We start from the raw sequence: 71,617 nt of genomic DNA on the forward strand, positions 1-71,617 counted from the left end.
TAATATCTAAAACAGAGATATTATAAACAGAAAGCATTAACCATAATATCTAAAACAAACAGAGATATTATAAACAGAAAGCATTAACCATAATATCTAAAACAGAGATATGATAAACAGAAAGCATTAACCATAATATCTAAAACAGAGATATATAAACAGAAAGCATTAACCATAATATCTAAAACAGAGATATTATAAACAGAAAGCATTAACCATAATATCTAAAACAGACAAAGATATTATAAACAGAAAGCATTAACCATAATATCTAAAACAACAGAGATATTATAAACAGAAAGCATTAACCATAATATCTAAAACAGAGATATTATAAACAGAAAGCATTAACCATAATATCTAAAACAGAGATATTATAAACAGAAAGCATTAACCATAATATCTAAAACAAACAGAGATATTATAAACAGAAAGCATTAACCATAATATCTAAAACAAACAGAGATATTATAAACAGAAAGCATTAACCATAATATCTAAAACAGAGATATTATAAACAGAAAGCATTAACCATAATATCTAAAACAGAGATATTATAAACAGAAAGCATTAACCATAATATCTAAAACAGAGATATTATAAACAGAAAGCATTAACCATAATATCTAAAACAGAGATATTATAAACAGAAAGCATTAACCATAATATCTAAAACAGAGATATTATAAACAGAAAGCATTAACCATAATATCTAAAACAGAGATATTATAAACAGAAAGCATTAACCATAATATCTAAAACAGAGATATGATAAACAGAAAGCATTAACCATAATATCTAAAACAGAGATATTATAAACAGAAAGCATTAACCATAATATCTAAAACAGAGATATTATAAACAGAAAGCATTAACCGTAATATCTAAAACAGAGATATTATAAACAGAAAGCATTAACCATAATATCTAAAACGAACAGAGATATTATAAACAGAAAGCATTAACCATAATATCTAAAACGAACAGAGATATTATAAACAGAAAGCATTAACCATAATATCTAAAACGAACAGAGATATTATAAACAGAAAGCATTAACCATAATATCTAAAACAGAGATATTATAAACAGAAAGCATTAACCATAATATCTAAAACAGAGATATTATAAACAGAAAGCATTAACCATAATATCTAAAACAGACAGAGATATTATAAACAGAAAGCATTAACCATAATATCTAAAACAGACAGAGATATTATAAACAGAAAGCATTAACCATAATATCTAAAACGAACAGAGATATTATAAACAGAAAGCATTAACCATAATATCTAAAACAGAGATATTATAAACAGAAAGCATTAACCATAATATCTAAAACAGAGATATTATAAACAGAAAGCATTAACCATAATATCTAAAACAGACAGAGATATTATAAACAGAAAGCATTAACCATAATATCTAAAACAGAGATATTATAAACAGAAAGCATTAACCATAATATCTAAAACAGACAGAGATATTATAAACAGAAAGCATTAACCATAATATCTAAAACAGACAGAGATATTATAAACAGAAAGACATAAAGCAACACCGAGATATTTTAACAGAAAGACATAAAGCAACACCGAGATATTTTAACAGAAGGACATAAATCAACACAGAGATATTATAAACAGAAAGACATAAATCAACACAGAGATATTATAAACAGAAAGACATAAAGCAACACAGAGATATTATAAACAGAAAGACATAAATCAACACAGAGATATTATAACAGAAAGACATAAAGCAACACAGAGATATTATAAACAGAAAGACATAAATCAACACAGAGATATTCAAAACAGAAAGACATAAATCAACACAGAGATATTCAAAACAGAAAGACATAAAGCAACACAGAGATATTCAAAACAGAAAGACATAAAGCAACACAGAGATATTATAAACAGAAAGACATAAATCAACACAGAGATATTCAAAACAGAAAGACATAAAGCAACACAGAGATATTATAAACAGAAAGACATCACTGTTCTGACATGACTTATTTTATTAAACCTATGCAATGGACTCCTTGCTTTCACCTGTCCAATCATGTTAGATAAATTATTCCAACAGGAGTCAGGAGAAACCGGGTGTGAAGATGGATGACGAGGAGGAGACCTGGCTGACGACTGTGGCACCTTTTGGGAGCATGGAGAGGCCAGAGATAGCTAGACTGGTAAATTTGGCTAAGGAACTAGGAACTAGACTAAGGTGGGTATTAGAGAAAGGCCGTCAGTGCGTGTTCCACCAGGGGTACAGTGGATGAAGGTGCGGCATGAGCCTGGTGAACAGATAGACGTGGTTATGGACCGAGAGGAAGAAGGAGGAGCCGAGGGGAGATGTGTGTTGAGGAAGAATGCCACCAACAAGTACAAAGCGTATTCTTCTGTTTCTGATGGCTCAGAAATGTTACCTGACGAGAGTGAGGATGAATTACCGGTGGTGGCAGGTTTGGTGAAGACCTCCGAGTCCAAGCTTCGCCCCCGATGGTCATGCAAAAGATGATTCGGGCCCAGTGGGAGTGACATTTTTGGAAAAAGTGGATCCCTACATTTTGGCAAACCCATACGTAGTCTCAGACCGGGTAGAAAATAAGTTGGGTACTGTTAAATCTGTGAAGGTAGCTCCAAGTGGACTTGGGATGACCGGTGTTTCTTCCATCCAGAGGGAGCGGACACTTCGCGTCACATGACTAGGTACAAGGCCTGTGACTTGCTGTGCTCTCTGGAGCAGGGCGCCGTTGAAAGGAGCGATTACTTGGGTGAAAGGTTGAGGTTGCCAGGGTCAGAGTAGAACAGAAGGTGTCGTATGCTGAGGCAGTGAAGAGAGTAGAGGATGATGGGTAGAGGGTTAGGGTATAGAGGGTTAGAGTATGTAGGGTTAGGGTATGCAGGGTTAGGGTCAGGGTATGGAAGGTTAGGGTATGTAGGGTTAGAGTTTGTAGGGTTAGGGTATGCAGGGTTAGGGTATGGAAGGTTAGGGTATGTAGGGTTAGAGTATGTAGGGTTAGGGTATGCAGGGTTAGGGTAATGAGGGTTAGGGTATGCAGGGTTAGGGTAATGAGGGTTAGGGTATGGAGGGTTAGGGTAATGAGGGTTAGGGTAATGAGGGTTAGAGTATGTAGGGTTAGGGTAATGAGGGTTAGGGTATGGAGTGTTAGGGTATGCAGGGTTAGGGTAATGAGGGTTAGGGTATGTAGGGTTAGAGTATGCAGGGTTAGGGTATGGAGGGTTAGGGTAATGAGGGTTAGGGTATGCAGGGTTAGGGTATGTAGGGTTGGGGTAATGAGGGTTAGGGTATGTAGGGTTAGGGTATGCATAGTTAGGGTATGTAGCTAGACTAACTATACTGAACAAAAATATAAACGCATCATGCAACAATTTCAAAGATTGTGCAGAGTTAGAGTTCACATAACCAAATCAGTCAATTTAAATAAATACATTTGGCCCTAATCTATGGATTTCACATGGCAGGGGTGCAGGGCATAGGCCCACCCACTTGGGAGCCAGGCCCAGCCAATCAGTATGAGTTTCTCTAAAAAAAAGAAGGGCTTTATTACAGACAGGTGAAGAAGCCAGATGGGCTGCGGTTGTGAGGCCGGTTGGACGTATTACCAAATTCTCTAAAACGGCGTTGGCTTATGGTAGAGAAATTAACATTGAATTCTCTGGCAACAGCTCTGGTGGTCATTCCTGTGGTCAGCATGCCAATTGCACGCTCCCTCAAAACATGAGACACCTGTGGCATTATGTTGTGTGACAAAACTGCACATTTTAGACTGGCATTTTTATTGTCCCCAGCACAAGGTGCACCTGTGTAATGATCATGCTGTTTAATAAGCTTATTGATATGCCACACCTGTCAGTCAGGTGGATGGATTATTTTGTCAAACGAGAAATGCTCACTAACATGGATGTAAACAAATGCAAGCACAACATTTGAGAGAAATAAGCTGTTTTTGTGCTTATGGAACATTTCTGGGATCTTTTATTTCAGCTCATGAAACATACGACCAACACTTCACATTCTGCGTTTATATTTTTGTTAGCCAGCCTTGGCGTTGCTATCTTGCCCTACTTTAGATAAGGGTCAATAGATATATACTTATACATTTTAAACCGCATATTACACTCGTTATTACAAATTCTAGCTATCTACCTTCTGCGGCGATAATTTATTTTTGTAGTCCGTTTCAGATGTTTTCTTCCGGTTCAAGCGCCGTGATAACCAATCATTGTTAACAGCGGAGCGGCTAACCAATTGATCGCCCTGCGAACAGGAAGTACTTCCGGATTCGTACTTGTGTAGAAAGCGGCTCGTCGAGAGAAACGTTCATTCACCTAGGACGACTTAAGTTATATTCTACTAAATCGTTTTTCTATTAATTTGCTTCGCCATGATTGAGCCCAAGAAGAGACCGGGGGACATGGCTGTGGTTCCTGCCGGTGGAGTGAAGAGGCCCAGGGCCGAGCTGATCGCTGCCGCACAGTCGCAACAACTCGTGGCAATGGTTAGAAAAGAGGGGGGTCACATCAAAATACAAGGGGAACGTTTCTTTCGCTATTTTAGCTTCAGAAAGTTGTTAGCTATGTTATGTTTTCAGTCTTTCGACTAATGGCAAATTCTCACAATTGCAGCTCCGATAAGTTGTGACCGATATGTTGACTGTTTGCTAGCTAAAGGAAGGATATCCAATGTAAATACTGCTAGCAGGAAGCTAATTTACTTATTGCTGACAAGGATACCGGATAGCATGGACCAGATTGCTAGTGGTTCATGCACATACAGTAACGTGTGAGCGAGCCAGTGACTGTAATATGACAACATGATGTCCTCCTCCCCTCTCCAGGGCCCCCCCCGCAGCTCCAGCCTGCAGGCTCCCATCATGTTGATGTGTGGCCATGAGGGAGAGGTCTATTGCTGCAAGTTCCATCCTAACGGGGCCACACTGGCCTCGTCTGGCTACGACCGGCTCATCTGTAAGTTATACACTTACTTTATATATACAGTACCAGTCAAAAGATCGGACACACCTACTTCTACATTGTAGAATAATAGTTAAGACATCAAAACGATGAAATAACATATGGAATCATGTAGTGACCAAAAAAAGTGTTAACCTCTTACTCAAATCAAAATATATGAGATTCTTCAAAGTAGCCACCCTTTGCCTTGATGACAGTTTTGCACACTCTTGGCATTCTCTCAACCTGCTTCATGAGGTAGTCACCAGGAATGCATTTCAATTAACAGGTGTGCCTTGTTAATTTGTGGAATTTCTTTCCTTCTTAATGCGTTTGAGCCAATCAGTTGTGTTGTGACAAGGTAGGGGGGGGGAATACAGAAGATGGCCCTATCTGGTAAAATACCAAGTCCATACTATGGCAAGAACAGCTCAAATAAGCAAAGAAAAACAATAGTCCATCGTTACTTTAAGACATGAAGATCAGTCAAACCGGAACATGTCATGAACTTTTAAAGTTTCTTCAAGTGCAGTCGCAAAAAACATCAAGCGCTATGATGAAACTGGCTCTGAGGGCTCCCGAGTGGCGCACTGCATCTAAGGCACTGCATCTCAGTGCTGGAGACGTCACTACAGACCCTGGTTCGACTCCAGGCTGTATAACAACCGGCCGTGATTGGGAGTCCCATAGGGCGGCTCCCAATTGGTCCAGCGTCGTCCGGGTTAGGGTTTTGCCGGGGTAGGCCTTCATTGTAAATAAGAATTTGTTCTTAAATGACTTGCCTAGATAAATAAATGAACGAGGACCACCACAGGAAAGGAAGACCCAGAGTTACCTCTGCTGCAGAGGATAAGTTCATTAGAGTTACCAGCCTCAGAAATCGGCAATTAAACATCAGACCGGTGGAAATCTGTCCTTTGGTCTGACTACAAATGAGTAGAAATGCAAAACACCTGTTTCAACGTCAACAGGGAAGAGACGACTCCGGGATGCTGACCTTCTAGGCAGAGTTCCTCTGTCCAGTGTCTGTGTTCTTTTGCCCATCTAAATCTTTTCTTTTTATTGGCCAGTCTGAGATACGCCTCTTCACTGTTAACGTTGAGACTGGTGTTTTGCGGGTACTATTTAATGAAGCTGCCAGTTGAGGACTTGTGAGGCATCTGTTTCTCAAACTAGACACTAATGTACTTGTCCTCTTGCTCAGTTGTGCACCGGGGCCTCCCACTCTTTCTATTCTGGTTAGAGCCAGTTTGCACTGTTCTGTGAAGGGAGTAGTACACAGCGTTGTATGAGATCTTCTGTTTCTTGGCAATTTCTAGCATGGAATAGCCTTCATTTCTCAGAACAAGAATAGACGGTGTTTCAGAAGAATGTTCTTTGTTTCTGGCCATTTTGAGCCTGTAATCAAACCTACAAATGCCGATGCTCCAGATACTCAACTAGTCTAAAGAAGGCCAGTTTTATTGCTTCTTTAATCAGAACAACAGTTTTCAGCTGTGCTAACATAATTGCAAAAGGGTTTTCTAATGATCAACTAGCCTTTTAAAATGATAAACTTGGATTAGCTAACACAACGTGCCATTGGAACACGAGTGATGGTTGCTGATAATGGGCTTCTGTACACCTACGTAGATATTCCATTCAAAATCAGCCGTTTCCAGCTCCAATAGTCATTTACAACATTAACAATGTCTACACTGTATTTCTGATCAATTTGATGTTATTTTAATGGGGGGGGGGAGAAACATACGTTTCTTTCAAAAACAAGGACATTTCAAAGTGACCCCAAAATGTTGAACGTTTGTGTACCCACACACACACCATGCTCCCGCTCACTTTACTAGTTGGCAACAACACTCATCCATGTCTCTTGTCTCTCTACAGTGATGTGGAATGTGTACGGGGACTGTGGTAACTTATCCCTCTCTCTACAGTGATGTGGAATGTGTACTGGGACTGTGATAACTTATCCCTCTCTCTCTACAGTGATGTGGAATGTGTACTGGGACTGTGATAACTTATCTCTCTCTCTCTACAGTGATGTGGAATGTGTACTGAGACTGTGATAACTTATCCCTCTCTCTCTACAGTGATGTGGAATGTGTACTGGGACTGTGATAACTTATCTCTCTCTCTCTACAGTGATGTGGAATGTGTACTGAGACTGTGATAACTTATCCCTCTCTCTCTCTACAGTGATGTGGAATGTGTACGGGGACTGTGATAACTTATCCCTCTCTCTCTCTACAGTGATGTGGAATGTGTACGGGGACTGTGGTAACTTATCCCTCTCTCTCTCTACAGTGATGTGGAATGTGTACGGGGACTGTGATAACTTATCCCTCTCTCTCTCTACAGTGATGTGGAATGTGTACGGGGACTGTGATAACTTATCCCTCTCTCTCTCTACAGTGATGTGGAATGTGTACTGGGACTGTGATAACTTATCCCTCTCTCTACAGTGATGTGGAATGTGTACTGGGACTGTGATAACTTATCCCTCTCTCTACAGTGATGTGGAATGTGTACGGGGACTGTGATAACTTCTCTCTCTCTCTACAGTGATGTGGAATGTGTACGGGGACTGTGATAACTTCTCTCTCTCTCTACAGTGATGTGGAATGTGTACGGGGACTGTGATAACTTTGCCACCCTGAAGGGACACAGTGGAGCTGTGATGGAGCTTCACTACAACACAGACGGCAGGTAGGATACACAGACAACACACTCGCTCAGGTCAGGAGAAACGTGAAGTTGTGTCCCAGTTGTTATAGTTGTTGAGGATATGACGTGTGTTTTCTGTCCCTGTGTGCAGCCTGCTGTTCAGTGCCAGCACAGACAAGACTGTGGGAGTGTGGGACAGTGAGACGGGCGAGAGGATCAAGCGTCTGAAAGGTCACACGTCTTTTGTTAACTCCTGCTACCCTGCTCGCCGCGGGCCTCAGCTCGTCTGTACCGGCAGCGACGACGGAACCGTCAAGGTAACCATGGCGACCGATGTTCTTCAACCCCGGTCCCAGACAGCTACCTGGGTGTGCAGGCTTTAGTTCCAGCTTGGTATGAACACACCTGTTTACCTGAGCTTTTAATTGAAAACTTCTTTATGGAGGAACAGTGAAGAATTGAGCTACTGTGATATTATCTCAACTAGCTATCTGAAGATGCTCTCTAGATAAGAGCGTCTGCTAAATAACTAACATGTCAATGTGTTAACGTTGGGCTGGAACTAAAGCCTGCCATGCAGAACCTGGGGAGTGTTGGCTGACTGCTGTTGTAGCTGTGGGGCGTCAGTCAGGTGTGTGTGTGTGTGTGTGTGGTAGCTGTGGGGCGTCAGTCAGGTGTGTGTGTGTGTGTGGTAGCTGTGGGACGTCAGTCAGGTGTGTGTGTGTGTGTGGTAGCTGTGGGACGTCAGTCAGGTGTGTGTGTGTGTGGTAGCTGTGGGGCGTCAGTCAGGTGTGTGTGTGTGTGTGGTAGCTGTGGGACGTCAGTCAGGTGTGTGTGTTGTAGCTGTGGGACGTTAGTCGTGTGTGTGTGTGTGTGTTCTAGCTGTGGGACATCAGTCAGGTGTGTGTGTGTTCTAGAGGTCGGCCGATTATGATTTTTCAACGCCGATGCCGATTATTGGAGGACGAAACAGATTAATCGGCCGATTATTTTCTCTTTTTTTTTATAATGACAATTACAACAATACTGAATGAACACTTATTTTAACTTAATATAATACATCAATAAAATCAATTTAGCCTCAAATAAATAATGAAATGTGTTCAATTTGGTTTAAATAATGCAAAAACACAGTGTTGGAGAAGAAAGTAAAAGTGCAATATGTGCCATGTAAAAAAGCTAACGTTTAAGTTCCTTGCTCAGAACATGAGAACATATGAAAGCTGGTGGTTCCTTTTAACATGAGTCTTCAATATTCCCAGGTAAGAAGTTTTAGGTTGTAGTTATTATAGGAATTATAGGACTATTTCTCTCTATACGATTTGTATTTCATATACCTTTGACTATTGGATGTTCTTATAGGCACTTTAGTATTGCTAGTGTAACAGTATAGCTTCCGTCCCTCTCCTCGCTCCTACCTGGGCTCAAACCAGGAACACATCGACAACAGCCACCCTCGAAGCAGCGTTACCCATGCAGAGCAAGGGGAACAACTACTCCAAGTCACAGAGCGAGTGACGTTTGAAACGCTATTAGCGTGCACCCGGCTAACTAGCTAGCCATTTCACATCGGTTACACCAGCATAATCTTGGGAGTTGACAGGCTTGAAGGGGTGGGTATAATTTGTGGAACGTTCCAACAGCAATCTGTTCCAAAAAAACGTAAAGTAAAAGTTTGCCAACCAACAACGCATACAAACCTAGCTAACTAGCTGACGAATAGGCATCAACTCACCACGTAGCTTATTCTTAATGTTTGTCCATAAGCAAACAGACATGTGAGGACAGACATTTTTCGGAATAAACGTGATGAGTGAAAAACCACTCCCTACCCGGTATCTTATTCTGCCGCTATACAACTTTGTATGCGTTGTTTTTTGGAAACCTTGTTATTTCCGAAGTTTTTGGAATAGATTCCTGTTGGAACGTTCCACAAATTATACCCACCCAGGTTGAAGTCATAAACAGCGCAATGCTTGAAGCACAGCGAAGGGCTGTTTGAATGAATGCTTACGAGCCTGCTGCTGCCTACCACCGCTCAGTCAGACTGCTCTATCAAATCAGACTTAATTATAATATAATAAACACACAGAAATACGAGCCTTGGGTCATTAATATGGTCGAAATCTGGAAACGATCATCTCGAAAACAAAAGTTTTTTTCTTTCAGTGACATACGGAACCGTTCCGTATTTTATCTAACGGGTGACTAAGTCTAAATATTCCTGTTAGGCATTGATGTTTATGGTTAGGTACATTGGTGCAACGACAGTACTTTTTTCGCGAATGCGCTTGTTAAATCAACACCCGTTTGTCGAAGTAGGCTGTGATTCAATGATAAATTAACAGGCACCGCATCGATTATATGCAACGCAGGACACGTTAGATAAACTAGTAATATCATCAACCATTGTGTAGTTAACTAGTGATTATGTTAAGATTGATAGTTTTTTTATAAGTCTAATGCTAGCTAGCAACTTACCTTTGCTTCTTGCTGCCCTCACGTTACAGGTAGTCAGCCTGTTAATCCTTGTGGAGTGCAATGTAAGGCAGGTGGTTAGAGCGTTGGACAAAAGCGAATCCCCCCTGAACAAGGCAGTTAACCACCGGTTCTAGGCCGTTATTATAAATCAGAATGTAAAACAACAACAACAACAAACAGCAAATCGGCCGAAAATACCGATTGGTATGAAAACTTGAAATCGGCCCTAATTAATCGGCCATTCCGATTAATCGGTCGACCTCTAGTGTGTTGTAGCTGTGGGACATCAGTCAGGTGTGTGTGTGTTGTAGCTGTGGGACGTCAGTAAGGTGTGTGTGTGTTGTAGCTGTGGGACGTCAGTAAGGTGTGTGTGTGTGTGTTGTAGCTGTGGGACGTCAGTAAGGTGTGTGTGTGTTGTAGCTGTGGGACGTCAGTAAGGTGTGTGTGTGTGTGTGTGTGTAGCTGTGGGACGTCAGTAAGGTGTGTGTGTGTGTGTTGTAGCTGTGGGACGTCAGTAAGGTGTGTGTGTGTGTGTGTGTTGTAGCTGTGGGACGTCAGTAAGGTGTGTGTGTGTGTGTGTGTGTGTGTGTTGTAGCTGTGGGACGTCAGTAAGGTGTGTGTGTGTGTGTTGTAGCTGTGGGACGTCAGTAAGGTGTGTGTGTGTGTGTGTGTGTTGTAGCTGTGGGACGTCAGTAAGGTGTGTGTGTGTGTGTGTGTTGTAGCTGTGGGACGTCAGTAAGGTGTGTGTGTGTTGTAGCTGTGGGACGTCAGTAAGGTGTGTGTGTGTTGTAGCTGTGGGACGTCAGTAAGGTGTGTGTGTGTTGTAGCTGTGGGACGTCAGTAAGGTGTGTGTGTGTGTGTGTGTTGTAGCTGTGGGACGTCAGTAAGGTGTGTGTGTGTGTGTGTTGTAGCTGTGGGACGTCAGTAAGGTGTGTGTGTGTGTGTTGTAGCTGTGGGACGTCAGTAAGGTGTGTGTGTGTGTTGTAGCTGTGGGACGTCAGTAAGGTGTGTGTGTGTGTGTGTGTGTTGTAGCTGTGGGACGTCAGTAAGGTGTGTGTGTGTGTGTGTGTTGTAGCTGTGGGACGTCAGTAAGGTGTGTGTGTGTTGTAGCTGTGGGACGTCAGTAAGGTGTGGTGTGTGTGTGTGTTGTAGCTGTGGGACGTCAGTAAGGTGTGTGTTGTAGCTGTGGGACATCAGTAAGGTGTGTGTGTGTGTGTGTGTGTTGTAGCTGTGGGACGTCAGTAAGGTGTGTGTGTGTGTGTGTGTGTAGCTGTGGGACGTCAGTAAGGTGTGTGTGTGTGTGTTGTAGCTGTGGGACGTCAGTAAGGTGTGTGTGTGTGTGTAGCTGTGGGACGTCAGTAAGGTGTGTGTTTTGTGTGTAGCTGTGGGACGTCCGTAAGAAGGGGGCGGTCCATACGTTCCAGAACACCTATCAGGTGTTGGCCGTCACATTCAACGACACCAGCGACCAGATTCTGTCTGGAGGCATCGACAACGACATCAAGGTGCGTGTGTGTGTGTGTGTGTGTGTGTGTGTGTGTGTGTGTGTGTGTGTGTGTGTGTGTGTGTGTGTGTGTGTGTGTGTGTGTGTGTGTGTGTGTGTGTGTGTGTTTGTGGCATGGCTACTGTGTCATAACGCCGTAACATCATGGCACCTCATTCAACCTCTATAACTATCAATGTCTGTTTTTGTTTGTGACTGTGTCACCCAGAGCGACTGTTTTGCATTTTGGATTCGTCACATTGAAAGATCCAATCTAGCTAGTCCAGATGAGTGAGGAATGAATCACGGAATGGCATGCTCCATCAGAACTCAATCCAAACTAATAAAAAGGCCATTAATAATTCTACTGGGATTATTGATCAGGTGGTGGCTGTGTAGTGGAGACATAGTGAGCAACACAGTACAGGGCTCCCGAGTGGCGCAGCGGTCTAAGGCACTGCATCTCAATGCTAGAGGTGTCACTACAGACCCTGGTTTGATTCCGGGCTGTATCACAACCTGCCGTGATTGGGAGTCCCATAGGGACCGACCGTCAGAGGATCTGGAGGGAGAGGGAGACTGGATGATCAAAATGACCTGAAATAGGTTAATGAAGTGAAATGAACAGGGAGATGGATGATCAAAATGACCTGAAATAGTTTGATGAAGTGAAATGAACAGGGAGATGGATGATCAAAATGACCTGAAATAGGTTAATGAAGTGAAATGAACAGGGAGATGGATGATCAAAATGACCTGAAATAGTTTGATGAAGTGAAATGAACAGGGAGATGGATGATCAAAATGACCTGAAATAGTTTGATGAAGTGAAATGAACAGGGAGATGGATGATCAAAATGACCTGAAATAGGTTAATGAAGTGAAATGAACAGGGAGATGGATGATCAAAATGACCTGAAATAGGTTGATGAAGTGAAATGAACAGGGAGATGGATGATCAAAATGACCTGAAGTAGGTTGATGAAGTGAAATGAACAGGGAGATGGATGATCAAAATGACCTGAAGTAGGTTGATGAAGTGAAATGAACAGGGAGATGGATGATCAAAATGACCTGAAGTAGGTTGATGAAGTGAAATGAACAGGGAGATGGATGATCAAAATGACCTGAAGTAGGTTGATGAAGTGAAATGAACAGGGAGATGGATGATCAAAATGACCTGAAGTAGGTTGATGAAGTGAAATGAACAGGGAGATGGATGATCAAAATGACCTGAAGTAGGTTGATGAAGTGAAATGAACAGGGAGATGGATGATCAAAATGACCTGAAGTAGGTTGATGAAGTGAAATGAACAGGGAGATGGATGATCAAAATGACCTGAAGTAGGTTGATGAAGTGAAATGAACAGGGAGATGGATGATCAAAATGACCTGAAGTAGGTTGATGAAGTGAAATGAACAGGGAGATGGATGATCAAAATGACCTGAAGTAGGTTAATGAAGTGAAATGAACAGGGAGATGGATGATCAAAATGACCTGAAGTAGGTTGATGAAGTGAAATGAACAGGGAGATGGATGATCAAAATGACCTGAAATAGGTTGATGAAGTGAAATGAACAGGGAGATGGATGATCAAAATGACCTGAAGTAGGTTGATGAAGTGAAATGAACAGGGAGATGGATGATCAAAATGACCTGAAGTAGGTTGATGAAGTGAAATGAACAGGGAGATGGATGATCAAAATGACCTGAAGTAGGTTGATGAAGTGAAATGAACAGGGAGATGGATGATCAAAATGACCTGAAGTAGGTTGATGAAGTGAAATGAACAGGGAGATGGATGCCAGACTCACAGAACATCTCTTTCTGGTGCTTGAGGGAGGGATCGGTCTGACGGCATGCAAGCAGGCAGGGGCTCCTGGTTGGCTGGTGCATGTGGGCCTGAAGCTCCTGCCGTCTCCTGCTGACAGGTTTTCTGAGGCAGGCTTACTGTGGCCCGCCTGGGTAGCTGAGCAGAAGATATTCACAATCAAAGATGTGATGATGACAGTAGCCTGTCGTAATGCGGTCTTCCAACCACAGACGTTCAAAGTAAATAGTAATGGGAAAGGTGGTTCAAAATTACTCGTCATTTACACATATGCTGAATCATCAGATATAATCACATTTTATTTGTCACGTTCGCCGAATACAACCTTACCGTGAAATGTTTACTTTCAAGCCCTTAACCAACAATGTAGTTTTAATAAAAATAAGAGTTAAGAAGAAAAAGATTTACTACATTAACCAAAGTAAAAAAATAACAATAATGATGCTATATACAGGGGGTATCGAGTCAATGTATGGGGGTACAGGTTAGTTGAGGTAATATGTACATGTCGGTAGGGGTGAAGTGACTATGCATAGATAATAAACAGCGAGTAGCAGCAGTGTGGGGGGGAAAACAAGGGGGGTCAATGCAAATAGTCGGGGTAGCCATTCGATTAGCTGTTCAGCAGTCTTATGGCTTGGGGTTAGAAGCTGTTCAGAACCCTTTTGGACCTAGACTTGGCGCGCCGGTACTGCTTACTGTGTGGTAGCAGAGAGAACAGTCTATGACTAGGGTGACTGGAGTCTTTGGCAATTTTTAGGGCGTTTCTCTGACTAGCACTACCCTCTGTAGCACCTTGCGGTCGGAGGCCAAGCAGTTGCCATAACAGGCGGTGATGCAACCAGTCAGGATGCTCTCGATGGTGCAGATGTATAACTTTTTGAGGATCTGAGGACCCATGCCAAATCTTTTCAGTCTCCTGAGGGGGAATAGGTGTTGTCGTGCCCTCCTCACGACTGTCTTGGTGTGCTTGGACCATGTTAGTTTGTTGGTGATGTGGACACCAAGGAACTTGAAGCTCTCAACCTGCTCCACTACAGCCCTGTCAATGAGAATGGAGGGCGTGTTCGGCACTCCTTTTCCTGTAGTCCACAATCATCTCCTTTGTCTTGATCACATTGCGGGAGAGGTGGTCGTCCTGGCACCACATTTTCAGGTCTCCGACCTCCCTATAGGCTGTCTTGTCGGTGATCAGGCTGTGTCGTCTGCAAACTTAATGATGGTGTTGGAGTCGTGCCTAGCCATGCAGTCATGGGTGAACAGGGAGTACAGGAGGGGACTAAGCACGCATCTCTGAGGGGCCCCCGTGTTGAGGATCAGCGTGACGGATGTGTTGTTACCTACCCTCACCACCTGGGGGCGGCCTGTCAGGATGTCCAGGATTCAGTTGCAGAGGGAGGTGTTTAGTCCCAGGGTCCTTAGCTTAGTGATGAGCTTTGAGGGCACTATGGTGTTGAACGCCTAGCTGTAGTCAATGAACAGCATTCTCACGTAGGTGTTCCTTTTGTCCAGGTGGGAAAGGGCAGTGTTGAGTGCAATAGATTGCGTCATCTGTGGATCTATTGGTGCGGTATTCAATTTGGAGTGGGTCCAGGGTTTCCCGGGATGATGGTGTTGATGTGAGCCATGACCAGCCTTTCAAAGCACTTCATGGCTACTGATGTGAGTGCTACGGGTCTGTACTCAGTTAGGCAGGTTACCTTGGTGTTCTTGGGCACAGGGACTATGGTGGACTGCTTGAAACATGTAGGTATTACTGACTCGGCCAGGGACAGGTTGAACATGTCAGTGAAGACACTTGCCAGTTGGTCAGTGCGTGCTCGGAGTAACCGTCCTGGTAATCCTTCTGGCCCTGTGGCCTTGTGAATGTTGACCTGTTTAAAGGGCTTACTCACATATTCTACTGCGAGCGTGATCACACAGTCGTCCGGAACAGCTGGTGCTCTCATGCATGCTTCGGTGTTGCTTACCTCGACGTGCACATAGTCATTTAGCTCGTCTGGTAGACTTGTCACTGGGCAGCTTGTGGCTGTGCTTCCCTTTGTAGTCTGTAATAGTTTGCAAGCCCTGCTACATCCTGAGTGGCGCAGCGGTTTAAGGCACTGCATCTCAGTGATGGAGTAGTCACTACAGATCCTGGTTCGATCACGGGCTGTATCACATCCGGCCGTGATCAGGAGTCCTATAGGGCATCGCTGAATTTGCACAGCGTCGTCCTGTTTAGGGGAGGGTTTGGCTGGGATAGTCCGTCATTGTAAATAAGAATTTACTCTTAATTGACTTGCCTAGTTAAATATATCGTCATCGATGCACTTATTGATGAAGCCGGTGACTGATGTGGTGTACTCCTCAATGCCATCGGATGAGTCCCGGAACATTTTCCAGTCTGTGCTAGCAAAACAGTCCTATAGCTTAGCATCTGCGTCATCTGACCACTTCCGTCTGGAATGAGTCACTGGTACTTCCTGCTTTAGTTTTTGCGTGTAAGCAGGAATCAGGAGGATAGAATTAAGGTCGGATTTGCCAAGTGGAGGGTGAGGGAGAGCTTTGTATGCGTCTCTGTGTGTGGAGTAAAGGTCTTTTTTCCCCTTTTTTTCTTCTTCTTCTTGTTGCACATGTAACGTGCCAGTAGAAATGAGGTAAAACGGATTTAAGTTTCCCTTCATTGAAGTCCCCGGCCACTAGGAGTGCCGCCACCTGGATGAGCATTTTCTTGTTTGCTTATGGCCTTATACAGCTTGTTGAGTGCGGACTTAGCCTCAGTATCGGTTTCTGATGGTAAATGGACAACTACGGAAAATATAGATGAACTGTAGACCACACTAGTTATCATGAAATCCACTACCTCAAGCGAGCAAAACCTCGAGACGTCTTTTTAATATTAGATTTTTTTTATTGACAAATAGACACAGACAGCCACCCCTTATCTTACAGATGCATAGAAAAACCAGCCAACTGTATATTATCCATGTCGTCTTTCAGCCACGACTCGGTGAAACATAAGATATTACAGTTTTTAATGTCCCGTTGGTGGGCTAATTTTGAACGGAATTCATCCATCTTTTTCTCGAATGATTGCACATTGGCCAATAGGACGAACAGTAGAGGCGCATTACCCTACTCGCTGACAAATTCTCACAAGACACCCAGACCTGCGTCCACTGTATCTGCTTCTTCTCTTCACGCGAATGATGGGGATTTGGGCCTTGTCGGGTGTCTGAAGTAAATCCTTTGCGTCCGACTCATTAAAGAAAAAATCTTTGTCCAGTTCGAGGTGACTAATCGCTGTCCAGATATCCAAAAGCTATTTTCGGTCATAAGAGACGGTAGCAGCAACATTATGTACAAAATAAGTTACAAATAACGTGAAAAACACACAAAATAGCACAATTGGTTAGGAGCCTGTAAAACGGCAGCCATCTCCTCCGGCGCCATTTATATTGGGTCATGGTTGATCACAGGGTCATATTGAGTCGGGGTCATATTGAGTCGGGGTCATATTGAGTCGAGGTCATGGTTGATCACAGGGGCATATTGAGTCGGGGTCATATTGAGTCGGGGTCATATTGAGTCGAGGTCATATTGAGTCGGGGTCATATTGAGTCGAGGTCATGGTTGATCACAGGGTCATATTGAGTCGAGGTCATGGTTGATCACAGGGTCATATTGAGTCAGGGTCATATTGAGTCAGGGTCATGGTTGATCACAGCGGGACGGACTGAGTTTACGGCTTCCTCTGAGGGGTCATCCTGTGAGACACCTGTGAGGACGAGGCGCTCATGGTGCATGGATGCATGACTGGTATATTCTGGACCAGTCAGCTGGTGGGTGTTGAGCACTGGAGGGTTCAAGGCTTGTTGAATGGTAGGTGCATGCTGGATGAGGTTAAACTGGGTTGGGCGAAATCATGACGCTAGCAATCTGCTGCAGGTGGCTGTTTATCAGATATTCCTGCTGTTGGAGCCACGAATAGCGGCTTATTGTTCACAATGTGGACGTTCATATCCCTCAAGGCCCTGGTGGCGTCCACAGCGGAGGAGGAAGCCACAAATCCAAAAACCTTTGTTTCGGCAGCACTCCGTCATCACCTTGGCGCTGATGATGGTTCCGACGCGGCAAATCTTTCTGGAGACGACGATCGTCCCGGCTATCATCCAGTTTCTTCACGTACAGGATGACTCTGGTAATGTGGACCTGCGTTTCAACACCGTCTGGCGCTCGCGTTTCTTCTGGGCTTTGCCCACATAGATCCACATCCTGTTCACCTCCTTCCCATTCATCTGATCCACAGCCCGAGGAGGTCAGATGCACTCTAATGAGAGCTCTGTAACACATCAATAATGGATGGGATCTCTCACCTTCTGTGCATCTTCATGCCAGTTGAAACTGAATCTTCTGGCCGTCCCGCTGTGATCGACCGTGACTCTCTGGACCTGAAGTGGACAGAATCCTCAACTCAATAATAAGGCCAACTAAACAGTCAGGACATCTCGCAAAAATATTTTGAAAAAATGCATTCCAGGTTGATGCAAATGTTCTTGATGTACACATTGAACTCTTTATTTATTTATTTATATCTATATCTCTATATATATATATATATATATATATATATATATATATATATATATATATATATATATATATATACATACATACATACATACATACATACATACATACATACACACAATGTGTATCTACAATATACATATACATTTTTTCTTTTTTTTGTCCTGGATCCTAATTCAGCCGCTTGCTGTTGACGAGATTTGAAGGGTTCGGTGTGGGGGGGCGAGGGGTTGAACTCTTGAAAGTTGTAATAGTAGAATACACAAGGTGACATTACTAAACTGAGTTGTAATAGTAGACTGTACAAGGTGACATTACTAAACTGAATTGTAATAGTAGAATACACAAGGTGACATTACTAAACTGAGTTGTAATAGTAGAATACACAAGGTGACATTACTAAACTGAGTTGTAATAGTAGAATACACAAGGTGACATTACTAAACTGAGTTGTAATAGTAGACTGTACAAGGTGACATTACTAAACTGAGTTGTAATAGTAGAATACACAAGGTGACATTACTAAACTGAGTTGTAATAGTAGAATACACAAGGTGACATTACTAAACTGAGTTGTAATAGTAGAATACACAAGGTGACATTGCTAAACTGAGTTGTAATAGTAGAATACACAAGGTGACATTACTCAACTGAGTTGTAATAGTAGACTGTACAAGGTGACATAACTAAACTGAGTTGTAATAGTAGACTGTACAAGGTGACATTACTAAACTGAGTTGTAATAGTAGAATACACAAGGTGACATTACTAAACTGAGTTGTAATAGTAGAATACACAAGGTGACATTACTAAACTGAGTTGTAATAGTAGAATACACAAGGTGACATTACTAAACTGAGTTGTAATAGTAGAATACACAAGGTGACATTACTAAACTGAGTTGTAATAGTAGACTGTACAAGGTGACATTACTAAACTGAGTTGTAATAGTAGAATACACAAGGTGACATTACTAAACTAAGTTGTAATAGTAGAATGCACAAGGTGACATTACTAAACTGAGTTGTAATAGTAGAATACACAAGGTGACATAACTGAACTGAGTTGTAATAGTAGACTGTACAAGGTGACATAACTAAACTGGGTTGTAATAGTAGAATGCAGAAGCTTTAAAACTGCATCACTTTCTCTGTACCCCAGGAAATAAGCTTTAAACCTGTAAAATGTTCTCTACACCAACAAGAGGGGTGTGAACAGTTTGTGTCATGAACAGTGCTTGTCCCCATGGAAATAGATGCGATAAGTTCCCCAATGCTGGAAGGAGGACCTGAGTGAAGAAGTTTGGGAACTGCTGACTTAGATCATATATTGTCAAGTAGAGATGCCTCATGAAGCAACTGCTCTCTATCTTGTGTTGTTCTGTTTATTTTCTGTCTCCGTTTCTGCCCCCACACTGACCGGACAAGTAGGCCACGCAATGGATTGTGGTCATTGTAGTTAATTACCATGTTTTCAGTGCTAAACTAGGCAGAATATTAGCCTACTCTCAACACCCTAGTACATCGCACAGTTCAGGATTTAGTTCACAAAAAAAACAAACGAAATGGAATTCAAAATAATTGAACCGACGTCGTGAATTTGTTGTTTTTAAAACAAATAACAAAAATGTTGGTTATTCACTCTGCACTTCATTCTATACTCAGATGGTGACCCTTAGTTTATTTACAGGAAGGAGAGGTGGAGGGAGGGAGGGAGGGAGGGAGGGAGGAAGAGAGTGATGAGTGGTAGAGATGTCAATGTCTCATCTCTCCACTCCCACTAGTCTGAGAACACATTTAGTCTCAACAGCTATGTAACTTTAACCATGTGCAGAAGGAGAAATGGAGGAAGGGCAGAGGCCTGTATACATGCAGAACCAAGCAGTTTTTCCCTTGTTACAGGCATATCTCCTCTCTCCCTCCATCTGTCACTGATCCCTCTCTTCCTCTCGCCATCTGTCACCTATCTATCGATCCCTCTCGCCTATTTCTTTTCTCTCTCTCGCTCGATTCAATTTAAGGGCTTTATTGGCATGGGAAACCTATGTTTACATTGACAAAGCAAGTGAAATAGATAAAGAAAAGTGAAATAAACAATAAAAAGTGTACAGTAAACATTACACTCACAAAAGCTCTAAAAGAATAGGCATTACAAATGTCATATGTGTATATATACAGTGTTCTAATGATGTGCAAATAGTTATTTACAAAAGCATTCTAGTTTGCTCTGTTATTTTGTTAATTACTTGACACATTAGAAAGAATTATCTTTTTGTTTTCTCTTGATTTGGTTGGGTCTAATTGTCTGTCTGGTCCTGGGGCTCTGTGGGGTCTGTTTGTGAACAGAGCCACAGGACCAGGTTAATATCTCTGTATGTGATGGCTTTATGGAAGGTTTGGGAGTTGCTTCCTGTCTCTCTATCCCCCTCCAATAGTAAGTGTTTCCTTCCGAGGTTCCACGGAGCTTGTTAAATGACACACTAGTGTTTGATTTGGTTTTAATTACCTGTGATGGGCAGGACTTGCAGGAGGTATGTTGTTTTAATGAATTTGATCACGTTATGTAGCCTGTTGATTTAATTCTTGATGAATAAATGCAACTAACACGTTTCTCTGTAATACAACCACCTAGCCATTTTATGAAGTTGGCTTTAGCTAGCCTGCTAGATAGATTCTCAACCTCATAACTAGCTACCAAGCCATTTCAGGCTAACAATCAAGTTACAGTAGCTATTCTAAGGATCTAAGCTGTCATGCCTGCTGGAAAAGTTGCTAGACTTTAGAAAAATACCTGAACGTCTTTAATTCTTGGGTTATGACGTTATATACGAGTTGTAGTAAACTCAGGTATTGAAGTTCGTAAAGAATAAAATGTGCATTATTTTATTAAAATGACAATTGAACAGGTAAAGACGTTAGAGAACCTATGGAGAAAAATATACATTTTTGACATAATGAGGCATAATAATTATGGCAGGGAAAAGCTGTTTTTCAGGAGTTTAAAGAACGCTCACCACCCCTCCATCCTCAAATAATGGGTGCATGACGCCCCTATTCACTCAAACACACACACTTTGGGGTGAAATATGCATAAAAAACATTCTCATCTTTGTGGTATTGCACTGATTCCCTGATTTCTCTCTCGCTCTCTTTCTCCTTTCTCTCTCTCTCTCTCTCTCTCCTTTCCTTCTCTCCTTTCCCCCCACACCGGTCAAAAACACCTACTCATTCAAGGTTTTTTCTTTTAACTATTTTCTACATTGTAGAACAATAGTGAAGACAAACTATGGAATCATGTAGTAACCAAAAAAGTGTTAAACAAATTAAAATATTTTATATTTGAGATTCTTCAAATAGCCACCCTTTGCCTTGATGACAGCTTTGCACTCTCTCAACCAGCTTCATGAGGTAGTCACCTGGAATGCATTTCAATTAACAGTTGTGTCTTGTTAAAAGTTAATTTGTGGAATTTCTTTCCTTCATGCATTTGAACCAATCAGTTGTGTTGTGACAAGGTAGGGGTGGTATACAGAAGATAGCCCTATTTGGTAAAATACCTAATCCATATTATGGCAAGAACAGCTCAAATAAGCAAAGAGAAACGACAGTCCATTACTTTAAGAAATGAAGGTCAGTCAATACGGAACATTTCAAGAACTTTGATCATTTCTTCAAGTGCAGTCGCAAAAACCATCAACCGCTATGATGAAACTGTCTCTCATGAGGACCGCCACAGGAATGGAAGACCCAGAGTTACCTCTGCTGCAGAAGATAAGTTCATTAGAGTTACCAGCCTCAAATTGTAGCCCAAATAAATGCTTCACATAGTTCAAGTAACAGACACATCTCAACATCAACTGTTCAGAGGAGACTGTGAATCAGGCCTTCATGGTCGATTTTGCTGCAAAGAAACCACTACTAAAGGACACTAAGAAGAAGAGACTTGGATGGGCCAAGAAACACGAGCAATGGACATTAGACCGGTGGAAATCTGTCCTTTGGTCTGATGAATCCAAATTGGAGATTTTTGGTTCAAACCGCCGTGTCTTTGTGAGATGTGGTGTGGGTGAACGGATGATCTCCGCATGTGTATTTCCCACCGTGAAGCATGGAGGAGGTGTGGGGGTGCTTTGCTGGTAACACTATCTGTGATTTATTTAGAATTCAAGGCACACTTAACCAGCATGGCTACTACAGCATTCATTCATTCTGCAGCGATACACCATCCCATCTGGTTTGGACTATGATTTGTTTTTCAACAGGACAATGACCCAACACACCTCCAGGCTGTGTAAGGGCTATTTAACCAAGAAGGAGAGTGATGGAGTGCTGCATCAGATCTGGCTTCCACAGTCCCCTGCCCTCAACCAAAATTGAGATGGTTTGGGGTGAGTCGGACTTGTGAAGGAAAAGCAGCCAACAAGTGCTCAGCATACTTGAACTCCAGCATTCCAGGTGACGCTGGTTGAGAGAATGCCAAGAGTGTGCAAAGCTGTCAAAGCAAAGGGTGGCTATTTTGAAGAATCTAAAATATATTTTGATTTGTTTAACACTTGTTTGGTTACTACATGATTCCATATGTGTTATTTCATAGTTTTGACATCTTCACTATTATTCTACAATGTAGAAAATAGTAAAAATCAAGAAAAACCCTTGAATGAGTAGGTGTTGTAAAACTTTTGACTTGTTGTGTATATCTGTATGCCTGGGAGCTCCCTTTCACATTAGGTTACATCCCCGTACGTACCTTCAGAAAGATGCGTGAGAGAGAGACCAGATCTTACCAGGAGGCTACCTGTGTCGTGTCGTCAGACAGTGAATAACTTACTTCCTGTCTCTCTGTGAGTGCAGGTGTGGGACCTGAGGCAGAATAAGATGATCTACGGTATGCATGGTCATGGTGATTCCCTGACTGGCCTCTGTCTGAGCTCAGAGGGATCCTACCTCCTCTCCAACTCCATGGACAACACAGGTCAGTGTGTGTGTGTGGTTACAATACTTCAGTGTTGTCCTGTGTGACTCAGTTGCTAGAGCATGGCGTTCGTAACGCCATGGGTCGTGGGTTCGATTCCTGCTGAGGCCACCTATTTACTAAGTCGCTTTGGATAAAAATCACCACTATCAGCCACCGGCCCAAGTTCCCACCTCCAGGCCACCAAGAGCTGCCCCTCAACCATGTGAGCCCCCCCACCCCTAGTATACACGTAGAATATATTATATTGTTATATTATGTGTGTGTGTGTGTGTGTGTGTGTGTGTGTGTGTGTGTGTGTGTGTGTGTGTGTGTGTGTGTGATCCCGTAGTGCGTATTTGGGACGTCCGTCCGTTCGCTCCCAAGGAGAGATGTGTGAAGATATTCCAGGGGAACATTCACAACTTTGAGAAGGTAAATTAAGACTTTTGATCAGAGTGAGATTCAAGTGTTTTTTTATTTTATTTTGGAGCTGAAAAGACTTTAATTGCGAGTGTGTTTTAATATTTGTGCTCCTGTTATGTAAGTCTAGTGGTCTGCTATAGCCTGGTTATAGCATGTTAATAAACTTGTTTATAATACATTGCTCTGTCCACAGAACCTTCTGAGGTGTTCCTGGTCTGCTGATGGCAGCAAGATTGCAGCAGGCTCAGCTGACAGGTGAGCGCGCCACACACACACACGCACACACAGCAATACAACCACCCCTCCCCCAAATGCACCAAACACCTCTTGTATGATCCTTTTATACACTGTTTGTGTGTGTCCAGGTTTGTGTATGTGTGGGACACCACCTCTCGTAGGATCCTGTACAAGCTGCCAGGCCACGCTGGGTCAGTCAACGAGGTCGCCTTCCATCCCGAGGAGCCTATTGGTGAGAGGAGTCTGTTTTATATCCGTGTATCTGGCGAATCACACGCTCTCCGAGTCTCTGTAGCTTTTTTCTATTGCGGGTTTAATCTTTGACTAGGTTGTTTTTGGTCTGTACTCTCTCTCGTTTTCTAATAGTGTCTATTTTATTTTTTCCCCCCACAGTCCTCTCTGGCGCCAGTGACAAGAGACTCTACATGGGAGAGATTCAGTAGGACTGTTTGTGTGTGTTGTGAGTGTGAATGTCCTGCCCCGGAGCCTTGTGTGTATGGATCCAGCCCCAAACTGTGTGAATGAAAGGTACTTTTATATGCTTCTGTTTTATTTAGTAACATCCTCAGACTGTCATTTACTTTAGAATGTCCAGTCACAACAACCAACACCTGTTTTTTTTTTAAATGTCTCTTAATAAACTACGTCTGGGGAAAAATATTGTTTTGTCATATCCTCTTTTTTTATATTTTTTTAATCTTTTTTTTTTTTAATAAATGGTCATTCTAGAAGTGTAACTTGGTCAAAAAAAACATTTAATTTGCACGTGTTCTACTTCGCAAAAAAACAAAATTTCCCATCTTGAGGTTAGATAAATAGAATGACTATAGTAAGTGCCTATTAAACATGCTGTAATTTCAGAAGATGTCCATAATATATCTGCCGTAATAGTGGAATGATGGTGTGTCACACTATTACTTACCCGCCAATGTTCTGATTGGCTGTGAAATTGGCCTATTGATTTCTCCCGCCGGAGCAGAATTGCAACGAGCTGCTGGCAAACGCACAAAGGTGCTGTTTGAATGAATGCTTACGAGCCTGCTGCTGCCTACCATCGCTCAGTCAGACTGCTCTATCAAATATCAAATCATAGACTTAATTATAGCATAACACACACAAATACGAGCCTTTGGTCATTAATATGGTCGAATCCGGAAACTATCATTTCAAAAACGAAACCTTTATTTCAGTGAAATACGGAACCGTTCCATATTTTATCTATCGGGTGGCATCCCTAAGTCTAAATATTCCTGTTACATTGCTCAATGTTATTACATTTACATTTTACATTTTAGTCATTTAGCAGACGCTCTTATCCAGAGCGACTTACAGTAGTGAATGCATACATTTCATACATTTTTTCTCCGTACTGGTCCCCCGTGGGTTATGTCATAATTATGTGCAATTCTGGCAAATTAATTACGGCCTTTGTTAGGAATAAATGGACTAGACACAGTTCGCAATGAGCCAGGCGGCCCAAACTGCTGTATATACCCTGACTGCTTGCACGGAACGCTAGAGAAGTGACAACATTTACATTTACGTCATTTAGCAGACGCTCTTATCCAGAGTGACTTACAAATTGGTGCACAACGTCACATCCCTAGTTATAAGAAATTCATGTTAGCAGGCAATATTAAATAAATATGCAGGTTTAAAAAATATATACTTGTGTATTGATTTTAAAGGCATTGATGTTTATGGTTGGGTACGTTGGTGCAACGACAGTGCTTTTTTCACAAATGCGCTTGTTAAATCATCACCCGTTTGTCGAAGTAGGCTGCGATTCGATGAGAAATTAATAGGCACCGCATCGATTATATGCAACGCAGGACAAGCTAGATAACTACACATGGTTGATGATATTACTAGTTTAACTAGTGATTATGTTAAAATTGATAGTTTTTTTTTGTAAGATAAGTTTAATGATAGCGAGCAACTTACCTTGGCTTCTTGCTGCCCTCGCGTAACAGGTAGTCAGCCTGCTACGCAGGCTCCTTGTGGAGTGCAATGTAAGGCAGGTGGTTAGAGCGTTGGACTAGTAACTGGAAGGTTGCAAAAACGAATCCCCGAGCTGACAAGGTAAAAATCTGTTCTGCCCCTGAACAAGGCAGTTAACCCACCGTTCCTAGGCCGTCATTGAAAATAAGAATGTGTTTTTAATCTGACTTGCCTAGTTAAAGGTGTAAAAAAAAAAATTGCCAAATCGGTGTCCAAAAATACCGATTTGTTTATGAAAACTTGAAATCGCCGCTAATTAATTGGCCATTCCGATTAATCGGTCGACCTCTACTCTCGATGGGGCAGCTTTAGAACTTTTTGAGTATCTGGGGACCCATGCCAAATCTTTTCAGTCTCCTGAGGGGGAGAAGGTGTTGTCGTGCCCTCTTCACGACTGTCTTGGTGTGTTTAGACCATGATAGTTCGTTGATGTAGACACCAAGGAACTTAACTCTCGACCTGCTCCACTACAGCCCCGTCGATGTGAATGGGGGCCTGTTCGGCCTGCCTTTTCCTGTAGTCCACAATCAGCTCCTTTGTCTTACTCACATTGAGAGAGAGGTTGTTGTCCTGGCACCACACTGCCAGTTCTCTGACCACCTTGCTATAAGCTGTCTCATCGTTGTCGGTGATCAGGCCTACCACTGTTGTGTCGTCAGCAGACTTAATTATGGTGTTGGAGTAATGTTTGGCCACACAATCGTGGGTGAACAGTGAGTAAAAGAGGGACTAAGTACACACCCCTGAGGGGCCCCAGTGTTGAGGATCAGCGTGGCAGACATGTTGCCTACCCTTACGACCTGGGGGCGGCCTGTCAGGATGTCCAGAATCCAGTTTCAGAGGGAGGTGTTTAGTCCCAGAGTCCTTAGCTTAGTGATGAACTTTGTGGGCACTATGGTGTTGAACGCTGAGCTGTAGTCAATGAACAGCATTCTCATATAGGTGTTCCTTTTGTCCAGGTGAGAAAGGGCAGTGTGGAGTGTGATTGAGATTGCGTCATCTGTTGAGGCGGTATGTGAATTGGAGTGGGTCTAGGGTATCTGGGAGGATGCTGTTGGTGTGAGCCATGACCAGCCTTTCAAAGCACTTCATGGCTACCGACATGAGTACTACGGGGTGGTAATCATTCAGGCAGGTTACCTTTGCTTCCTTGGGCACAGGGACTATGGTGGTCTGCTTGAAACACGTAGGTATTACAGACTCGGTCAGGGAGAGGTTGAAAATGTCAGCGAAGACACTTGCCAGTTGGCCCGCGCATGCTTTGAGTACATGTCCTGGTAATCTGTCTTGCCCCGCGGCTTTGTGAATGTTGACCTGTTTAAAGGTCTTGCTCACATTGGCTACCAAGAGCATTATCACACAGTCATCCAGAACAGCTAGTGCTCTTGTGCATGCTTCAGTGTTGCTGGCCTCGAAGCGAGCATAAAAGGTTTTTAGCTCATCTGGTAGGCTCGCGTCTGGGTTTCCTTTTGTAGTCCGTAATAGTTTTCAAGCCCTGCCACATCCAACCAGAGTCACAGCCGGTGTAGTAGGATTCAATCTTAGTCCTGTATTGACCCTTTGCCTCTTTGATGGTTCATCGGAGGTTGTAGCGGGATTTCTTATAAGCGTCCGGATTAGTGTCCCGCTCCTTGAAAGTGGCAGCTCTAGCCTTTAGCTCGATGTGGATGTTGCCTGTAATCCAAGGCTTCTGGTTGGGATATGTAAGTACGGTCACTGTGAGGATGATGTCGTCGATGCACTTATTGATGAAGCCGATGACTGAGGTGGTGTACTCCTCAATGCCATTGAATGAATCCTGGAACATATTCCAGTCTGTGCTAGCAAAACAGTCCTGTAGTGTAGTATCTGCGTCATTTGACCACTTCCGTATTGAACGAGTCACTGGTACTTCCTGCTTTTGTTTTTGCTTGTAATCTGAAATCGTAGGATAGAATTATGGTCAGATTTGCCAAAATCGAGGGCGAGGGCGAGGGAGAGCTTTTGTATGCATCGCTGTGTGTGGAGTAAAGGTGGTCTAGAGTTTTTTTCCCCCTCTGGTTGCACATGTGACATGCTGGTAAATTTGGTAAAACTGATTTAAGTTTGCCTGCATTAAAGTTCCCGGCCACTAAGAGCGCCGCTTCTGGATGAGCATTTTCTTCTTTGCTTATGGCCTTATAGAGTTGGTTAAGTGAGGTCTTAGTGCCAGCATCGGTCTGTGGTAGTAAATAGACGGCTATGAATAATATAGATGAGAACTCTCTTGGTAGATAGTGTGGTCTACAGCTTATCATAAGGTACTCTACCTCAGGCGAGCAATACCTCAAGACTTCTTTAATATTAGACATCGCACACCAGCTGTTATTGACAAATAGAGACACACTCCCGCCCCTGGTCTTAGTAGACGTAGCTACTCTGTTCTGCCGGTTCATGAAAAATCCCGCCAGCTCTATATTATCCCTGTCGTCTTTCAGCTGTGACTCGGTGAAACATAAGATATTACAGTTTTTAATGTCCCGTTGGTAGGATAATCTTAATTGTAGGTCATCCATTTTATTTTCAAATGATTGCACGTTAGCCAGTAGAACGGATGGCAGTGGGAGTTTACTCGCTCGCCTACGGATTCTCAGAAGGCTACCCCATCTGCGCTCCCTTTTCCTCCGTCTTTTCTTCATTCAAATGACGGGGATTTGGGCCTGTTCCCAGGAAAGCAGTATATCCTTCTCGTCGGCCTCGTTAAAGGAAAAAGCTTCTTCCAGTTCGTTGTGAGTAATCGCTTTTCTGATGTCCAGAAGTGACGGTAGCAGCAACATTATGCACAAAATAAGTAACAAGCAATGCAAAAAAACTAACAAAATAGCACAGTTGGTTAGGAGCATGTAAACGTCAGCCATTCTCTTCGGCGCCGTCTTATCTCAATTTCAGTTTGTGAGAAAGCAAGCACTGAAAGTGTAGGGAGTCATTGTAACATCTAAATCACTGTGAAATATCTTTTCAATAACAAAAAATATTGCTTTTACAGCTGTTTGAAGCTGGTGGTCCAGTTACTTTCAGTTTTGGTTCACCCCAGGGGGTCAAAATCAAAAGTAACAGTCAGTATCTGGTGTGGCCACCAGCTGCATTAAGTACTGCAGTGCATCTCCTCTTCATGGATTGCACCAGATTTGCCAGTTCTTACTGTGAGATGTTACCCCACTCTTCCACCAAGGCACCTACAAGTTCCTGGACATTTTTGGGGGGAATGGCCCTAGCCCTCACCCTCTGATCCAACAGGTCCCAGACATTCTCAATGGGATTGAGATCCGGGCTCTTAGCTGGCCATGGCAGAACACTGACATTCCTGTCTTGCAGGAAATCACACACAGAACGAGCAGTATGGCTGGTGGCATTGTCATGCTGGAGGGTCATGTCAGGATGAGCCTGCAGGAAGGGTACCACATGAGGGAGGAGGATGTCTTCCCTGTAACGCACAGTGTTGAGATTGCCTGCAATGGCAACAAGCTCAGTCCGATGATGCTGTGACACACCGCCCCAGACTATGATGGACCCTCCACCTCCAAATCGATCCCGCTCCAGAGTACAGGCCTCAGTCTAACGCTCATTCCTTTGACGATAAACGTGAATCCGACCATCACCCCTGGTGAGACGAAACCATGACTCGTCAGTGAAGAGCACTTTTTGCCAGTCCTGTCTGGTCCAGCGACGGTGGGTTTGTGCCCATAGGCAACGTTGTTGCCTGTGATGTCTGGTGAGGACCTGCCTTACAACAAGCCCTCAGTCCAGCCTCTCTCAGCCTATTGCGGACAGACTGAGCACTGATGGAGGGATTGTGCGTTCCTGGTGTAACTCGAGCAGTTGATGTTGCCATCCTGTACCTGTCCCACAGGTGTGATGTTCAGATGTACCGATCCTGTGCAGGTGTTGTTACACGTGATCTGCCACTGCGAGGACGATCAGCTGTCCGTCCTGTCTCCCTGTAGCGCTGTCTTAGGTGTCTCACAGTTCGGACATTGCAATTTATTGCCCTGGCCACATCTGCAGTCCTCATGCCTCCTTGCAGCATGCCTAAGGCACGTTCACGCAGATGAGCAGGGACCCTGGGCATCTTTCTTTTGGTGTTTTTCAGAGTCCGAGCAAAAGTAGTCTTTTTGCGCATGTGAACGTGCTCTTCGTTCTTTTCCTTTGCTATTGAACATAGTAATCTCAGTCTGAAATGTTATTGTTTATTTAGATATTAGACAACCTGAGGATTAATAAAAAACATTGTTTGACTCATTTGGATGAACTCTGCTAGTAACTTTTTGGAATCCTTTGTATGCATGTTGAAGGACGGGATTATTGAATTCAATAGCGCCAACTAAACTGAGTTTTTGGGATATAAAGAAGGACTTTATCGAACAAAACGACCATTCATTGTGTAGCTGGGACCCTTGGGATTGTAAACAGAGTAAGATTTTCAAAAGTAAGTGATTTATTTTATCGCTATTTTGTGATTTTGTGTCGCCTGTGCTGGTTTGAAAATGATGTTGTTGTGGGGCGCTGTCCTCAGGCAATCGAATGCTATGCTTTCGCCGTAAAGCCTTTTTGAAATCTGAAAAAGCAGTTCGATTACCAAGATTCTAAGCTAAAGAATCATGTATGACACTTGTATTTTCATTCATGTTTAATATTACGATTTTGAATTTGGCGCGCTCCGATTTCACCGGATGTTGTCGAATTTTATCCCGCTAGCGGGATCTCCTCTCTAATTAACGACCGTTCCACAGGTGCATGTTCATGTAATTGTTTATGGTTCATTGAACAAGCACGGGAAACAGTGTTTAAACCATTTACAATGAATATCTGTTAATTTGTAAAAATCCAAACAATTTATCTTTGAAAGACAGGGTCCTGAAAAAGGGACGTTTCTTTTTCTTTTGAGTTTATATTGACACTTTCTGAAATTATAATGCAAAAATAAAATCCTATTTGTAGAACCTTTTTAAGTGCCAAATAAAGTAACAGGGTTGACAATTTCTTCTGAAATCAGCCGTAAATCCCCTGTGTGACAGCGGGAATGGAAGATTGCAGGGTGCAATGGTGAGTGGCAAATAAATTCAAGCTTCACACAAAAAAATGGTATTGTTAAATAATTTCGAGCTTGTCTATTTATGGGTAACAGGGTTGATTGCCTTATGCTAAACTCACTCAGTTTTCCACAACATAAGACCAGAAAATTTGCCTGGCTAACCAAACTCATTGCGCCGCCACGCCCACAAACGTTTCTTCCCTGCAATCAAATCAAAGTTTATTTGTCACGTGCGCCGAATACAACAGGTATTAAATCTTACACTGAAATGCTTACTTACAAGCCCTTAACCAACAGTGCAATTTTTAAGTAAAAAAAAAATGGTATTCGGTGAACAATTTAGATAAGTAAGGAAATAAAAAAAACAACAGTGGTCATTGATGTGGTGTACTCCAATGAGTCTTCCCCAACGATTTCAACAACAAACACATTGTAAGCGTTCTGATTGGTCCAGAGCCAGAAGCCCATGGGTAAAGCAAGCCAAATGGCTGATGACCTTTGTTTTGTACAACAGCCCTCATCTAGATGTCACCACAAACGACTTGAAGGATTGCAGAGACTGAAGTATGTAGCAAACATGGAGCAGTGGAAGAATTCAGTTTGAGTCGTCGGGCATCCAGAAAACCAGCTCGCCTGCTTTTACACTATAATTTCACTGTTAGATGCTCAATGTTTATTTAAAAAAAACAAAATATATATTTCAAAAAGGAATAACTGGATTAAAACGAGAGTTCAGTTCACGTAACAGAGTTGACCTTAAAATGAGGGACATACTATAATGAATCACTAATCACATTAAAATAAATCTTCAGAAATTACTTTGTCAAAGCAACAAAATAACTAGGGCTTTACAATGATGGTGATAACTTGGAGAAATGTTGAAGTTAAGTGGGCTAGAATCTTCTTAGAAGTCACACAGGGACATGTCAAAATGCTGGATTTTTTAAATTCTCCATGTGGTCTATATCAAAGGACACTTAATTTAATATAACAGGCTTTTAAAAAAAACAATATTGCTGTCTATAATTTCTACTTAATATATCAAAGGAACGCACGCAAAAAGTACTCTTTGTGGAAAGACCCTGAAGCTGAATGTGTGTGTTTTGTAATACCCGTCTTTACTCTGAATGTGTTAGTACTTTGTATCCTTTAAAAAACAAACTGTGACACTCTTAAACACAGCCATACAACTAGGTATTTAAATAGCTATAAGGTTTTTGAGTTTTAAAATGTGCAATTTGGATTTAACTATCTAAGTAATACATTATTTAGATTGGTTTCATGCAACAACAACAAAAATATATATATATTTTTAAACACTAGCTGCCTACCATTATAGAGCATAGACCTAGATATTGTATTTGCTGTGACCTTTTTCAGTCTGGTATTATTCACAAACTTTTATTAGATTCGCAACGAGCCCCGTTTCTTTTGTCTGTCTGCTGAACCCCTCGCGCTCCTCTGTTCCGTTCGCCATGCGGTCGCGCGCACGCGGTCGGTATTATGCGGGACCGTGTTCGACTCCTTTTGAAATTACATTCTTCCTTCCTTCCTTCCTCCTCCGCTCTTCACCTTGAGGTTCTAATAGATTTGACAACGTTTTGAAAAGTAAAAACCAATCTAGTAGGATGACTTACTCTCACATATAATCCTGTAAGATCAGTGGTCGCCACAAGGAAGGACAGAAGGATGTTGATCGTTGTATCGGGATCACGGCCCAGTTCCGCTGAAACGGATAGAGGATTTGCGCTGCCGCGTGCCCGCGCCCGCCCCAGCAGGCACCACGGATTGTTGACAAAGACTCCGCGAGACGGAAAAGAGAGCCCGAGCTTTGGTTTTTAAGCCACCGGAGGACTACGGTTGAAGACACCGTCCGTTTTTCTTTTTTTTACGGAGAACGAGGAAAGGAGCGCGAGCGTCTTGAAAATCAACCGTGAGTCACAATGAATCGTTTTGTGTGTTTCAATTCCGTTTAATCAGCCCAGGCAGCTAGCTAGCTACCTCCATCGGGTCATTTCATTCCTCCCCTCCCCGTGTGATCCGTTATCATATGCTGCTCATTTCTACCAGTTAACCCGCGAGACTTGCCCGGTTATAATAGCTTTCCGTCTTTCTTTGTGTCTATGTCTCCCCCCTCCTTCAACCTGAAGGTGTGGCCGGCTCGAGGCGATTCGGTAATACTGTCTTTGCTTTAAACAGTTGTCGGACTGGCGCGTGAAGAACCCCCCCCCCCCCCCCGGCGAACTACATGCACCTTTACATACCGACACCGACAGAATGATCACAGTGGGCCGGGATGGGTCGGTGTGATTAACGGCAGTCTCAAGGAGTCTTCCATACCTAGAAGAACCAGGAGGACCAGGTCCAGGCGTGGTTTGGCCGGGCATGGTGTGATCTGAGTCGGGCAGCCAGTCTGGGTCTGACCGGTGACCACCCGTCCTTTCCCCGGAGCCTGCGTGGCCCCAAGCCGCGTCCAGAGCCCTCCAAGATGGGGAAGTGTGACGGGAGAGTTACGCTGGTGGCGATATGTTCACTGCAGCTGGTGAGTGTTTGTTGCAGTGATGTGTGAATGGGAAAAGATGTGTGTGTGATGCTTATCCACAATAACCACTCTGTCCCGCTTCCCATCCCTCTCCCACTCACTGAATCTAAGAGGGAGAGAGAAAGATGGTCTGACTGAAAAACGTTTGAACTATTAACAGTGTGTCACATTATTGGCAACCACAGGACAAGTGTGTGGTGATCACTGTATTCTGGGAACCAATGCTTTGAAAGTAACAGCAGGAAAACAAGAGAGCGCTCTTCCTCTCATCTATATCCTGCTCTTCCTCTCATCTATATCCTGCTCTTCCTCTCATCTATATCCTGCTCTTCCTCTCATCTATATCCTGCTCTTCCTCTCATCTACATCCTGCTCTTCCTCTCATCTACATCCTGCTCTTCCTCTCATCTACATCCTGCTCTTCCTCTCATCTACATCCTGCTCTTCCTCTCATCTACATCCTGCTCTTCCTCTCATCTACGTCCTGCTCTTCCTCTCATCTACGTCCTGCTCTTCCTCTCATCTACGTCCTGCTCTTCCTCTCATCGACATCCTGCTCTTCCTCTCATCTACATCCTGCTCTTCCTCTCATCGACATCCTGCTCTTCCTCTCATCTATATCCTGCTCTTCCTCTCATCGACATCCTGCTCTTCCTCTCATCTATATCCTGCTCTTCCTCTCATCTATATCCTGCTCTTCCTCTCATCTATATCCTGCTCTTCCTCTCATCAACATCCTGCTCTTCCTCTCATCGACATCCTGCTCTTCCTCTCATCTACATCCTGCTCTTCCTCTCATCTACGTCCTGCTCTTCCTCTCATCTACGTCCTGCTCTTCCTCTCATCTACATCCTGCTCTTCCTCTCATCGACATCCTGCTCTTCCTCTCATCTATATCCTGCTCTTCCTCTCATCTATATCCTGCTCTTCCTCTCATCTACATCCTGCTCTTCCTCTCATCGACGTCCTGCTCTTCCTCTCATCGACATCCTGCTCTTCCTCTCATCGACATCCTGCTCTTCCTCTCATCTATATCCTGCTCTTCCTCTCATCTATATCCTGCTCTTCCTCTCATCTACATCCTGCTCTTCCTCTCATCTACATCCTGCTCTTCCTCTCATCTACATCCTGCTCTTCCTCTCATCGACATCCTGCTCTTCCTCTCATCTATATCCTGCTCTTCCTCTCATCTATATCCTGCTCTTCCTCTCATCTACATCCTGCTCTTCCTCTCATCTATATCCTGCTCTTCCTCTCATCGACATCCTGCTCTTCCTCTCATCTATATCCTGCTCTTCCTCTCATCTACGTCCTGCTCTTCCTCTCATCTACGTCCTGCTCTTCCTGCTCTTCCTCTCATCTACGTCCTGCTCTTCCTCTCATCTACATCCTGCTCTTCCTCTGATCTACATCCTGCTCTTCCTCTCATCTATATCCTGCTCTTCCTCTCATCTATATCCTGCTCTTCCTCTCATCTATATCCTGCTCTTCCTCTCATCTACATCCTGCTCTTCCTGTCTTCCTGCTCTTCCTGCTCTTCCTCTCATCTATATCCTGCTCTTCCTCTCATCTATATCCTGCTCTTCCTCTCATCTATATCCTGCTCTTCCTCTCATCTACGTCCTGCTCTTCCTCTCATCTACATCCTGCTCTTCCTCTCATCTATATCCTGCTCTTCCTCTCATCTATATCCTGCTCTTCCTCTCATCTACATCCTGCTCTTCCTGTCTTCCTGCTCTTCCTCTCATCTATATCCTGCTCTTCCTCTCATCTATATCCTGCTCTTCCTCTCATCTATATCCTGCTCTTCCTCTCATCTATATCCTGCTCTTCCTCTCATCTATATCCTGCTCTTCCTCTCATCTACATCCTGCTCTTCCTCTCATCGACATCCTGCTCTTCCTCTCATCGACATCCTGCTCTTCCTCTCATCGACATCCTGCTCTTCCTCTCATCGACATCCTGCTCTTCCTCTCATCGACATCCTGCTCTTCCTCTCATCGACATCCTGCTCTTCCTCTCATCGACATCCTGCTCTTCCTCTCATCGACATCCTGCTCTTCCTCTCATCTACATCCTGCTCTTCCTGTCTTCCTGTCTTCCTGCTCTTCCTCTCATCTATATCCTGCTCTTCCTCTCATCTATATCCTGCTCTTCCTGTCTTCCTGCTCTTCCTGCTTTTCCTCTCATCTACGTCCTGCTCTTCCTCTCATCTATATCCTGCTCTTCCTCTCATCTACGTCCTGCTCTTCCTCTCATCTATATCCTGCTCTTCCTCTCATCTACGTCCTGCTCTTCCTCTCATCTACATACTGCTCTTCCTCTCATCTATATCCTGCTCTTCCTCTCATCTACATCCTGCTCTTCCTCTCATCTACGTCCTGCTCTTCCTCTCATCTACATCCTGCTCTTCCTCTCATCTATATCCTGCTCTTCCTCTCATCTATATCCTGCTCTTCCTCTCATCTATATCCTGCTCTTCCTCTCATCTACATCCTGCTCTTCCTGTCTTCCTGCTCTTCCTGCTCTTCCTCTCATCTATATCCTGCTCTTCCTCTCATCTATATCCTGCTCTTCCTCTCATCTACATCCTGCTCTTCCTCTCATCTACATCCTGCTCTTCCTCTCATCTACATCCTGCTCTTCCTCTCATCTACATCCTGCTCTTCCTCTCATCTACATCCTGCTCTTCCTCTCATCTATATCCTGCTCTTCCTCTCATCTATATCCTGCTCTTCCTCTCATCTATATCCTGCTCTTCCTCTCATCTATATCCTGCTCTTCCTCTCATCTACATCCTGCTCTTCCTGTCTTCCTGCTCTTCCTGCTCTTCCTCTCATCTATATCCTGCTCTTCCTCTCATCTATATCCTGCTCTTCCTCTCATCTACATCCTGCTCTTCCTCTCATCTACATCCTGCTCTTCCTCTCATCTACATCCTGCTCTTCCTCTCATCTACATCCTGCTCTTCCTCTCATCGACATCCTGCTCTTCCTCTCATCTACATCCTGCTCTTCCTCTCATCTACATCCTGCTCTTCCTGTCTTCCTGCTCTTCCTGCTCTTCCTCTCATCTATATCCTGCTCTTCCTCTCATCTATATCCTGCTCTTCCTCTCATCTACGTCCTGCTCTTCCTCTCATCTATATCCTGCTCTTCCTCTCATCTACGTCCTGTCTTCCTGTCTTCCTGTCTTCCTGTCTTCCTGCTACTCTTTGTCTATTTGGTCAAAACTTTTATTTCTGTTTCTTATTTTCTACTTTTTATTTTCTGTGTTTTTATTAGTGTGTGTGTGTGTGTGGTGTGTGTGTGTGTGATATATTGTGTGGCAGTGGGTACAGCTTATTTTCTGTGTTTTTATTAGTGTGTGTGTGTGTGTGTGACAGTGGGTACAGCTGTGTGTGTGTGTGAGATATACTGTGTGACAGTGGGTACAGCTTATTTTCTGTGTTTTTATTAGTGTGTGTGTGTGACAGTGGGTACAGCTGTGTGTGTGTGTGTGTGATATACTGTGTGACAGTGGGTACAGCTTATTTTCTGTGTTTTTATTAGTGTGTGTAATTGTGATATACTGTGTGACAGTGGGTACAGCTGTGTGTGTGTGTGTGTGTGTGTGTGATATACTGTGTGACAGTGGGTACAGCTTATTTTCAGTAGTTTGGGGAGTTTGTGTTTTGGGGGGTAGTCCCTCGGCGGGTGCTCCTTGCAGTTTCCATGGAAACAACTGCAGCATACTGTGTGTGTGTGTGTGTGTGTGTGTGTGTGTGTGTGTGTGTGTGTGTGTGTGTGTGTGTGTGTGTGTGTGTGTGTGTGTGTGTGTGTGTGTGTGTGTGTGTGTGTGAGAGAGAGACAGTTGTTTCTTTGTGTGTCCCTGTGCATATCCCAGAGAGGGAGTGTTTGAATTTGCAACAATGTAATACCATAACGATCCCCTAGATGTATCTTGTGATATACGCGTGTGTGTATAGATGGCAGCGCTCCAGAGACAGGTGTTTGACTTCCTGGGTTACCAGTGGGCTCCTATCCTGGCCAACTTCCTCCACATCATGGCCGTCATACTGGGGATCTTTGGGACAGTGCAGTTCAGATCCCGCTACCTCATATTGGTGAGACACACACACACACACACACACACACACACACACACATACATATATATGTACATACATACATACATACATACATACATACATACATACATACATACATCAATCACACACACTAGAGGTTGACCGATTATGATTTTAACGGCGATACCGATTATTGGAGGACCAAAAACAGCCGATACTGATTAATCGGATGATTTTTCTATATAGATATATATTTAAATGACAATTACAACAGTACTGAAGGAACAATGAACACTTATTTTATTTTAACTTAATACATAAATAAAATCAATTTATTCTCAAATAAATAATGAAACATATTCAATTTGGTTTAAATAATGCAAAAACACAGTGTTGGAGAAGAAAGTAAAAGTGCAATATGTGCCATGTAAAAAAGCTAACGTTTAAGTTCCTTGCTCAGAACATGAGAACATATGAAAGCTGGTGGTTCCTTTTAACATGAGTCTTCAATATTCCCAGGTAAGAAGTTTTAGGTTGTAGTTATTATAGGAATTATAGGACTATTTCTCTCTATACCATTTGTATTTCATATACCTTTGACTATTGGATGTTCTTATAGACACTTTAGTATTGCCAGCCTAATCTTGGGAGTTGATGGGCTTGAAGACATTAACAGCGCTGTGCATCCCAGCATTGCTAAGAGCTGCTGTTTGAATGAATGCTTACGAGCCTGCTGCTGCCTACCACCGCTCAGACTGCTTTATCAAATATCAATTCATATACTTAATATAATAAACACACAGAAATACGAGCGTTTTGTCATTAATATGGTCAAATCCGGAAACAAAACGTTTATTCTTTCAGTGAAATACGGAACCGTTCCATATTTTATCGAGCGGGTGGCATCCATAAGTCTAAATACTGCTGTTACATTGCACAACCTTCAATGTTATGTCATAATTATGGCAAATTCATTACGGTCTTTGTTAGGAAGAAATGGTCTTCACACAGTTCTCAACGAGCCAGACTGCTGCATATACCCTGACGCAATTTCCCTAGTTAATATTGCCTGCTAACCTGAATTTCTTTGAACATTTTTATTTATTTAATTTATTTCACCTTTATTTAACTAGGCAAGTCGGTTAAGAACAAATTCTTATTTTCAATGACAGATTTTTACCATGTCAGGTTGGGGATTCGATCTTGCAACCTTCCGGTTACTGGCCCTACACTCTAACCACTAGGCTACCTGCCGCCCCTACATATGCAGGTTTTAAAAAATATACCTGAGTATTGATTTTAAGAAAGGCATTGATGTTTATGGTTAGGTACATTATTGCAACGATTGTGCTTTTTTTCGCGAATGCGCTTTTGTTAAATCATCAAGTTGAAGTAGGCTGTGATTCGATGATAAATTAACAGGCACCGCATCGATTATATGCTACGTAGGACACGCTAGATAACTACACATGGTTGATGACATTACTAGTTTAACTAGTAATGTGAAGATTGGTTGTTTTTTTTATAAGATAAGTTTAATGCTAGCTAGCAACTTACCTTAGCTCCTTACTGCACTCGCCTAACAGGTGGTCAGCCTGCTACGCAGTCTCCTTGTGGATTGCAATGTAATCGGCCATAATCGGCATCCAAAAAGGCATACTACCGATTTGTTATGAAAATTTAAAATCGGCCCCAGTTAATCGGCCATGCCGATTAATCGGTCGACCTCTAATACACACACCCTAACCCCTCTTTGTCTCTGTGTATATCAGTATGCGGTGTGGTTAGTGCTGTGGGTGGGATGGAACTCCTTCATCATCTGTTTCTACCTTGAGGTGGGACACTTGTCTCAGGTAAGAGAGGTGTGTGTGTGTTTAACGTGTTTATCATATATTTGTGTTTATAACGTGTTTAAAATTGTAATTGTCACATGTGCCGATTACTGTAGACCTTACAGTGAAATGTTTACTTACAAGCACTTAACCAACAATGCAGTTTTAAGAGGAAGAAAAAGTATTTACTAAAATAAACTGGACCTAGACTTGGGCCCCTGTACCGTTTGCTGTAAGTAGCAGAGAGAACAGTCTATGACTAGGGTGGCTGGAGTCTTCGGCGATTTAAAACATTTTTTTTTAGGGCGTTCTTCTGACTTGCACTAACATCTGTAGTGCCTTGAGGCTGAGCAGTTGCCATACCAGGCGGTGATGCAACCAGTCAGGATGCTCTCGATGGTGCAGCTGTAGAACTTTTTTAGGATCTGAGGAGCCACGCCAAATGTTTTCAGTCTCCTGAGGGGGAATAGGTTTTGTCGTGCCCTCTTCACAACTGTCTTAGTGTGTTTGGACCATGATAGTTTGCTGGTGATGTGGATACCAAGGACCTTGAAGCTCTCAACCTGCTCCACTACAGCCCCGTTGATGTGAATGGGGGCGTGTTCGGCCCTCCTTTTCCTGTAGTCCACGATCAGCTCCTTTTGTCTTGCTCACATTGAGGAAGAGAGGTTGTTATCCTGTCACCACACTGCCAGGTCTCTGATCTCCCTATAGGCTGTCTCATCGTTGTCGGTGATCAGGCCTACCACTGTTGTCGTCGGCAAACTTAATGATGGTTTTGGAGTCATGCTTGACCATGCAGTCATGGGTGAACAGGGAGTACAGGAGGGGACTGAGCACACACCCCTGAGGGGCCCCCGTGTTGAGGATCAGCATGGCAGATGTTGTTACCTACCCTTACCACTTGGGGGGCTGCCAGTCAGGAAGTCCAGGATCCAGTTGCAGAGGGAGGTGTTTAGTCCCAGGGACCCTTAGTTTATTGACGAGCACTTCATGGCTACAAACGTGAGTGCTACGGGTCGGTAGTCATTTAGGCAGGTTACCTTAGTGTTCTTGGGCACAGGGACTATAGTGGTCTGCTTGAATGTTGAATGACATGTTGGTATTATAGACTCGGTCAGGGAGAGGTTGAAAATGTCTGAAGTCTCTTGCCAGTTGGTCCGCGTATACTCAGAGTACACGTCCTGGTAATCTGTCTGAATGTTGACCTGTTTTTAAAGGTCTTACTCACTTGCCTTCGAAGCGAGCAAAGAATTGATTTAGCTCGTCTGGTAGGCTCGTGTCACTGGGCAGCTCGCGGCTGTGCTTCCCTTTTTGTAGTCTGATTTACAACATGTTTATAATGTGTGTTTATGTATTGATGTGTTTATAACGTTTGTGTGTTCATAACATGTTTTTTTTCTAATTTGTGTGTTTGTGTGTGTAGGACAGGGACTTCCTGATGACGTTCAACACGTCGCTGCATCGGTCCTGGTGGATGGAGCACGGCCCTGGTTGCCTAGTAACGCCGGTGTTGGACTCCCGCATCGCCCCTGACGACCACCATGTCATCACCGTCTCCGGCTGTCTCCTTGACTACCAGTACATTGAGGTGCTGAGTGCCGCGCTCCAGGTCCTACTGGCTGTAAGTAACACACACACACACCAGGGTTTCCCTTAGGAAAATGTGGCACCAGCGACGTTTTAATTTGCAGGACACTTTGAGAAATTTTACCGTACCCATATGGCGTCCACCCACAATGCTTAGAATGACAGAAATTATATTTTGATTTATTGTAATTTATCTTAACAAAACAATGACGTGCTTCCTTCTTAACGAATTCCGATGCGCACTTTGAAGTTGTTTAGAATAACTGTCCATGTTTACTCTTCGTCAGCCAACAACACGAGTAATGTAGTGCGCGAGAAAGAAATATTCCAAACAGAGTCTGGGACAGTTGTGGGACGATACATCCCAAATTCATACCTCCAGTACATCAAAATACCTTTAATAAAGCATTGAGGCTGATGCAACTTATTTCTTCACATTATAGCTCCGTAGCAATGCACACGAGGCAGTAGGCTACGTCCCGAATGTCAAAAGCACACTGCACATGCGAGCGGGTTTCATGTGACGGAGATTAAAATATCTGTTGTAAATTTAAACAACTAGCATGGGTTGCTAATATGACTAGGATTGTGCCTTTGGCTACCGGACAGCGAAAGAAAGTTGATTTGATAACCAATAGAACGTAAGAGAAATAGGCTACTTGTTTCAACAGCGCATGGAAGTCTTTATAAAATAATTGCCTCTACGTTTAAAGGAAAGGATTTTGGCTCGGCTACTTTGAAACAAGGTAAGACATGGCTCATGTGAAGTAAAACACTCAGGTTTCACACAATTAAATATTTGATTTCAATCTGCATAGTGCCTCCAGCTCACATTGCAAAGTGTTGTGTGATGCACTAAAGCCTGCCGACCATTGCCTAAGCACTTGAATGGCGCATGGGAACCACGCTTAAATCACTAGTTGAGAAATATAAAATAGTATCTCTTTTTAATCGTAGCCATCAGAAACTTTTTTTTTCATGCGATTTGCATTTAGAATTGTTGTGCAATTATTAACCTAAAGACTTTATTTTTTAAGGATGACCGGTCAAATGTATTTCCATCAATGAACATGTTAAAAAGCATTACTTTGCAACGGGATTTAAAAAGAAAATTCTCCCGGCTGTCCGGTGCCAATGTTATTTATCAGCTTTTCATATATATATATATTTTTTTTTTATTGGCCTGAAGCTGGCTATTATCGACTAACAGAAACCCTGACACACACACACATACACACACACACACACACACACACACATACATGATACTAACCTTATTCTCTCTGTCTCTCCCTTAGCTCTTTGGCTTTGTGTATGCCTGCTATTTGAGCAAAGTCTTCCAGGATGACGAGGATAGCTGTGAGTGTTTTGCATTTGTCTGAGGGATCCATTTATCTCTTTATTCTTTAGTCTGTCTGGGTGGTCCGTCTGTCTGTCTGGGTGGTCCGTCTGTCTGTCTGGGTGGTCCGTCCTTCTGTCTGTCTGGGTGGTCCGTCCTTCTGTCTGTCTGGGTGTTCCGTCCGTCTGTCTGTCTGTCTGGGTGGTCCGTCCGTCTGTCTGTCTGGGTGGTCCGTCTGTCTGTCTGGGTGGTCCGTCTGTCTGTCTGGGTGGTCCGTCCGTCTGTCTGTCTGGGTGGTCCGTCCGTCTGTCTGGGTGGTCCGCCTGTCTGTCTGTCTGGGTGGTCCGTCCGTCTGTCTGTCTGGGTGGTCCGTCCGTCTGTCTGGGTGGTCCGTCTGTCTGTCTGGGTGGTCCGCCTGTCTGGGTGGTCCGCCTGTCTGTCTGTCTGGGTGGTCCGTCCGTTTGTCTGTCTGGGTGGTCCGTCCGTCTGTCTGTCTGGGTGGTCCGTCCGTCTGTCTGTCTGGGTGGTCCGTCTGTCTGTCTGTCTGGGTGGTCCGCCTGTCTGGGTGGTCCGCCTGTCTGTCTGTCTGGGTGGTCCGCCTGTCTGGGTGTTCCGTCCGTCTGTCTGGGTGTTCCGTCCGTCTGTCTGTCTGGGTGTTCCGTCCGTCTGTCTGTCTGGGTGTTGCGTCTGTCTGGGTGTTCTGCCTGCCTCTGATCTCTTTCTCTCTCTCAGTTGATTTCATTGGTGGCTTTGAATCCTATGGTTACCAGCCTCCTCAGAAGACCTCCCACCTCCAACTGCAGCCCCTCTACACGTAGGTAACCTCTAACGTTTCAACCTTAACCTCACAGTGACCTCTTACCCTTCCATTCCGCAGCGGTTCAGAACAGTTAGTGAACATATTATGACATTTTGTGACGTTTTTGTTCTAATTGGTCTTCAGCAAAGTTTTTTTTCGGCTGTTCGCGCACACAAGCCGAAGTCTCCGCCCCTTTGTCGTGATTGGTCAACAGTAGGGATTCTTAAATAAAGTGTTTGTTGTCATTCAACAAATGACATTGTTTTCATGCACATTTTTACCTTGAGAAATACTGCACCAAACATCTTAGTTAGATGTAAAATTGCACAACTAAGATCTCCTTGACAAAAACGTAAAAATGTATGACAGATTTATTGAGTTAGATTAATTCAGACTATTTTCAGGAAGTGTGTACTGGCTACGGCGTCTCACGATGGACAAACGTTTTTCACGCGAAGGTCTTTTAAGGGATTATGCGAGCACTCGTTTAGCCAAGTTCGGCGGAAGGCTTTAACAAAATATATATTATTTATTGTGTGACCTACTTTCTATTTGAACTGTATGATGTCTCTCTCTCAGGGCCGGGTAGGGGAAGGGGGCGCCCCCATCAGACCACACCACAGCCGTGAAGCTGAGACGTCTTGGGAACAGAGCACTCACTCTGCGTGTCACAGTACAACTGAAAGATGGACTCACCTGTGTGTGTATGTGTGTGGTAATCGAGGGTAAACTGACTGATACCCCTGAGGTGAATGTACAGAGGACAGGGTGGAACCAGCCATTCTATGGGGGGGGGGGGGGGGGCACTGGGCGTGGTCACTTGTTAATGGACACGGAGGATATTGAGAGGACACTCTGCACCCGCTGGCTCTTTGCACTCCTAGGACCCTGTGTGTGTGTAGTTCTAAAGGACTAGCTGAATGACCTCTGAACTATTGTGGGAGGGGCCTCCAAAGTCACATGTTGTCATTTTAGAATGTGAGGTCATAATAGAACAATCGTACCCCCAATCCCAAGCTTGTCCCTAATTCTGTTGTGACAGGGTGACCCTGTGTACTCACAATCACAGCAAAAAAAGCAGAAGCGGTTTTGTCGCGATTGTGTGTACACTGGGTTAAGTGATCTGCTATGGACCAGTTTTAAGGATTGGGCTTTAGTGTCTCTGGGGAAAGTTGTGGGGATTCTGTGCATGTAAATATCCGGCTGATTGCTTTGTTTTTGGGGGTGGTGAGGGGGGTTTGCGTAGCCACGCCCCATTTACGTTTCTTCTCTCACCTTTTTCACGACCAAGAATGGTCCTTCATGACTTTAGAAATGCTTCCTCCCTCCTCCCTCACACCTTACTACCATTTCTTTCTTCTGTTATTCTCCCCCCCCCCCTCTACGCTTCATTCACTCCTTCCTTTCTTCTGTAAAGAATTCACTGGTCTGACCTGATGATATTAATGTAAGGAATACAAGGACACTGATTTATTTCACCACCATACAATAGGTCATTGTGCATTTCCAGGTCAGAAATGCCTGGCGGAGGACAGAGAAGGAGGGAGACTGTATTTCTGAAGTGGTTTCCTGGGTAAGACCTGTGTGTTTAGGAGACATTGGGAAGGGGGTTGGGGAAATAAATAAACTGTTTTTAAATTAAATCAGCCCTATGTTTTCTGCACACACACACCTTTGGACAAATTGATGTAAGTATGAATTTAGCCTTGCATTGCATGGTAGACCGTGCTGCATATAGTCATTTCTAATGACAGACTGATAAATTATTTTTGTGACTACTATTCATTGAAGTTCAGTAATTTAGCAGAGGTTCATATCCAGAGCAACTTTCAGGACCAATTGGGGTTAAGTGCCTTGCTCAAGGACACATTTTTCACCTAGTCGGTTCGGGGATTCACACTAGCGACCTTTTCAGTTGGTGGCCCACTGCTCTTTACTGTGACCCAACCCCTCTTAACCGAAAGGTTGTAAGTTCAAATTCCAGAGCTGACAAGGTACAAATCTGTCGTTCTGCCCCTGAACAGGCAGTTAACCCACTGTTCCTAGGCCGTCGTTGAAAATAAGAATTTGTTCTTAACTGACTTGCCTAGTTAAATAAAGGTAAAATAAAAAAAGTATTCCCTGTACACATTTTTAGGTATGGACAGAATGTTCAGAGAATTATGGTAATAGGGTCCAGCTGCAGCCATGGCAACATGCTGACTGCTGAGCACAGAGGGTGTTCATGAGGCTGGATCTGGATGATAAACCGCACACGAGGGGGTACTCCGGGCAGAGCAAAATTCATTTGATGGTACCAACAATGGTACCATCAAACATTTTTTTAGGAAACACTGCTGTGGACCGGTGCATTGTGAACCAACTAACAGCCAGTGTGAAAAGGGCAGGGCGGTAGCAGCAGGTAACCTAACGGTTACTAGTCCAACGCTCTAACCACTAGGCTACGCTGCCGCCCCATAACCAGTGTTAAAGAGACCACTATAGTCTTTATTATGAATGTATTTCAGATTATTAGTGTATTTTTGCCCAATGTGAGAGAACAGCGCATGTCAACAGAAGAGCCACACATATGTATATAACAAAGGGACTGGTGTAAGACCCAATGAACCGCACTCTCTCTTCTCATCCGTTCCCATGATGCAGCGCGTCTGCCCGTCGCTGCTCCTCTCCGAGCCGCCATGTTGTCGGAATGAAAGCCTGGAAATCTGGATAGAGAACCGGGGCTGAAATCTTCGACCATCCGCCCTCTCCGCCTGTAAGTAGCCCTCACCCGGGGGCACAGTGTGCCTCTAGCCGCCTCAAACTACACATCGCCCGATGTATTGCCTTTACCGGACCGTAACGATAGTTTTGTGGGTTTATTTTAACAGCTGTGTTGTTTCCTCCCTCCCCTGCCGCCTCCGGTTGTTGCCGTCTTCCGCTCTAGCCAGACAGCTAGGGCCTTTGTTAGCTAGCTAGCTAACACCCGCGTCATGGAGACCACGGAAGACGTGTTAGTAACGGGTCACCGGTGTGTGTTACCGGTAGAGGATACCGGGGGCTAGTTGCTCTGGTCGCTGGCTTGGAGGTCGGGTATTGTTTGTTGGTAGACTTGGGTAGTTAGTTACTGGAACCAGTTCCGTGGTTCGGCATCAATACATGCCAATTAAGCTAACTAGCGAACACTCCAGTACATGGATAATGTAATTACCTAGTTGTATGTCAACTAGACAAACACACATTTACTTACGTCCATTTTCATGTCTAATTGGCCTCTATTTGTTTAGTTAGCTTGGATGAGTTGTGCCTCGGCGACTGACTTATCTAGCTGACACACAAAACTACCTTCCGTTTTTATTGTTCTGGTCCAGGTGGACAGGACAGTAGTTCGCGGTGATAATCGACCCACGGTATTAAAATAATGATTATTAACCTAGTTATGGGCAACAATGCTATTTCCGGCTGGCGAGCGAGACTGCTCGCTAACGTTACTGATTTCCGGGTGTTATCAAATAGGTTACGTTACCTAGTTATGATGGTATACACCGCTGAGAAATGAATGGCTGTTTGTTTTCTGCTTGTATTGAATAACATATTTTCAGACCCAAATACACCGGAAGTATTTGTTTTTGCTTGTAAGTGGTTGTCTGGATGGCAGGAGCTAGCTGGCTGGCTAACTAACATTGCCTGTAGAGGGGGGGTGCTTGTTATGGCATAACTCTATGCATGGAGGCCAGGGTGGGTATTTTATATTTGGCCTATTTCACACATGCAGAAGTGTGTATTATATGCATGTGAAAATGGAAAACTCTTTTTTTTTTTATATATATATATATATATATATATATATATATATATATATATATATATATATATATATATATTAGCATGTCCCATCTCCCCCAGAGGCACCCCCGGCCAGGGTCAACCATTTATTAATAGCGACCCTGGAACAATTAGGATTGTGTATGTACACATTTCTGGGCCACGATGGATGTGTGTGTGCAGATCACTGCACCTGTGCATAGCCCATCTATAATTTAGCCCAAATAACTACCTCTTCCCCTCCTTTATTTATTTATTTTGCTCCTTTGCACCCCGGTATTTCTATCTCTACTTTGCACTTTCCTCTACTACAAATCTACCATTCCAGTGTTTTACTTGCTATATTGTATTTACTTCGCCACCATGGCCTTTTTGCCTTAACCTCCCTTATCTCACCTCATTTGCTCACATTGTATTTAGACTTATTTTTCTACTGTTTTATTGACTGTATGTTTGTTTTACTCCATGTGTAACTCTGTTGTTGTATGTGTCGAACTGCTTTGCTTTATCTTGGCCAGGTTGCAATTGTAAATGAGAACTTGTTCTCAACTTGCCTACCTGGTTAAATAAAGGTGAAATAATATTAAATAAAGTGTGTGAGGTAGAGAGATTCAGGCTATATTTTCCAAATACTTTTGTGGCTTCCTGCCCATCGGAGGTTGGTGGGGTTGAACACTAAATAAAACATAGAACAGACCACCTGGTTGTCTTGAACATTGCTTTATTGACTGAACACACCCCTCGTCTGTTGAGTGGGTGGAATTCACATCACCTGGCTGGGCCACATTCAGCAGGGCACAATGTTGTGTTTATGTTCCAGATAGAAATGTCATGAGTTAAACTGATATGATTTATTTTCAGCAAGTCAGAGAAGCATGTTTACGGTCAGATGCCAAGCAGATGTCATATCAGTTGCCATACCCAGGCGGTTTGCAACCAGTCAGGATGCTCTCGATGGTGCAGCTTTAGGACCTTTTGAGGATCTGGGGGCCCATACCAAATCTTTTTAGTCTCCTGGGGTGGGAAAGGTTTTGTCGTGCCCTCTTCACTTCTGTCTTGGTATGTTTTGGACCATGATAGTTCGTTGGTGATGTGGACACCAAGGAACTTGAAACTCTCGACCCGCTCCACTACAGCCCTGTCAATGTTAATACACCTTTATATCAACAAGGAACACACTGAGACCAATGTCTCTTTTACAGCTGGCCCCTGTGTATACATGTTTACACATACAGTTTAGGTACAATGATTTAAAACTAAACAAGACAAACAAAACGATCACAGATAACACAAAAAAATACAGCAACAGATTACATTTACACACAGGTTATTCTACTAACAGCACAAGAACTTGCATTACCCGAAACAGTTACAAGCAATACAAAAAAAAAAATCCTCCAATAAATATTTAAAATGAGCAAGGGGGACAAGAGTCTGAAGTTGAAGTTTAGTCTGCAGGCTATTCCATAGGCAAGGAGCGTAACAGGAAAAGGCATCCACACCCAACTGTGGAAATCGCATGGGCCTCAAGTGTAATCCATGCTTGAGACCTGGTTTTAGGAATTATAATATTGATGAGTGATGATAAATAAGAAGGTAGCCTATTTAGAAGTGCTTTATAGACAAACACGAGAGCATGTTGTTCTCGTCTCACGGACAGCGAAGTCCAACCCACATTTTGATATAAAACACAGTGGTGAGTTCTGTAGCTAGCACCCGTAATAAACCTAAGTACGAAATGATAAGTAGCATCCAGCGATTTAAGTGTTGATGCCGTAGCATGCATGTAGATAATATCCCCATAATGTGTAACAGACATAAAAGTAGCTTGCACAATTTGTCTTCTATTTGTAGAGGACAAACACGTCCTGTTTCTATAGAGGAAGCCTAGCTTGGTTTTTAGCCATTTACAAAGATTTTATAATGGGGCCCTGTTCGGCCCTTTTCCTGTAGTCCACGATCTGCTCCTTTGTCTTGCTCACATTGAGGGAGAGGTTGTTGTCCTGGCACCACACTGCCAGTTCTCTGACCTCCTCCGTACAGGCTGTCTCATCGTTGTCGGTAATCAGACCTACGACATTGTGTCGTCAGCAAACTTAATGATGGTGTTTGGAGTTGTGTATGGCCACGCAGTCGTGGGTGAACAGGGAGTACAGGACGGGACTAAGTACACACCCCTGAGGGGCCCCAGTGTTAAGGATCAGTGTGGCGGACATGTTGTTGCCTACTCTTTACCACCTGGGGGCGGCCCGTCAGGATGTCCAGGATTCAGTTGCAGAGGGAGGTGTTTAGTCCCAGAGTCCTTAGCTTAGTGTTGAGCTTTGTGGGTACTATGGTGTTGAACGCTGAGCTGTAGTCGATGAACAGCATTCTCACATAGGTGTTCCTTTTGTCCAGGTGAGAGAGGGCGGTGTGGATTGAGTTGAGATTGCGTCATCTGTGGATCTGTTGGGGCGGTATGCGAATTAGTGGGTCTAGGGTGTCCGGGAGGATGCTGTTGATGTGAGCCATGACCAGACTTTCAAAGCACTTCATGGCTACCGACGTGAGTGCCACGGGGAGGTATTCATTTAGGCAGGTTACCTTCGCTTCCTTGGGCACAGGGACTATGGTGGTCGGCTTGAAACATGTAGGTATTACAGACTCGGTCAGGAAGAGGTTGAAAATGTCAGTGAAAACACTTGACAGTTGGTCTGCGCGTTCTTTGAGTGCACGTCCTGGTAATCCGTCTGGCCCAGCTGCTTTGTGAATGTTGACCTGTTTAAAGGTTTTGTTCACGTCGGCTACCGAGAGCATTCAGACGCAGTCATCCAGACCAGCTGGTGCTCTTGTGCATGTTTCAGTGTTGCTTGCATCGAAGCGAGCATAAAAGGCATTTAGCTCATCTGGTAGGCTCGCGTCACTGGGCAGCTCGCGTCTGGGTTTCCCTTTGTAGTCCTTAATAGTTTTCAAGCCCTGCCACATCCGACGAGCGTCAGAGCCGGTGTAGTAGGATTCAATCATAATCCTGTATTGACGCTTTGCTTGTTTGATGGTTCGTCTGAGGGCATAGTGGGATTTCTTATAAGCGTGGAAGTGGATCTCAACTTGTTCTCAACTGGCCTACCTGGTTAAATAAAGGTGAAATATATATATATTTTTTAATGCGTCCATATGGCAGTGGGCGACTCATTCATAACTAGAGTGCAGAGGCCTGCCTGCCGCCCCGCCATAGATGGAACCCCATCTGTGCAAAGCCCCATCACTCAATCCCATATGGAATCTGTTTTTTTGTCAATATAGCCAAGCAGCACACTGAACATCCCCTGTGCTGTTTCCTGCTTGGGAATCTTGAGACAGAACAATATGTCCTCGTGAATAGCATCCCCCGAAATGTATAGAGAACAAAAGTCAATGCATGGGAGTTTTTGAGTTGTTCAATCAGTTTCCTCTTGATTGCTAGCAATACAATAAATGATTTGTTTAACAGTGTTATCTATAATTTATAATTTATCTATAATTCATCTATAATTTAGCCCAAACAACTACCTCTTCCCCTACGGTATTTATTTATTTATTTATTTTGCTCCTTTGCACCCCATTATTTCTATTTCTACTTTGCACTTTCTTCCACTACATATCTACCATTCCAGTGTTTTACTTGCTATATTGTATTTACTTCGCCACCATGGCCTTTTTTGCCTTTACCTCCCTTATCTCACCTCATTTGCTCACTTTGTATATAGACTTATTTTTCTTCTGTATTATTGACTGTATGTTTGTTTTACTCCATGTGTAACTCTGTGTTGTTGTATGTGTCAAACTGCTTTGCTTTATCTTGGCCAGGTCGCAGTTGTAAATGAGAACTTGTTCTCAACTTGCCGACTTGGTTAAATAAAGGTGAAATAAATAAATATAAATACAAATCTGATAAAGGTATTGATGTGAGTTTCTGTGCCTCTGCCTCCCCACATGTTGTTTTCACCATATCAATAGGGCCCGGTAATATCAACGTCTCTGCAATAGTTCATAGTGTAGTGGGGATTCACCATGGGAATGATTCAATAGTGTGTGGTTTCATAGTGTAGTGGGGATTCACCATGGGAAGGATTCCATAGTGTGGTTTCATAGTGTAGTGGGGATTCACCATGGGAATGATTCAATAGTGTGGTTTCATAGTGTAGTGGGGATTCACCATGGGGATGATTCAATAGTGTGGTTTCATAGTGTAGTGGGGATTCACCATGGGAATGATTCAATAGTGTGGTTTCATAGTGTAGTGGGGATTCACCATGGGAATGATTCAATAGTGTGGTTTCATAGTGTAGTGGGGATTCACCATGGGAATGATTCAATAGTGTGGTTTCATAGTGTAGTGGGGATTCACCATGGGAATGATTCCATAGTGTGGTTTCATAGTGGGGATTCACCATGGGAATGATTCAATAGTGTGGTTTCATAGTGTAGTGGGGATTCACCATGGGAATGATTCCATAGTGCGTGGTTTCATAGTGTAGTGGGGATTCACCATGGGAATGATTCAATAGTGTGGTTTCATAGTGTAGTGGGGATTCACCATGGGAATGATTCCATAGTGCGTGGTTTCATAGTGTAGTTGCGGAGGCCGAGGCGGGCCCGTTGCCGAGGCGGGCCCGTTGCCGAGGCGGGCCCGTTGCCGAGGCCGTGGGGATGGCGCAGTCTAAAGAAGGGGAATGTGGCTGCACAATGCATCTCTCTCCAGAATGTGCTCTCTCCTGCCAATTAATGCACATTCATTGTTTCATAAATTGTTTTGATTGTTCGTGTATATCAATTCCCCATTACACATATCACCAGTAGTACATTTTAAAGTTAAATTCCTATAATTTCTAATCTACAATGTTTGTTTGGTTACGGTAATGTCTGATATATGCGTTCAATATTATTATTCCAGTCTCTTTACCGTTCTCATTTTCTGAGTGAGTGGACACATGGTTTGCGGAGTACACAACCTATGCTACACCTGTGAGGATCAAGTTTTGCTTTATTTCATTACATTTACGAGTTTTGTCAATGTAGTTGTTGTCTTGATTACGCATATAAGTTGGCCTATAGGCTACCTGGTCTGCATGAAAAAGTAGACATAAATATTCCCATTTGGGGATTTGATAGTATTTCTGATTGGCTCAATGCACCACCACTAATGACCTGTGGAGCTTCTCAAAGTAATGTTTTCTTCACCTCAAACAGCAAGTTAACAGCCTGTTTTTACTTCCGTTGAGAATGACAATAGTTCCTTTTAATATATTTGAAAAATCTTTCCAGCTCTCTCCCTTTCGAAAACCACTCAGCATGAAAGGGAAAAATGTAATGCTCTGATTCAGTGGAAACGTCATTAAATAGGCCTACCTGATTACTTCTTATCTCTTGCGCAAATAGCCTATAGCTGTGTCTGTCCCGAGCTCACTGGCAGGCAACTCTCAGGGCCCAGAATATGTTATACAATGTTGCAAGGAGCTTCAGGCCAGACTTCAGGCCAGACCCAAGTTAATAGTTGCTACAATGTTTAAAGTTCATTGCAGGCCATGCTTAGCCAATGTGATTTTTTTTTGGGGTGGATATTAATTTCTTCCTGCAGGCTGCAATGTTTTTATTTGTTGGTTTTATAGGCTATTTTTACATTTGTGGCAATGACAAAGTACATTTTTAGGTTTATCATTTTAATTTAGATTTAGATTAGAATTTTGATTAACCACACGACAATGATTTTGAGATACGAAGATGTTATTATGAGTTAAATGTAATTGTTCCACGAAAATTTGAATTTTGAAAACCATAACTGGCACGCAGATGGGTAGAAATGGTGAGATAAATGGTCATTCCACACGTGAAAGGTTGCAGACTCCTCGTGTAGCCTATTACCGCCAACTTCAGGAGAGTAAGGACAGAATCTGCAAAAGCCAGCAGGAGGAGGATGGTCGGGTCAGGTTAAGGTTTCATATTCTGGTTATCTTGATCTCTGGCTCCCTCTTGAGTCATTGGTGTCTTATTTCAGCAAACAATGAGCTTAAAGAATCAGACAAGCTCAATGCATATACAGTTGATTTTATTAAAACACATTGGGTGTGTCTATATTGAAAAATACACGTAAAAAAAATTCTACCAATCGATTGGTCGAATGAACAGACGACTTTCGGTCTACCGAGATTTGTTTTAGTCGAGGACAGCCCTTATGTATGTGTGTGTGTATAGATATAGATAGATGGAATTAGGATTTTAGGAAGCCAAATAGGCTTCCACTTGTACAGTGTCTCAAACATCACTAACCAAATGTGGAACTGGTGTTTTCAGTAGCTCTTTAAGAAATATGCTTTCGGAGTATATTTGGAGGGCTGTTTTAAGCACAATCCATGACGTTATTTTTTTTCAGCTACAATAATAAAAATATTGGCAGATGTATTGGTTATGTGTTTCCACTCTAAAATCTGAATCGGATAAAAAAAAATCCCGTATATCAGTCAGGCTCTGTGTAACTAACGGTGTGTGTGTGTGTGTGTGTCTTCCCCAGGCCCTGGTGGAATGAGCAGCGTGTGTGTTGAAGGGTAAATCAGTGCTCTGGCAGGACTCGTTCAGCCCCCACCTCAGAACTTCAACTCCCAGCATGCCGGTGGTGCTGAGCAGCGGAGGACATGCACCCCCGGCCGGACAGACCCCACATGCCCCGCCAACAAGCCAGCCGGTAAGGGATGGAGACAAGGGAATACAATTAACACCTGCCAAATGCGGGTAGATTTTGGCATTGGCGGGTATGATGTGTATTTCACCAGGGCTCCACAGGACCAGCATTTCACTGGCATTTGTGAATAAAAAAAGTAGTCAAGTGTGATCACATTTTAAAGTAAAATAAATGCTGCAGTAGCTGTTTTCAAAGTATTTCTGATGTTTTTTGTTTCATAGCTCAAATAACTCCGACTCCTGTATAGCCTATTCCACCTCGCGCTACAGCTGCCTGTTCCACCTCGCGCTACAGCTGCCTGTTCCACCTCGCGCTACAGCTGCCTGTTCCACCTCGCGCTACAGCTGCCTGTTCCACCTCGCGCTACAGCTGCCTGTTCCACCTCGCGCTACAGCTGCCTGTTCCACCTCGCGCTACAGCTGCCTGTTCCACCTCGCGCTACAGCTGCCTGTTCCACCTCGCGCTACAGCTGCCTGTTCCACCTCGCGCTACAGCTGCCTGTTCCACCTCGCGCTACAGCTGCCTGTTCCACCTCGCGCTACAGCTGCCTGTTCCACCTCGCGCTACAGCTGCCTGTTCCACCTCGCGCTACAGCTGCCTGTTCCACATCGCGCTACAGCTGCCTGTTCCACCTCGCGCTACAGCTGCCTGTTCCACCTCGCGCTACAGCTGCCTGTTCCACCTCGCGCTACAGCTGCCTGTTCCACCTCGCGCTACAGCTGCCTGTTCCACCTCGCGCTACAGCTGCCTGTTCCAACTCGCGCTACAGCTGCCTGTTCCAACTCGCGCTACAGCTGCCTGTTCCACCTCGCGCTACAGCTGCCTGTTCCACCTCGCGCTACAGCTGCCTGTTCCACCTCGCGCTACAGCTGCCTGTTCCACCTCGCGCTACAGCTGCCTGTTCCACCTCGCGCTACAGCTGCCTGTTCCACCTCGCGCTACAGCTGCCTGTTCCACCTCGCGCTACAGCTGCCTGTTCCACCTCGCGCTACAGCTGCCTGGTGCTTCATCTTTTTATTGTTTTGTATGTTTGAGTTTCGACTGCTAGGAAAGAGAGAAGACAACGTCTCTGATAGTCAGACTCGCAGGTAAAAACGACTCGTCGTGCTACCACGGTAACCTCCCGCCCTTAAAGAGACAGGTGAAGATTTGTCTCATCTGTGATATTTTAGGATTAAATGACTCGGGTCACAAAAAATGAAATTTAACAATTACAAAGCATGCTCATCAGTTTTTTTTGTGTGTGTTTTGTTGGTGTCATTTTGGCGGGGGGGGAAATATTTTGGCAGATTTATAAAAAATAAAAATTTATATTAAAAAAATATATATAAAATAATAATAAATATATATTATAATAATCTGAGTGGCTGGTAGATGTTTAAATCTGTCATGTCAGACTGCAGTACACGGCACACAGACTGCAGTACACGGCACACAGACTGACAGATGTACAGAGAAATGTATGGTTTTTTTTTGGAGCAAAGGTGGTAGCGGAGATGTGAGCTGTGTGTGTGTTGCAGGGCGTGGCGGGTACGGGGCGGTCTCAGGATGATGCCATGGTGAATTACTTCTTCCAACGGCAGCACGAAGAGCAGCCTGGCAAACACCGCTGGCCCGCTGGGGAGAACAAACACCGCTGGCCCGCTGGGGAGAACAAACACCGCTGGCCCGCTGGGGGAAACAAACACGCTGGCCGCTGGGGAGAACATCCACGACAGCCAGGTACTAGGGGAGGGGGTGTAAAATCAGAAGATGGTATTGGTTTCAGTTTATAGACCTAGTCTGTACTGACAGTCTCTCTTTTTCTCTGTGTGTAACCTTGCCCCTCTCTCTGAAGGTGCAGTGTAGGGGGGTGTTATTCTAACCTGGTCTCTCTGTAGGGGGGGGTGTTATTCTAACCTGGTCTCTCTGTAGGGGGGGTGTTATTCTAACCTGGTCTCTCTGTAGGGGGGGGTGTTATTCTAACCTGGTCTCTCTGTAGGGGGGGGTGTTATTCTAACCTGGTCTCTCTGTAGGGGGGGTGTTATTTTAACCTGGTCTCTCTGTAGGGGGGGGTGTTATTCTAACCTGGTCTCTCTGTAGGGGGGGGGGGGGGGTGTTATTCTAACCTGGTCTCTCTGTAGGGGGGGGGGGGGGTGTTATTCTAACCTGGTCTGTCTGTAGGGGGGGGGGTGTTATTCTAACCTGGTCTCTCTGTGTAGGGGGGTGTTATTCTAACCTGGTCTCTCTGTGTAGGGGGGGGTGTTATTCTAACCTGGTCTCTCTGTGTAGGGGGGTGTTATTCTAACCTGGTCTGTCTGTAGGGGGGTGTTATTCTAACCTGGTCTCTCTGTGTAGGGGGGTGTTATTCTAACCTGGTCTCTCTGTGTAGGGGGGTGTTATTCTAACCTGGTCTCTCTCTGTAGGGGGGTGTTATTCTAACCTGGTCTCTCTGTGTAGAGGGGGTGTTATTCTAACCTGGTCTCTCTGTAGGGGGGGTGTTATTTTAACCTGGTCTCTCTGTAGGGGGGTGTTATTCTAACCTGGTCTCTCTGTAGGGGGGGTGTTATTCTAACCTGGTCTCTCTGTGTAGGGGGGTGTTATTTTAACCTGGTCTCTCTGTGTAGGGGGGGTGTTATTCTAACCTGGTCTCTCTGTGTAGAGGGGGTGTTATTCTAACCTGGTCTCTCTGTGTAGGGGGGTTGTTATTCTAACCTGGTCTCTCTGTAGGGGGGGGGGGGGGGGTGTTATTCTAACCTGGTCTCTCTGTAGGGGGGGTGTTATTCTAACCTGGTCTCTCTGTGTAGGTGGGGTGTTATTCTAACCTGGTCTCTCTGTGTAGGGGGGGTGTTATTCTAACCTGGTCTCTCTGTGTAGGGGGGGTGTTATTTTAACCTGGTCTCTCTGTAGGGGGGGGGGGGGGGGTGTTATTCTAACCTGGTCTCTCTGTAGGGGGGGGGGGTGTTATTCTAACCTGGTCTCTCTGTGTAGGGGGGGTGTTATTCTAACCTGGTCTCTCTGTGTAGGGGGGGTGTTATTCTAACCTGGTCTCTCTGTGTAGAGGGGGTGTTATTTTAACCTGGTCCTCTCTGTGTAGGGGGGGTGTTATTCTAACCTGGTCTCTCTGTGTAGGGGGGGTGTTATTCTAACCTGGTCTCTCTGTGTAGGGGGGGTGTTATTCTAACCTGGTCTCTCTGTGTAGAGGGGGTGTTATTCTAACCTGGTCTCTCTGTGTAGGGGGGGTGTTATTTTAACCTGGTCTCTCTGTAGGGGGGGGGGGGTGTTATTCTAACCTGGTCTCTCTGTGTAGGTGGGGTGTTATTCTAACCTGGTCTCTCTGTGTAGGGGGGGTGTTATTCTAACCTGGTCTCTCTGTGTAGGGGGGGTGTTATTTTAACCTGGTCTCTCTGTGTAGGTGCGGTCGATGGATGAGCTGAACTATGACTTCCAGGCTCTGGCTTTAGAGGGGCGTGCCATGGGAGAGGTAAGGGGTCAGAGGTTACAGGTCAAGTAGTTAGAGGACCATAGACACTCAGGCTACTGAAGGCCATGTGGTTGTGGTAGGAAGAGTACTGTAGCCCAGAATAAAGTAAATCCTGCTGCTATATTTAGTCTATCTGTGGAAAACACCCTGACATTTCTCTCCCTCTTTCACTTCTCTCTCTCAATTTTATTTTTGTTGCTCTTTCTCTTTCTGTCTCTCTCTTTCTCTCCCCTTCCCCCTCTCTCTTTCTCTCCCCTTCCCCCTCTCTCTTTCTCTCCCCTTCCCCCTCTCTCTTTCTCTCCCCTTCCCCCTCTCTCTTTCTCTCCCCTTCCCCCTCTCTCTTTCTCTCCCCTTCCCCCTCTCTCTTTCTCTCCCCTTCCCCCTCTCTCTTTCTCTCCCCTTCCGCCTCTCTCTTTCTCTCCCCTTCCGCCTCTCTCTTTCTCTCCCCTTCCGCCTCTCTCTTTCTCTCCCCTTCCGCCTCTCTCTTTCTCTCCCCTTCCCCCTCTCTCTTTCTCTCCCCTTCCGCCTCTCTCTTTCTCTCCCCTTCCGCCTCTCTCTTTCTCTCCCCTTCCCCCTCTCTCTTTCTCTCCCCTTCCCCCTCTCTCTTCTCTCCCCTTCCCCCTCTCTCTTTCTCTCCCCTTCCCCCTCTCCTTTTTACAGCAGCTTCTGACAGGTAAGAAGTTTTGGGAGAGTGACGAAGCTGGAAAAGATGGACCAAAAGGGATCTTCCTGGACCAGTGGAGGGACAGCGCATGGGGGGCCACAGGTAAGACCGAGCGTGAGCCCAGCCCCTGGATTGATACACCAAGTCTTGAGTACCCAGTCGAATGCGTGTTTTTGGCAGTTTGACAATCGGTCTCTTTTCCTTCTTTCTCCTCTACCAGACCACTCGATGTCTCAGCCAATCATGGTGTCTCGTCGGCCGGGCGGGGGTTTCCATGGCGGCGGGGAGGTGGGCGGGTCAGTGATGTCACCGCGGTCAGAGAGCGGGGGGTTGGGAGTCAGTATGGTAGAATACGTCCTCTCCTCTTCTCCCGCCGAGAAACTGGACTCCTGCCTCCATAAGGGACCTTTCGTAAGTAGCTTTACACTGCCATCATTCAATACATATCTCTACATGGATCACCTTCACCACTGGCAACCTGGACTCCTCGCTGCACTGGGTTATACTGCATACGTGGTCTCGTTTAGAGCTCTCTCTGTCTCTCTATGTCTCTCTATGTCTCTCTCTGTCTCTCTCTCTCTCTGTCTCTCTATGTCTCTCTATGTCTCTCTCTGTCTCTCTGTCTCTCTCTCTCTCTCTCTCTCTCTCTCTGTGCCCCTCGCTCTCTCTCTCAATTCAATTCGCTTTATTGGCATAACGTAACAATATACATATTGCCAAAGCTTATTTTGGATATTTACAATATAAAAATAAATAAAAATGAGAATAAAAAATTGTCAACGGGACAACAGTAACAACAGTAACCAAGGGTCAAAATAACCACACATTGAACAATAACAATAATCATACAGTAGAGGACATGTGCAGGTTGATTGGTCTGTCAGACACTGTCCCTCATCTTATAGCAGGCAGCAATGTAGTGCGCTGCCAACCCACAGCTCTCTGCGTCCTCCCCCAGCAGGACGGGTAGCCTGTCCTCATCAGAGAGGTCTTTGAAACCTTGAATAAGGGTTTCACATTTGGGGAAATGACACTCTCTAATTGTTTTATATTTTTGACATTTTGTCAGGAAATGCAGCTCCGTCTCAGGTTCTGCTGTTGTGCAGTGGCTGCACAGCCTTTCCTCTACAGGGAGCCAGGTTTTCCTGTGTCTACCCTTCTCAATGTTAAGGCTGTGCTCACTGAGCCTGTACTTTGTCAAGGTTTTTCTAAGGTTTTGATCAGTAACCATGGTCTAATAGTTTGCCATGATGTACTGTCGATTTAGGGCCAGATAGCACTGCATTTTGCTTTGTGCTTGTGTTTCCCTATAAGTAATGTAGTTTTGTTTTGACTGTGTTGTAATTTGGTTTGATCTGATTGATTGGATGTTCTGGTCCTGAGGCTTCAGTGTGTTAGTAGAACAGGTTAGTGAACTCAGGACCAGCTGGATGAGGGTCCTGAGGCTTCAGTGTGTTAGTAGAACAGGTTTGTGAACTCAGCCCCAGGACCAGCTGGATGAGGGTCCTGAGGCTTCAGTGTGTTAGTAGAACAGGTTAGTGAACTCAGCCCCAGGACCAGCTGGATGAGGGTCCTGAGGCTTCAGTGTGTTAGTAGAACAGGTTTGTGAACTCAGCCCCAGGACCAGCTGGATGAGGGTCCTGAGGCTTCAGTGTGTTAGTAGAACAGGTTAGTGAACTCAGGACCAGCTGGATGAGGGTCCTGAGGCTTCAGTGTGTTAGTAGAACAGGTTAGTGAACTCAGCCCCAGGACCAGCTGGATGAGGGTCCTGAGGCTTCAGTGTGTTAGTAGAACAGGTTTGTGAACTCAGCCCCAGGACCAGCTGGATGAGGGTCCTGAGGCTTCAGTGTGTTAGTAGAACAGGTTAGTGAACTCAGTCCCAGGACCAGCTGGATGAGGGTCCTGAGGCTTCAGTGTGTTAGTAGAGCAGGTTTGTGAACTCAGCTCTCTCTCTCTCTCTGTGTCTCTGTCTCGTTTGTCTCTCTCTGTGTCTCTGGATCTCCTGCTCTTACCTCTATATATTACTGTCACTTTATTGATCAATGTGTCAATCACAATGTTCTCAATCTGTCGTCCAACTTTTATTTATGCGTCTTTCGCTCCCTCCCCTCCCCCCTCCCCTCTTTCTTTCGCTCTCTCTCTTTCTTTCCCTCCATCCCTCTCTCTCTTTCTTTCCCTCCATCCCTCTCTTTCTTTCTTTCCCTCCATCCCTCTCTCTTTTTCTTTCCCTCCATCCCTCTCTCTGTCTCCCTCCATCCCTCTCTCTGTCTCCCTCCATCCCTCCCTCTCTGTCTCCCTCCATCCCTCTCTCTCTCTGTCTCCCTCCATCCCTCTCTCTCTCTGTCTCCCTCCATCCCTCTCTCTCTCTGTCTCCCTCCCTCCATCCCTCTCTCTCTCTGTCTCCCTCCCTCCATCCCTCTCTCTCTCTGTCTCCCTCCCTCATCCCTCTCTCTCTCTCTGTCTCCCTCCCTCCCTCCCTCTCTCTCTCTCTGTCTCCCTCCCTCCCTCATCCCTCTCTCTCTCTGTCTCCCTCCCTCCCTCCCTCCCTCTCTCTCTCTGTCTCCCTCCCTCCCTCCCTCCCTCTCTCTCTCTCTCTGTCTCCCTCCCTCCATCCCTCTCTCTCTCTCTCTGTCTCCCTCCCTCATCCCTCTCTCTCTCTGTCTCCCTCCCTCATCCCTCTCTCTCTCTGTCTCCCTCCATCCCTCTCTCTCTCTGTCTCCCTCCCTCCATCCCTCTCTCTCTCTGTCTCCCTCCCTCCATCCCTCTCTCTCTCTGTCTCCCTCCCTCCATCCCTCTCTCTCTCTGTCTCCCTCCCTCCCTCCCTCTCTCTCTCTGTCTCCCTCCCTCCCTCCCTCCCTCTCTCTCTCTGTCTCCCTCCCTCCCTCCCTCCCTCTCTCTCTCTGTCTCCCTCCCTCCCTCCCTCTCTCTCTCTGTCTCCCTCCCTCCATCCCTCTCTCTCTGTCTCCCTCCCTCCATCCCTCTCTCTCTCTGTCTCAGGGTCCAAGGAATGGAGAGGTGGAGGAGGAGAAGAGGGAGAAACCAAAGGCTCTGTTTGAAGGAGAGAAAGTCAAGGAGATGGTAGAGGGTGACGTCATCAGTGATGTCATTAACCCCAACGGGCACCCTGTGCAGAACGGCCTGGACGTGGACGTCAAAGAGTACAGGTAAACACACACACACACACACACACACACACACACACACACACACACCTCTTCTGTGTACAAAACATTAGGAACACCTGCTTTTTCCATGACAGACTGACCAGGTGAATCCAGGTGAAAGCTATGACCCGTTATTGATGTAACTTGTTTAATCCACTTCAATCAGTGTAACTGAAGGGGAGGAGACGGGTTAAAGAAGGATCTTTAAGCTTGAGACAATTGAGACATGGATTGTGTATGTGTGTCATTCAGAGGGTGAATGAGCAAGACTAAAGATGTAGGTGCCTTTGAACGGGGTACGGTAGTAGGTGACAGACCGGTTTGTGTCAAGAACTCAACCCCCCGCCTATGGTGTGGCCAGGAAGGAAGGAAGATGGCAGACTGAACGACGTTATGTAGAGCACCTCAAGATAAAAACATAATATTCAATATCGCTAAGTTAGACTAAAATATTAGCACTTCACAATCAGGTGGGTGATAACCTTCAATCTGGATAATAACACAAAACAAATCTTAAGACCAGAGACATTTATCGCCAGATATCACAAAAACAAGCAACACCCAAACACGACGGAGAGTCAGACAAGGGAACCGATTTCAAAACGAAAACGTGACTCTTCTACAGACACAGAAGATTTAATCTTTTCACCACCGGGAATGGTAAAGGTCGAAACTCATCTGTTAAAAAAAATCAATATATGACAAACTGGGTATACTTGAATTAGTCAGTAAGGATATAAAAGAGTTGGAGGCCTCGAGATGAGTGATGAAAAAACTGCTACATTGGAGAAGGAAAACACACAAGCTAAAAGGGACAGTCAATAAGATTGAAACCGAAGTGAATGAAATTAAAAAGGAGAACATCGTTCCGAGAGAATCTGGTACTAACAGGTATCCTTACTGGACATACAGACTAGAACCATGAGAGAATCTGGTACTAACAGGTATCCTTACTGGACATACAGACTAGATCCATGAGAGAATCTGGTACTAACAGGTATCCTTACTGGACATACAGACTAGAACCATGAGAGAATCTGGTACTAACAGGTATCCTTACTGGACATACAGACTAGAACCATGAGAGAATCTGGTACTAACAGGTATCCTTACTGGACATACAGACTAGAACCATGAGAGAATCTGGTACTAACAGGTATCCTTACTGGACATACAGACTAGAACCATGAGAGAATCTGGTACTAACAGGTATCCTTACTGGACATACAGACTAGAACCATGAGAGAATCTGGTACTAACAGGTATCCTTACTGGACATACAGACTAGAACCATGAGAGAGAATCTGGTACTAACAGGTATCCTTACTGGACATACAGACTAGAACCATGAGAGAATCTGGTACTAACAGGTATCCTTACTGGACATACAGACTAGAACCATGAGAGAATCTGGTACTAACAGGTATCCTTACTGGACATGCAGACTAGAACCATGAGAGAATCTGGTACTAACAGGTATCCTTACTGGACATACAGACTAGAACCATGAGAGAATCTGGTACTAACAGGTATCCTTACTGGACATACAGACTAGATCCATGAGAGAATCTGGTACTAACAGGTATCCTTACTGGACATACAGACTAGAACCATGAGAGAATCTGGTACTAACAGGTATCCTTACTGGACATACAGACTAGAACCATGAGAGAATCTGGTACTAACAGGTATCCTTACTGGACATACAGACTAGAACCATGAGAGAGAATCTGGTACTAACAGGTATCCTTACTGGACATACAGACTAGAACCATGAGAGAGAATCTGGTACTAACAGGTATCCAGAAGAAAGAAGGAGAAGTTCTGTAGTTAGAGAGTTCCTCCTGACAGCGCTTCAGATTCCACGCCAAGCTATCGACAAAATCCAACTCCAACGTGTACACCGCTTCAGACAGAGAGGCCAGAGGTATGAACGCCCAATCGTTGCCAAATTTTCTTGATTTAAAGATAAAATAATGGTTAAAAGCCTGGGTAAAAGACTTGCTGGGACCAAAATTGGCATGAATGATCAGTTCCTGAAGGAAATTGCAGAACGGCTAAGGTTCTGTATCCAATTTTCAAAGAAAATAGATTAAAGGGGAAAGGAGTAGCTCTCGTCGTTGATAAACTATATATCGATAACCAGTTGTTCAGAGACACAGACTACTCCATGGCTATTAAAAACATTAAGTTATTATAGGAAAATAATGAAACACCATTCTAGCCCGGTTATGGATTGTAACAATACAATTCAAAAAAAAAAAATAGCTTTTGTATATATCTTCACATACAACTAATTGGAACACACAAGCACTAATTCAACATGGTGGAGATAAAAACTCAGTAAACAGAAGGAACAGTACGTGTGTTTATCTTTTTATTTTATTTGTTAAGTTTGGGAAATGTGAGTGAGGTAGTAATGAAATGGTTGCATATCCCAGAACCAATGTATTGCTGAGAGCAGGGGGGGGGTATGAGAGGGCTTTCAATGTTGTTCAGATGATGGATGTACTTTATAATGAATTATACGTCTAATTTATTTATTGTCCTATCATAGTGGAACAGTTTTAAAGTAAATTATTCATTTCATTTATTTATTGTTCTATCATGGGGATCTACATTTTTTAAATAAATTATATGTAATTATTTATTTATGATCTTAATGGAACGGTCCACAACCCTAGACACCCACCTGAACGACCCAGATACTAAGGACACAACCCAATACCCTGGACACCCACCTGAACGACCCAGATACTAAGGACACAACCCAATACCCTAGACACCCACCTGAACGACCCAGATACTAAGGACGCAACCCAATACCCTGGACACCCACCTGAACGACCCAGATACTAAGGACACAACCCTATACCCTAGACACCCACCTGAACGACCCAGATACTAAGGACACAACCCTATACCCTAGACACCCACCTGAACGACCCAGATACTAAGGACACAACCCTATACCCTGGACACCCACCTGAACGACCCAGATACTAAGGAGAAGTCCCTAACTGTTTTATGTGCCTGCTGTAAGCGGTCTGTATGCAGCCAAAATGCAGTCAGAGACCAAGAGCAGCACTGCCCCCTCAAGATTCTGAGCCAAAGCCCCCTTAAGGGAGAGCATAATACACAAGGAAATTCTCAAAGCTGCTAATGATGACCTTGTACCTAGCCGGTGGGGTGCCCCCAACCAGGCAGTGGCAGTGCTGGCAACACTAGCTACAGTAACCCATGGGGATGGGGGTCACACTCGGACATTCAGAGAGGAGGTATATTATTGTGGCCCTGGTGGCACAAAATCATAAGTCTGACTGCATGGAGATGCTTGGGAATATGGTCAATACGGGGGACCGTGTTGTAGGTGTTTCGGGGGAAAGGGGTACATTTGACCTCCATCTAGGACGTGACAATGGTTAATAAAATCTCTCCATTTCTGCCCATTTTTTTTGCACGGTCTTGCAGGCCTTCTCATACAGCTGCAACTGTAAGTGCATTTGTAAATCAAGAGCTTTCTTGAGTTGGGCTCTGGGATGGTGCAACTGTTGAGAATGTGAGCTTATGGTTGTTGTGTGGGGGAAAGGGTTGAGTGTGTGTGGGTGTATGTGTGTATCCCACAAATGTTGTGAAGGACTTAAAGATGTTCGGGACAATAGAGGATGATCCACAGCTATATATAATACAAATCGAGGTGAGGGCGATGGAAATGCATACGGAGGTTGATCTACTTCTGTTCTGTAAATGGCACTGTGTGCTCTTTTCCCAGGATGGATCCCAGTCTGTTCAGGGCTATGGGATACGGGGGGTCGGGGGTGGTCTGCCGGGCATTGGGATGACAACCCAACTAGGGATGAGGAAGGCTTTTAGTGGGTGGAATAGTTGGGACCAATTGGAGGTTTACTTAGTAGCAATGCAAATATCATGGAACAGCTATATAGACACTCAATCATCATGTTACTATATAATGGTACGTTTATAAGCATATATTTTCATAAATAGAATTGAAAGTTGCGTCTCATTAACCTGTTGAGGGTAGGGGGCAGTATTTTCACGGCCGGATAAAAAAACATACCAAATTTAATCTGGTTACTACTCCTGCCCAGTAACTAGAATATGCATATAATTGTTTGATTTGGATAGAAAACACTCTAAAGTTTCTAAAACTGTTTGAATGGTGTCTGTGAGTATAACAGAACTCATATGGCAGGTTGAGACCGAGTCTGCGTCTCTCACATGGGTAGGCAGACCATTCCATAAAAATGGAGCTCTATAGGAGGAAGCCCTGCCTCCAGCTGTTTGCTTAGAAATTCTAGGGGCAGTTAGGAGGCCTGCGTCTTGTGACCGTAGCGTCCGTGTAGGTATGTACGACAGGACCAAATCGGAAAGATAGGTAGGAGAAAGCCCATGTAATGCTTTGTAGATTAGCAGTAAAACCTTGAAATCAGCCCTTGCCTTAACAGGAAGCCAGTGTAGAGAGGCTAGCACTGGAGTAATATCATCAAATGTTTTGGTTCTAGTCAAGATTCTAGCAGCCGTATTTAGCACTAACTGAAGTTTATTTAGTGCTTTATCCGGGTAGCCGGAAAGTAGAGCATTGCAGTAGTCCAGCCTAGAAGTAACAAAAGCATGGATTAATTTTTCTGCATCATTTTTGGACAGAAAGTTTCAGATTTTTGCAATGTTACGTAGATGGAAAAAAGCTGTCCTTGAAACAGTCTTGATATGTTCTTCAAAAGAGAGATCAGGGTCCAGAGTAACGCCGAGGTCCTTCACAGTTTTATTTGAGACGACTGTAGAACCATCAAAATTAATTGTCAGATTCAACAGAAGATCTCTTTGTTTCTTGGGACCTAGAACAAGCATCTCTGTTTTGTCCGAGTTTAAAAGTAGAACGTTTGCAGCCATCCACTTCCTTATGTCTGAAACACAGGCTTCCAGGGTGGGCAATTTTGGGGCTTCACCATGTTTCATTGAAATGTACAGCTGTCTGTCATCCGCATAGCATTGAAAGTTAACATTATGTTTTCGAATAACATCCACCAAGAGGTAAAATATATAGTGAAAACAATAGTGGTCCTATCAAGAATGGTTCACCACCCAAAGGACATCCAGCCAACCACAACTGTGGGAAGCATTTCAATCCACATGGGTCAGCGTCCCTGTGGAACGCTTTGGACACCTTGTAGAGTCCATGCCCTAACGACTTGAGGCTGTTCTGAGGTCAAAAGGGGGAGGTGCTACTCTATATTAGGAAGGTGTCCTTAATGTTTTGTACACTCAGTGTGTATATATGCACGCGGATGGCTAACCATGTTTCCCCCGCTCTCGTCCCTCTTCTCCACCCCGTCCCTCTTCTCCACCCCGTCCCTCTTCTCCACCCCCGCCCCTCTTCTCCACCCCCGCCCCTCTTCTCCACCCCCGCCCCTCTTCTCCACCCCCGCCCCTCTTCTCCACCCCGTCCCTCTTCTCCACCCCCGCCCCCTCTTCTCCACCCCCGCCCCCTCTTCTCCACCCCCGTCCCTCTTCTCCACCCCTGTCCCTCTTCTCCACCCCCGCCCCTCTTCTCCATCCACCCCGTCCCTCTTCTCCATCCACCCCGTCCCTCTTCTTCCCTCCTCTCTGCAGTCGTCAAGGCCAGATACTGCCCGCGGGTCCAGACACTGACGTAATAGCGGGTGTAGTAGGGGAGGGTATGGGCTCCATGGGAGGTGGTGGTGGTGGTCCCAAACCCCAAGAGGTCTTCTCTGGGGTGGAACAGGGTGTTACCATGGATACCATGCAGTCTGTGATGGAGCCTCTGCAGTTTGATTACAACTCCCAGATGGCCATGGACTCTCAGCCCACCGTGGGCCTGTTCGACTACAGCAACCAACAACAGGTGTGTGTGTGATGACCACCATGGACCCCTCTACTACAGCAACCAGCAGAGGTGTATGTGTGTATATACTAAGTGTGTGACTATGAGCATAACGTGTGTGTATATAATGATAATGTTGACCTGTGTGTGTATCATGTGACCTGTGTGTGTATCATGTGACCTGTGTGTGTATCATGTGACCTGTGTGTGTATCATGTGACCTGTGTGTGTATCATGTGACCTGTGTGTGTATCATGTGACCTGTGAGGTATAGTGCCTTCGGAAAGTATTCAGACCCCTTGACAACATTTTGTTACATTACAGCCTTATTCTAAAATGGATTAAATAAATAAAATATCATCAATCTAAACACAATACCCCATAATGACAAAGCGAAAACAGGTTTTTATACATTTTTGCTAATTTATAATTTAAAAAAAACCAAGGATCTGCAGAGAAGAATGGGAGAAACTCCCCAAATACAGGTGTGCCAAACGTAGAGTTCTACCCAAGAAGACTCGAGGCTGTAATCGCTGCCGAAGGTGATTCAACAAACTACTGAGTAAAAGGGTCTGAATCCTTATGTAAATGTAATATTAGATTATTTTTTTTATTTGTAATAAATTGGCACATTTCTAAACCAGTTTTTGCTTTCTCATTATGGGGTATTATTGTGTGTAGATTGGTGAAAAAACTACTTTTAATCCATTTTAGAATAAGGCTGTAACGTAGCAAAATGTGGAAAAGTCAAGGGGTCTGAATACTTTCCGAAGGCACTGTGTATAATATATATTAACTATATATATATATATTAACTAATAATAATATAACTGTGTATAATATAACCCGTGTGTGTGTATATAATATAACCCGTGTGTGTATATAATATTACCCGTGTGTGTCTAATATAACCCGTGTGTGTGTATAATATAACCCGTGTATATAATATTACCCGTGTGTGTGTATAATATAACCCGTGTATATAATATAACCCGTGTGTGTATAATATAACCCGTGTGTATATAATATAACCCGTGTGTGTATAATATAACCCGTGTGTATAATATAACCCGTGTATATAATATAACCCGTGTGTATATAATATAACCCGTGTGTGTATAATATAACCCGTGTGTGTATAATATAACCCGTGTGTGTATAATATAACCCGTGTGTGTATAATATAACCCGTGTGTATATAATATAACCCGTGTGTGTATAATAACCAGTGTGTATATAATATAACCTGTGTGTATAATATAACCCGTGTGTGTATAATATAACCCGTGTGTGTATAATATAACCCGTTTGTGTATAATATAACCCGTGTGTGTATAATATAACCCGTGTGTGTATAATATAACCCGTTTGTGTATAATATAACCCGTGTGTGTATAATATAACCCGTGTGTGTATAATATAACCCGTGTGTGTATAATATAACCCGTGTGTGTATAATATAACCCGTGTGTGTAATATAACCCGTGTGTGTAATATAACCCGTGTGTATAATATAACCCGTGTGTATAATATAACCCGTGTGTATAATTTAACCCGTGTGTATAATTTAACCCGTGTGTGTATAATATAACCCGTGTGTGTATAATATAACCCGTGTGTATATAATATAACCCGTGTGTGTATAGTATAACCCGTGTGTATAATATAACCTGTGTGTATAATATAACCCGTGTGTATAGTTGTTCCAGAGACCCAGTGCTCTAGCAGCCCAGCAGCAGCAGTATGCCTTGGCAGCAGCACAGCAATCTCACATTGGTAAGAGACAGAGAGAGTGTGTGAGTTGTTTTGTAGGTGAAAGACATGATACTCCACTAACCCATTTTTTGGGCAGTTATTCACTGATGAAAAGTTGTTCTTGGACTAGCTGTGTATCTCTCTTATGTCCGGCACAATTAGCATGTAACCGACGGTTATGGATGAAGACCCTCTGGGGAAAAAATAACTGTTTAAACGGAGAATGAATTACATTTAGAACAGTAGCGTAATGATGATGAAGAATTGTGGGTGGTGTAATTATTGTATTATGAAAGGCTGGAAATGTAAATCTCCCCTCAGAGAGTCAAATCAGAGTCTGAGAACAACATACAATGTATTTGGAAAGATTTCAGACCCATTTTTCCACATTTTGTTACGTTTAGAGATTTTAGTGACCAAAATGATCACAGTTATCAGTATTATTAAAACGTGCTGGTAATGTTAAAGTACTGATACACTGAAATCATTTTATATTGAAAACCAACCAATAAAATTAGCAGCACTATGCACTTGTTTTTGTTGTTGTACACTGCTCAAAAAAATAAAGGGAACACTTAAACAACACAATGTAACTCCAAGTCAATCACACTTCTGTGAAATCAAACTGTCCACTTAGGAAGCAACACTGATTGACAATAAATTCCACATGCTGTTGTGCAAATGGAATAGACAACAGGTGGAAATTATAGGCAATAAGCAAGACACCCCCAATAAAGGAGTGGTTCTGCAGGTGGAGACCACAGACCACTTCTCAGTTCCTATGCTTCCTGGCTGATGTTTTGGTCACTTTTGAATGCTGGCGGTGCTTTCACTCTAGTTGGTAGCATGAGACGGAGTCTACAACCCACACAAGTGGCTCAGGTAGTGCAGCTCATCCAGGATGGCACATCAATGCGAGCTGTGGCAGGAAGGTTTGCTGTGTGTGTCAGCGTAGTGTCCAGTGCATGGAGGCGCTACCAGGAGACAGGCCAGTACATCAGGAGATGTGGAGGAGGCCGTAGGAGGGCAACAACCCAGCAGCAGGACCGCTACCTCCGCCTTTGTGCAAGGAGGAGCAGGAGGAGCACTGCCAGAGCCCTGCAAAACGACCTCCAGCAGGCCACAAATGTGCATGTGTCTGCTCAAACGGTCATAAACAGACTCCATGAGGGTGGTATGAGGGCCCGACGTCCACAGGTGGGGGTTGTGCTTACAGCCCAACACCGTGCAGGACGTTTGGCATTTGCCAGAGAACACCAAGATTGGCAAATTCGCCACTGGCGCCCTGTGCTCTTCACAGATGAAAGCAGGTTCACACTGAGCACATGTGACAGACGTGACGGAGTCTGGAGACGCCGTGGAGAACGTTCTGCTGCCTGCAACATCCTCCAGCATGACCGGTTTGGCGGTGGGTCAGTCATGGTATGGGGTGGCATTTCTTTGGGGGGGCGCACAGCCCTCCATGTGCTCGCCAGAGGTAGCCTGACTGCCATTAGGTACCGAGATGAGATCCTCAGACCCCTTGTGAGACCATATGCTGGTGCGGTTGGCCCTGGGTTCCTCCTAATGCAAGACAATGCTAGACCTCATGTGGCTGGAGTGCGTCAGCAGTTCCTGCAAGAGGAAGGCATTGATGCTATGGACTGGCCCGCCCGTTCCCCAGACCTGAATCCAATTGAGCACATCTGGGACATCATGTCTCGCTCCATCCACCAACCCCACGTTGCACCACAGACTGTCCAGGAGTTGGCGGATGCTTTAGTCCAGGTCTGGGAGGAGATCCCTCAGGAGACCATCCGCCACCTCATCAGGAGCATGCCCAGGCGTTGTAGGGAGGTCATACAGGCACGTGGAGGCCACACACACACTACTGAGCCTCATTTTGACTTGTTTTAAGGACATTACATCAAAGTTGGATCAGCCTGTAGTGTGGTTTTCCACTTTAATATTGAGTGTGACTCCATATCCAGACCTCCATGGGTTGATAAATTGGATTTCCATTGATTATTTTTGTGTGATTTTTGTTGTCAGTACATTCAACTATGTAAAGAAAAAAGTATTTAATAAGATTATTTCATTCAGATCTAGGATGTGTTATTTTAGTGTTCCCTTTATTTTTTGGAGCAGTGTATGTTCTGCAGACAGGGTGACCATCTTCGATTTAAGTTTCCCTCAGCACTCTTGTAAAACCCAAAATAAAATACAACCACACTTCAGATTTGGTCCTCTTAGAAGGCCGAAAAAATCTCCTGAGCGCTGTCACTGCCTTCCTCCATGTTTTTACACAAAACAAAACCCACGCTGCACCTGCGTCAGACTGTTGCTAACTTTGGTTGATGTTGGACATTATTTACCGTGAGTTTTTCAAACCGTGGTAATCAAACACGGTTTTAATGATCATTTGAAACTGTAAAACTAATCGTCTGGAATTTTACCGTGGTTTATCTTGAAACCGGTAACCGTATCATCCTTAGTTACGTTACAGCCTTATTCTAAAATGTATTAAATCGTTTTTTCCCCTCATAAATCTACACACAATACGCCATAGTGACAAAGCAGAAACTGTTTTTTTTTAAAAACTTTTTGCAAATTTATGACAAATTAAAAACAAATCACATTTACATAAGTATTCAGACCCTTTACTCAGTGAAGCAGCTTTGGCAGCGATTACAGCCTCAAGTCTTCTTGGGTATGACGCTACAAGCTTTGCACACCTGTATTTCGGGAGTTTCTCCCATTCTTCTCTGCAGATCTTCTCAACCTCTGTCAAGTTGGATGGGGAGCGTTGCTGCACAGCAATTTTCAGGTCTCTCCAGAGATGTTCGATCGGGTTCAAGTCCGGGCTCTGACTGGGTCACTCAAGGACATTCAGAGACTTGTCCCGAAGCCACTCCTGCGTTGTCTTGGCTGTGTGCTTAGGGTTGTTGTCCTGTCACCCCAGTCTGAGGTCCTGAGCGCTCTGGAGCAGGTTTTCATTAAGGATCTCTCTGTACTTTGCGCCGTTCATCTTTTCCTCAATCCTGACTAGTCTCCAAGTCCCTGCCACTGAAAAACATCCCCACAGCATGATGCTGCCACCTCCATGCTTCACCGTAGGGATGGTATTGGCCAGGTGATGAGCAGTACCTGGTTTCCTCCAGAAGTGACGCTTGGCTTTCAGGCGAAAGAGTTCAATCTTGGTTTCATCAGACCAGAGAATCTTGTTTCTCATGGTCTGAATCCTTTAGGTGCCTTTTGGAAAACGCCGAGAGGGCTGTTGTGCCTTTTACTGAGGAGTGGCTTCCATCTGCCATTCTACCATAAAGGCCTAATTGGTGCAGTGCTGCAGAGATGGTTGTCCTTTTGGAAGGTTCTC

The 71,617-nt window shown here is 44.2% G+C and overlaps 3 protein-coding genes across 10 annotated transcripts in view; all 3 read left to right on the forward strand.

Moving 5' to 3' along the window:
* Window positions 1-4,290: 4,290 nt before the first annotated feature.
* LOC106570614 (U5 small nuclear ribonucleoprotein 40 kDa protein) lies at window positions 4,291-24,293 on the forward strand. Its single transcript, XM_045695020.2, has 10 exons — window positions 4,291-4,534; window positions 4,874-5,003; window positions 7,601-7,694; window positions 7,804-7,969; window positions 11,516-11,638; window positions 22,871-22,991; window positions 23,323-23,405; window positions 23,590-23,651; window positions 23,762-23,865; window positions 24,027-24,293. Exons 1-10 carry the CDS (start codon window positions 4,421-4,423, stop codon window positions 24,074-24,076), a joined length of 1,047 nt encoding a protein of 348 aa, XP_045550976.1. The 5' UTR covers window positions 4,291-4,420; the 3' UTR covers window positions 24,077-24,293.
* A 7,967-nt stretch (window positions 24,294-32,260) lies between these two features.
* On the forward strand, window positions 32,261-44,498 carry LOC106570599 (sodium/potassium-transporting ATPase subunit beta-1-interacting protein 1). 4 transcript variants are annotated; one of them, XM_014143057.3, is made up of 8 exons: window positions 32,271-32,617; window positions 32,884-33,226; window positions 37,194-37,331; window positions 39,068-39,157; window positions 40,554-40,751; window positions 42,016-42,076; window positions 42,789-42,870; window positions 43,435-44,498. In XM_014143057.3, the coding sequence occupies exons 2-8, from the start codon at window positions 33,173-33,175 to the stop codon at window positions 43,442-43,444; spliced, it is 633 nt and encodes a 210-aa protein (XP_013998532.1). In that variant the 5' UTR covers window positions 32,271-32,617; window positions 32,884-33,172; the 3' UTR covers window positions 43,445-44,498. The 4 variants fall into 4 exon arrangements, with proteins under 4 accessions (XP_013998533.1, XP_013998532.1, XP_013998531.1 ...); XM_014143058.3 differs by having other exon boundaries at window positions 32,261-33,226; window positions 42,789-42,874; XM_014143056.3 differs by having other exon boundaries at window positions 32,271-33,226.
* A 10,375-nt stretch (window positions 44,499-54,873) lies between these two features.
* LOC106570615 (pumilio homolog 1) overlaps window positions 54,874-71,617 on the forward strand; it is a 48,330-nt gene continuing 31,586 nt past the window's right edge. For 4 of the 5 annotated variants that reach the window (XM_082961338.1, XM_082961335.1, XM_082961337.1 and 1 more), the window contains exons 1-7: window positions 54,874-55,075; window positions 56,748-56,816; window positions 57,477-57,582; window positions 57,701-57,891; window positions 60,478-60,644; window positions 66,276-66,528; window positions 68,208-68,283. In XM_082961338.1, the coding sequence (XP_082817464.1) occupies window positions 56,757-56,816; window positions 57,477-57,582; window positions 57,701-57,891; window positions 60,478-60,644; window positions 66,276-66,528; window positions 68,208-68,283 (853 nt within the window). In that variant the 5' untranslated portion in view covers window positions 54,874-55,075; window positions 56,748-56,756. The remainder of the gene's footprint in view (window positions 55,076-56,747; window positions 56,817-57,476; window positions 57,583-57,700; window positions 57,892-60,477; window positions 60,645-66,275; window positions 66,529-68,207; window positions 68,284-71,617) is intronic. The other variant, XM_082961336.1, reaches the window with a different exon arrangement.

The sequence above is a fragment of the Salmo salar genome, chromosome 14 (assembly GCF_965601325.2).
Source record: "Salmo salar chromosome 14, fSalSal1, whole genome shotgun sequence".
Lineage (NCBI taxonomy): Eukaryota > Metazoa > Chordata > Actinopteri > Salmoniformes > Salmonidae > Salmo > Salmo salar.

Excerpts from the sequence above, each read along its gene's own strand:
- LOC106570614 (XM_045695020.2), top strand. The coding sequence starts at position 4,421 with ATGATTGAGCCCAAGAAGAGACCGGGGGACATGGCTGTGGTTCCTGCC. Across the intron at positions 7,695-7,803 it reads CACTACAACACAGACGGCAG|CCTGCTGTTCAGTGCCAGCA; the intron begins GTAGGATACACA and ends CCCTGTGTGCAG. Across the intron at positions 23,406-23,589 it reads ACATTCACAACTTTGAGAAG|AACCTTCTGAGGTGTTCCTG; the intron begins GTAAATTAAGAC and ends CTCTGTCCACAG.
- LOC106570599 (XM_014143056.3), top strand. The coding sequence starts at position 33,173 with ATGGGGAAGTGTGACGGGAGAGTTACGCTGGTGGCGATATGTTCACTG. Across the intron at positions 39,158-40,553 it reads ACTTGTCTCAGGTAAGAGAG|GACAGGGACTTCCTGATGAC; the intron begins GTGTGTGTGTGT and ends TTGTGTGTGTAG. Across the intron at positions 40,752-42,015 it reads CGCTCCAGGTCCTACTGGCT|CTCTTTGGCTTTGTGTATGC; the intron begins GTAAGTAACACA and ends TCTCTCCCTTAG.